General features: G+C 43.7%; 1 protein-coding gene and 1 pseudogene across 1 annotated transcript; one reads left to right on the top strand and one right to left on the bottom strand.

The window, feature by feature from the left end:
• Window positions 1-125: 125 nt before the first annotated feature.
• LOC125908403 (uncharacterized) lies at window positions 126-3,177 on the top strand (annotated as a pseudogene).
• Window positions 3,178-44,172: 40,995 nt separating this feature from the next.
• Window positions 44,173-46,209, bottom strand: LOC120961280 (uncharacterized). Its single transcript, XM_049605050.1, has 4 exons — window positions 45,172-46,209; window positions 45,001-45,093; window positions 44,565-44,928; window positions 44,173-44,473 (listed from the first exon to the last, which is right to left on the bottom strand). The coding sequence occupies exons 1-3, from the start codon at window positions 45,284-45,286 to the stop codon at window positions 44,588-44,590; spliced, it is 549 nt and encodes a 182-aa protein (XP_049461007.1). The 5' UTR covers window positions 45,287-46,209; the 3' UTR covers window positions 44,173-44,473; window positions 44,565-44,587.
• Window positions 46,210-72,089: the final 25,880 nt, after the last annotated feature.

Below are 72,089 nucleotides of genomic sequence, written 5' to 3'. Positions count from 1 at the left end.
AAAACTCTTTGGGTATTCCATTCGGGCCAGGGGACTTTCGAGACTGGGAGTTTTTGATCGCATAGAGGATCTCACCAGAAGTGATTTCCTCCATGCAACCATTATTGAGCTCACAATCCTCAGGAATGACGCGTGTGCATGTAAATGTGTCGTCTGTTTGTGTGTTGTCTGTGGTGTATAGCTCTGAAAAGAAGCTCCTAATGTGAACATTTATCGCGTCTTTATCAGTTAAGGATGTCCCGTCTTCAATGTTTAGTTTTTCGATCACAGTTAGCCTCCTCCTCCTTTCCTCAAGCTGGAAGGTCGAAATGTTTTCGCCACATACGCGGGTTTCATTGATACGTTTGAAGTCCTCGGAAAAACGTCTCTGAAGGAGAAGCATTTTGCCTTTTATACGATTGATATTCGTCAACTCGTAAGGATCAGACAGATATCGCTCGTATGAGGACTTCAACCCTCTGTAGAGGAGTTCGTGGTGCAAGTGGAAACTTCGGAATCTCTCATTTGTTTTAATAGTTTAATAGTCCAGCGGAAAAATGATTTTATTTAAAGCTTCGCGAACTCCACCCTCCACGAAATCCACGTACCGTAGTTTCGACGCTGTTTAGTCCAGTTATTCCACTTGCATCTGAACTCCTCCAGGTTTCCTTCAGTTAAAACGCGTGGCCTCAGCTGCCAATAATCGTTTAGGTCAAACGATTAGGCGGGGTTGTTAGGCAGAGGTGCACTGTGAGTGCCTTGTGATCCGAAAAGGAGAGCACATGCATATCGGTAGTCCTTAACTGTGTTACCAGCGAAGAGGAGACATAACAACGATCGATGCGTGACCCCGAACCACTAGTGATGTAGGAAAACTTCACAGAGTTGCCTCTGAGAGCCTCCCAGCTATCACTCATACCCATGTTTACGGCGTTTTGCAGAGCAAGGCTGAAATTCCCCCCACCCGTGACATCCTTCGATTTCAACACACAGTTGAAATCGCCCGCAAGAATGACATGAGGACATGCATTCCGCAGCTAGAATGCATCGGTATGGTTGAAAAATTCCTCCCGCTTCGCCCTACGCTGGCTTCCCGAAGGAGCATAAACATTACACAGGGTGGCTATATTCTCCAACCGAACGTAGATCAGACGTGAGTCTAAGCTGCGCTCGACGTGAGAAATTTTTAAATGGTCCCGTAAAGTGATCGCCGTACCCCTCCTCGACGCGTCAACATTAGACAAAAAATTGTATCCTGGAAGCGCTAGATCTGTATGATATACTTCCTGCAGAAATATAACATCCAGATCCATCGTCCTGATAAATGTCTTAAGAGCTTCTAATTTCGTTGCGCTGAATATGGTGTTGATGTTAATAGTAGCTATATTATAGCCACTACTAACAACTGATCCTATATCATTGGTCACCGTATCCATCGCAACGAAATTCAGAGTTTGTTAGTGGTAGTGGCCTTTTTGGATGGTCGACCAGGCTTACGCTTGGCGTAGTATCGTAAAGCTGTTCATAGATGAACTTGAGGCGTCACTCTCGACATCTGACTCAGTGGTTCGCTTACGTGTTACCATTCACGGTTCATCCGTGGAAGGGCCAGGAAAGAGGGCAGGAAGGACATCGAGCGGTACCTTTAAGGCCAATGGAGCACTTGTTGCCTGGGTTGCTAAACCCAGCGACGACAGCACCAGGGACTTCGGCAGTAGCAGGAGCGGCGGCAGCAGCAGGATCATCCGTGTCCATAGCGCATTTCCGTCGCGCTCCGTGATTTTTCAATAATTTTCTTGTGTTTCCTGCGTCGCATCGCATTGTTGCCTTTTCTACGGACTATTAAACTGTTTAACATCATCGCTTCGTCTTGGCGAATTGTTTAGTTGCATCACAACTGTGGTTTCCTGCTGTTTTTTCCTGCTCGGCTTAGCAGTGTTGTGCTGTGATTACGCGTGATTTCGCGATGGCGGCTATTTGCTTCTCGTGTGCTGAACCGCTAGAGGCCACCGGCTGCATCATCAGTTGTGCATATTGTGACGCTACGTTCCACCGCGGCTGTTGCAAATTGCCCCCCGAGCTGATTGACGCAGTATTGTCCAATGTCGACCTGCACTGGAGCTGCATTGGCTGCACTAACATGCTTAAAAATCCGCGCTGCCGTTCGGTAAAAGAAATAGGCGCCCAGGTCGGTTTCCATGCCGCCCTCAACTCAGCTGTAGCAGCTATTGGCAAGCTCGTTGAGCCTATTGTCGCCGAAGTTCGCAGTGGTTTTACCCTCCTTCAAACTGCATCCACGTCTCACAATCGGAACTCTGATCCTCGACCAGCTACTGGTAGAAAGCGGAGGCGTATAATCGAGGATTCGGCATCTCCTGGTGTAAACAAAATTGTAAACAGTCGCGGCAACATCCTTTGTGCCGCGTCATCGCCAAACGCATACACCAACACCACGATTGCCGTCCAGCCGGCACCTACACAACCGCATGAACTGGTGGGAACCGATCCGTTATCATCACCGCTTCAAGCTGCACCTCGTGAGCCATTCACAGATAGGATCTGGATCCGCCTATCCCGCTTATCAACGGCCGTCACTGTGGAACAAGTGGTCGCTTCTGTAAAGCGTCGCTTAGCCACCGATGACGTTATAGCGTATTGCCTGCTGAGAAGAGGGGTTAGTGTGGACAGCATGAATTGGCTTTCATTCAAAGTGAGGGTCCCGGCCATCCTTCGAGATGCGGCACTCACACCATCCACCTGGCCCGTCGGTATCGGTGTACGTGAGTTTTTTCAATCCCGTCAACACGACCACCAAACCTCATCTCCTATAGCCACCCGAAACCGCTTTACAACACGCACACCAGCTACTAGTACTGATCACCGCTACACCACACGCACACCAACAACGACTCACCGTTTAGCCGCACGCACGTCTACTCCACCTGGTCCTGAAACAACATCATCACAACAGTGTCACCCCCCGGTGAATGATACCTTGGAAGCACCCAACTCAACACTTGTTTCTGGACCGCCCCAAAACCACCGTGCTTCATCTCCGCACCTACACCAGTCTACAATCGATCGCTTTTTTCTCAACTAGACGAAGTTCCGCTCATTGCACGCAACAAACACGCCAAGCCTCATGCTCTGACAACGCAGCTCAATTGACTTACCGTATACCCGCTTTATCCAACCGCCACAATGCACAATGGGCAGTTTAGAACAAATTGCGGGATAAAATTATTTTTGCAGAAATTGTTAGTTTTTATCGTTTGTAGTAAAGTATTATGATAGTAAATAACATTTTATTTGTAGTTCGCATCCATACCACCAGGTGGCGCTACATAAAATAGTGTTTTAAGGGATCTTTGCTTAGCTTTATTAATGTTGTGTGTTTTTTTTCTTGTATTATTTGTTGCTAATAGTATAAACCATTTTAAAATATACTGTAATGTTCCATAATGAAGATTAAATAAATAATAATAATAATAATATATAAACAAAACATAATAATTTTGAATAAGATAATTTTTTCTGCTTTGTATAGGACAATTGTAGCTAATTCTCGTCACTTTTACTCACAGGTAGTACAAATATTAAAAATTTACATACACAACTTAGGTGGATGCTATTACAAGCTCCTGACGTCTAGTTCACTTTTCTAAAGACATGAATAAAGGCATTTAAATAATTAGATAGAGCAGGTGCATTGAAATAAAGTACTTCCCAAATTCGTAATGAAAAGCAGCACATATTGTTTGTCTTTGAATATTCATCCAATACCTTTCCAAGTCCTGTACTGCCTTCAGAAGGGGTAATAAAATTAAAAATCCTTCCTGGTTTTACAACTATCTGAAAAAATCAAAATTGCACGATAGCTACAAACTAAGTATTTACTTCATTTGTAAAGTTAAACCCTGTCTTTGTTTTAGTGCGTGTAGCTACTGATATTGAACTGGTTAACGAATCAGAGGAATACAGCTCATTATACAAAATGTCCTTCTGGATGCATTTTCTTTCTTGAAAAATATTCTTTGTAGCATCTCCCCTCTATCCTTATATTTAGTTTGTCATGAGTTTTGGGAGTTTCTTCTCCCAAAACGCCAATAGATGCTACTGCATTCATAACGTTTTCCTGTTATGCGTATAATTTAAGAATTACTTTTCTTATATCCTTCTATAATCTGCAGTAGGACCAAAAGGTATTTGGTTCTGATTTGCTTCATTATATTTAATGATAAAGTTAGGTTAGAATATAAATTTACATATAAGATAAGTACATGAGCTGAAACTAAGATACACAGCTTCGTAATTGAAATGAAAGTTGATCAAAAGCACGTAGAATATATTTTTGTAGAATACACGAAATACGCTACACTAGGCACCTATGGAGCCGCCTAGTTACGCATGTGTCTGTTTTTAGAAAAAGTTGATGTGAAAAAACTTCAATAAAATTCGCGTTCGCAAACTTTCGCAGAATATTTCTTCACAGATTGATAGTATATATGTTATACTATGATGTGACATATATGAGACAACGCCACTCTACGCCACTTTTATAATGGCATCAAGTCAAAAATTAAAATTATGAAAATTTTCAGGAGGTTTCTTCAGTTATTATCGTATATTTTTGCATAAAATTAATTTAGCTCAAAATTTTTCTTGTGTTTATAAAGCTGACTAAATATCCTTTATAAAATGTCTAAATTTATCAAAATCGGTTCATATTTGAAAAAGTTACAAAGGTTTTAAGTTTTCCAAAAAAGTGAAGATTTTTCTGCGTTTTTTAACAAATCTCGACTTTGAAAGGTGTTTTCTAGAGAACTAGAACAGATAAAGAGCTCATATTTGCTATTTTTCTTAGTTTAACCCTTAGTATTAAAACCTATTATTTGGAATTGCGCTATTACAAAGTTGATTTTTTGAATTTCATCCCGGCAAATGCCCATTGTGCAATGACAACGCTACCGCTGAGTATTTAAGCTGCTATTATCAAAACGTTAGAGGTTTGCGTACTAAAACAAAAGAATTTCACTTAGCTGTATCGGAGGCTGACTTCGATCTCATCGCCCTCACGGAAATTTGGCTTGTTGACAACATTCCATCTGCTCTTCTCTTCAACAACAACTTCTCTGTTTACCGCTGTGATCGCTCTCTCAGCGGCTCTAGCTCTCGCGGTGGTGGTGTTTTGCTAGCCGTTTCTAACGCATACGAGTCGATAGAATTACCTTCCCGTGATCGTTCTCTCGAGTATATTTGTGTGCGCGTCGCCTGCAATAACGCACATCTGTACGTCATGGTAGTATACATTCCACCGCAGCTTAGCTCCGAGATATCGACTCTTCGCTCTCTACATGATTGTATCAGCAGCTTCACTCTCACACTGAAGCCTTCGGATCTGCTGTTTGTTATTGGCGATTTCAATCAGCCTAGCATAAGCTGGTCCACAGCTGATCCTTCGTCCTCGCCAGCATACTCATCAATCACGCACTATGAACCAACTGCGCGCTCACTGGCCAACAACACCTTTGTGGATGGATTTAAATTTAACGGATTAGTGCAACTTAATCACATCAATAATTCGCACGGACGCATGCTTGACCTGCTCTACGCTAACAATGCTGCAGCTAAATTGTGTTCGCCTGTCTTTCCAAGTGTTGTTCCGCTTGTACCTCTTGACTCCTACCATCCGGCGTTAGACTTCAATATACGTATTAACTCGTCGACCCGACGCAATTCGACGACTCGACAAAACTCGACGACAACCGCATTTTATCGTTATAACTTTGCTAAAGCTGACTATGTGAAACTGAACGACATGATATCAATGTTTAACAATAGCTTTCATTGTTCCAATTTTATTTCACTTGACGAGGCAGTATGTTCATTCTCGTCCTTCATGCTGCAAGCCTTTATTGTATGCGTCCCAGTTCAGCGTCCTAAACCTAACCCCCCCTGGGCGGACCGCACACTCAAACGACTCAAACGTGTAAAAAGAGCTGCTTATCGTCACTACCAAACGCGCCGCTGCCAAAGATCTCGCTCGATCTACTTTGACACGCACTCTTTATACTGCAGCTATAACAGGTTTCGATATCGCAGATATTTGAGTAAAATTCAACGTAACCTCTGCAGGTGGCCTGACTCGTTTTGGCGCTTCTACAACAGCAAAACAAAATCCACGCATACACCGAAATCCATTACGTACAAAGGAGCAACAAGTGCCAACACTAATGAAATGTGCAATCTCTTCGCGGATCGCTTCGCAGATTGCTTTTCACCGGCCATGAATGATACCGATACCATTGATGCTGCTCTCGTCAACACTCCGGCTGGAGCAATTAACATGAGCACTCCTTTCATCGACAGTGAGATCGTTTTATCTGCCCTAGCGCAACTAAAGCCTTCCTTCGCTCCTGGACCCGACGGAATTCCTTCTACCGTGCTGAAACGCTGTCAAACGACAGTAGCACCTATCCTTGCAAAATTGTTCAATGCATCGCTAGCCAATGGCTACTTTCCCAAAGCATGGAGGAAATCTTGGATGGTTCCTATTTACAAAAAGGGCGACAGGACAGATGCCATCAACTACCGGGGTATTATATCCTTGTGTGCCATTGCCAAGGTGTTCGAACTAGTGATATACAAAAATCTGCTACATGCATGCCGCAGCTACCTAAGTCCGTATCAACATGGATTCGTGCCAAAAAAAAGTCGACTACCACGAACCTGGTTGAATTTGTAACCTATTGCACTAGTCAAATTGATGCCGGAGCTCAAGTCGATGCAATTTACACAGACCTAAAAGCAGCATTCGACTCTCTTCCGCACGCAATTCTTCTCGCTAAACTCGATAAGCTAGGAGTTCCCAGCCCGCTCGTACAGTGGCTTAAGTCGTACCTAATTAATCGCACATACATCGTGAAAATTGAAAAGCACATGTCCAAAGAAATAGTCAGCAGCTCGGATGTGCCACAAGGAAGCAATATTGGCCCGCTTCTCTTCATATTGTTTATCAACGATGTTACCCTCGCTTTACCTCCCGACAGTATAAGTCTGTTTGCCGACGACGCAAAAATTTTTGCGCCTATTCACAACACAGGTGATTGTACATTCCTGCAAGACTGCATCGAAATTTTCTGTTCGTGGTGCAAGCGTAATGGACTGACTATCTGCATCGAGAAATGCTACTGTGTGTCTTTTAGTCGATGCAGGAGCCCAGTCACTAGTACCTACTTCATGAACAGCACTGCAGTTATTCGACAAAATCAAGCCCAAGACCTGGGCGTTCTGCTTGACTCTAGTTTGAACTTTAAACAGCATATCGATGACGTTGTAGCCAGAGGAAATCAATTACTTGGCGTGGTTATCCGGACAACTAATGAATTCCGCAACCCCATGTGCATCAAAGCTGTGTACAACTGTATCGTTCGTTCGGTTCTGGAATATTCGTGCGTAGTCTGGAGCCCAACTACCGCTTCTTCAATTGCTCGACTTGAGGCGATTCAACGTAAGCTCACGAGATATGCCCTACGCCTACTTCCCTGGCAGGATCGCAATAATCTTCCTCCGTATGCTGCGCGGTGCCGTCTTCTAGGCCTTGAACCTCTTTCGGTTAGAAGACGCAATGCACAGTGTTCTTTCATCGCTGGATTGCTAAATGGCTCTATCGACTCATCGCCTTTGTTGCATCGAGTCGATATCTATGCACCATCCAGAAAACTTAGGTCTAGAGAAACTCTACGGCTCGCTCAACCCCGTTCCAGCGCTGGTCGGTCAGACCCTATGTTCCGCATGTCGGCTGTCTTCAACACTGTCTCGGATTGCTTCGACTTCGACATCTCAACTCAGTGCTTCAAGGAACGTCTCCGGCTTTTGCCGTGGCCGCAGTGAATTGCGATACAAATCTTGTTTTTGCTATGTATTTTTTTTTTATTGAACTGTTACATCTTAATTAGGCCATACGGCCCGTTGAAGATTAATAAATAATAATAATAATAATAATAATAATAGGAGTGGAGATAGCCGCAGGAGCGCCGGCAGCGGGTGCGGCGTTAGCTGCATGAGCGTCGGCAGCCACAGGAACGGTGGCAGCCACAGGATTGGCGGTAGCCGCATGTGCAGAGTGACTTGAGACACAAGGGATCGCGGATAAAATGATACAAACGGGTAATAAGGCCTAAAGTACGGTAAGCTTTGCCTGTGACAAAATCGATATGGTCTTTGAACGTAAGCTTTTCATCCAACCAGACGCCAAGATCTTTGACTGAAGTTACACGATTGATGGGAATATCCCTCAACGTGTAGTTCCAAAGTACCTTACGGGTGGAACGACCAAACGAGATGGCGTTGCATTTTAGTGGACAAAGACGCAAGCCATTTTGTTCACACCAAACAGAGAAAGAGGAAAGTACATTTTGAAGATCACAACAATCCTCAGGAGAAGAGACAGGAAAGAAATTTTTTAGGTCATTCGCATACATAAGAAGACCATCGGGGGGAAGCACATTTACACAGTCATTTACAAACAAGACAAATAAAAGGGGGCTTAAAACACTCCCTTGCGGGACACCAGACAGGCCCATAAAGCGGTTTGATAAACAATTTAAGACACGGACTCGGTAAGTTCTTTCAACTAGATAAGAGTTCAACCAGGCGACCATAGATTCAATAAATCCAAGTTTAGAAAATTTGGCCAATAACAAATTGATAGGAACACTATCAAATGCTGCCTTGAAATCTGTATAAATCGTGTTCACTTGACGACTAGAGGCCATGTTGTTGAAAATGAAAGAAACTAGGGACATGAGATTAGAAGAGGTCGATCGTTTGGGCATAAAGCCATGCTGGTGAGGTGAAATATAATGCGCTACACGCTTAAGCAGTGAGAAGTGAATAACATATTCGAAAATCTTGGCCGAAGCACAAAGTAATGACACCCAGCGATAATTTTTGGCGTTAGCTCTTTCACCTTTCTTATGTACAGGCACTAGCCATGCACATTTCCATAACATTGGAAAGGAACCGGAATTTCACGAATTTCTAAATAAACGATACAGTAATGGAACAAAAATCAATACGCATTAAAACACAGATGAAGGAATACCATCGGGACCTGGAGAGAAAGAGAGCTTGAGCTTAGATTTAGCCATAGCAACAACATCGATTGCGACATCAAAAGAAGGAATGATATTTGATGGTGTATGGGTGAGGCCATCCGACAAAGACAAGGGACAAATAGTTGGGTCAACGAATACGCTTGCGAAGTGTTTGGTATGTAGTGTAGCCGCGTTCTTATCTAATTAGGTCATTTAGGTTCATTAAGCTAGATTCGTTAAGTTAGATTCGTTAAGTTAGATGCGTTAAGTTTAATCTGTAAGTGTTAGTGTTAATTTGTATAAAAGAAATTAATAAACCCGAGCGGACTCTCTTTTTCCGTTTGGACGTTCGACTGAACACACGTCCGTACCCCTACAACATTACAGGTAAACAAATTACATTGGTCAGCGGGAGAACTGGCTGACTCGTCGTCCAAGGAAAGTAGGGAAGGTATAGTATTAGGGTTTACCCTAATTACAGTACACCCAAAAAGCTCTCGGATGCATCGAGAAGCGATCTTGGAGCCTAATTAAGAATGCATTGTGACGCCACCGGTTATAAGAGCGATACGCACTAGCTGCATATCTGCATGCGTACTGTGTCCAAAAAGAAAGGTGACATTGGATGTAACATTTCGCGCGCCAGAAGTAGCCCCATGTTTATATTTTTTGTTTGTCAATATGTATGTGTTTGACAGATCTGCCAAGTGTCAAGTCACTACATCATGCCGGCTAGGAATGACAATTTGTTTTCGGAGCTGCGTCAAGTGTTTTTGTCGTTATTGATCATGTCCAAGTTTGTGGAGCAGCGCGCATGCATCAAATTTTGTTTGCGCAATGAAATAAACGCTGCGGAAACATTCCGGATGTTACAAAAAGCCTTCGGGGAAGAATCTTTGTCGAAGAAAAATGTTTACAAATGGTATAGTGAATACAAAAATGGCCGTGAGAAGGTCGAAGACGAAGACCGTCCGGGGAGACCTTCCACCTCGACCAACGACGCCCACGTCCTGCAAATCAAGGATTTGGTGATCAACAATCGTCGGTTGACGATACGAGACCTTTCGGAAAGTGTTAGGATTTCAAAAGGCTCGGTCAACACCATCCTGAAAGATGTTTTGGGGTTGAAGCGGGTGAAGTCTCGCCTGGTCCCGAAATGCCTGAACCTGTTCGAAAAGCGGAATCGCGTTGAAGTCTGCAAATCGATGCTGGCAGACTACGCTGTAAAGATGAAATCAATTATAACTGGCGACGAAACATGGATTTACGAATACGACCCGGAAACAACAGACCAGTCCAGCGAGTACCGTTCCCCAAACGAGCTGAGGCCCAAGAAGTCGCGCCAAAGCCGGTCGAAAATAAAGGTGATGCTGACGGTATTCTTTGATTACCGTGGGGTGGTTCATCAGGAATTTCTTCCGAAGGGCCAAACGGTGAACAAAGAATACTATCTAAGCGTAATGCGGCGGTTGCGGAATTCCATCCGGCGAAAGCGGCCGGATTTGTGGAAAAACAACAGCTGGTTTTTGCACCACGATAATGCGCCCTCCCATACGGCCATCATTGTGAGGGAGTTTTTCGCAAAAACTGGCACCCATATTGTTCCGCAACCGCCGTATTCGCCAGATTTGGCACCAGCCGACTTCTGGCTGTTCAATAAGTTAAAACGGCCGCTTCGGGGACACCGTTTTGATAGAAGCCGCAACGACGGCGGAACTAAAGGGCATCCCTGCATCCGCGTTTTCCACCTGCTTTGAGGAGTGGGAGAAGAGGTGGAAGAGGTGCATTGCATCAGAAGGGGAATACTTTGAAGGGGATGACATATATTTGGCCGAATAAAAACACTATTTCAGAAAAAACCCAAAGTCACCTTATTTTTTGGACCCAGGCGGATCATGTTTCCTTATCGAAACATAACTGCCCTAGGCATTCTAACCGACGTGATACTTGAAGAAGGTACAGCAGTATACGACAAAGGCTGCAAGCCATATTTTCCTCCGCTATACGTGGCTGACGTTGATGTATTCATTCCCGTCGATGCTACTACGGATGTTACAGCACCTGCCGCTGATGGTGCAATGGTCCAGATCACGGTCTCACCAGGAAGCAAAGCTGCCGTATTCAGCAGAATTTACATTGTTTGCCAACGTCGATGTCTGCATTCCGTATATTTTACCGATAGAATGGGTAATAACAAGAGACACAGTTGGTTCATGCACTATAACTGGCACAGCAGGTTGATTCCAGCGGTTCATTTTTCAATTTTACCATATTTTGATCATTAATAACCAACAAATGCTTTGCGGGTGTCGACATCTGTAGTAAATGCATGTTAAATTAACATATTTAACTCATTTCCTTCCTTCTAATAGTAATACATAAAATGACTAACTTTTACTGCTTCTTACTTTCCAGGACAATATCGCTTTTTTGCAAACACACAAACGATGCACGGCTGTAAAATACTATTGTTGGAACCTACAGATTGGGGTCTGTTTTTCCTTTGTGTTTGTGTGTTTGTGTTTTCCGTTGTATTTATTGAGTGAAATTGCAGTGCAAAAAGAAAAACGATACCAAATTCTGATTTCTTACAGTGGCCGGCAATATAAAGTGGCCACTACTTACAATTTTACATTTTTTCCAATTTTTCCGTGAAAAATGAAGTTATTGTACTGCTTTATTTTTTTAAACATTGTTCGTGATAAGCAAAAGAATGCGCAGTACCATAACATGACAAAAATGAGAAGTTTGCTTCAAGAAAAAATATGTTTTCCAAAATTGATCAAAATCACTGTGCCAAAATAAAGTGCCCACTTTATTCATTCTACAGAAAATATTTTTCTGAACAAATATAACACCAAACTTATTATTTATATGCGTTCTTCTTGCATTCTTTACATGTTCGAGGATCTTTGACATAATTTATTTTGTTTTATTTGCACATATTTGGCATTTGTTCTTCCTAGGAGTATTTCAGAGCTTTAACATATTTTGTTTTTGTTATGTATCGGACATAATGAAAGGGCATTGGTTTTTTCAACGCACCATGCACCCGTTGGGCCAAGTTTATGTGTGGTTTGTATGTGTTTGTGTGTATGTGTGTGTGCATGAGTGTGTATGTGTGTGTGCATGTGTGTGTGTGTGTATGTATGTTTGAGTGTGTATTGGTGTGTGTGTGTGTTTGTTTCACAAGTATGTCGTTTCGGATAGATTTGTTAGTAGTTTTTTTGTGTTATGGGTTAGGTTTTTGATGTAATATGCAGGACCACCGCCCTCGCGATCAGTGTTTCTTCGATATATTATCAATTTTATGGTCTTCTTTCGCCGTGGTCTTCTGAGCACGTCCGGTTGACTTGCGCGTTTCGGTTGTCCAAGCGCGGTTTGGTTGTCCAAGCACGTTTCGGTTGTCCGAAGCGCGTTAGCCACAAAAGTGCGCGATATTGCCATCACGAACTCGATCGTTTTGCGCTTAATGCCAGCAGCCGCCATTCGCTTTATGATATGGCGCTGATAATCGGTACAATGTTTACCTCGACCCATTGTTACTAACATTCCTTGCTTGGACCGTCAAGAACACGCTGAACATGGACACGGCTGATTCCGTGCTCTGTCTGCGTTCTGCTTCTATACGTGATGAATTATGTCGTTGTAGAGCAGCGAAAAAAGCGTATTGATAAAAACTATCAATGAGTAAGCGAGTGAGCGTCTACCCATTTAAATCGAGAACAGAATACTGCCGCGCTCACGAAACAAAACGCCAATCACACTCTCTTTCTACTTCTACTACTACTACTACTACTACTACTACTACTACTACTACTACTACTACTACTACGACTACTACTACTGCTACTACTACTACTACTACTGCTACTACTACTGCTACTACTACTACATACACACACACACACACACACACATTAATAGCCTGAAGTACGAGCCACTAGCAATGCCGTTGTACCACAGCTTTCCTCCGTTGACCGTAGCAATCATTCTGCGCGTAGAGGCAGAAGAAGGAGTCTGCAAAAAGGTACGCGCATCCTTTGGCAGTTTCCTGAGGTTATTTTTCCGCAGTTGTAGCAACGAATTCATCAAACGATGCAATACATTGGTTTCCAAAGCCCCTACACGAAGAGCATCCTTGAAGGATAGGTCAGCGCATAGGGCGCAAGCAAGCTTCGAAACCAGCATCATTGTCCTCATCACAATCCGTTGCATCGCTTGTTTCGCCCATAGAAACAGATTAGTCACTGTCCGTCAAAAGTGCAGCTAAAATGTGACAAAAGTTAGAAAGACCAACACTTTCAACTAGCGAATAATTTACCTAAATCGCCGAGCTCCGTTTGCACCTCTTCGTCAACCTGCACCGGTGACTCTGGCACAACCGCTGGCACGGACTGCCACGAAGAAGGCCCTGGTTGCTCTGTAATTAAGTATGGTGCAACATTTGCGATGCATATCATCACGGTGGTGCTTTTCTAATAGTGTGCCGTTAATCACTATTACCTCCATCGTCTTGAAGCGTTTCTTCCCAATTCATCATTCGATGCTTCAAGAGTCGATCACGCTTCTTGTACACCGATCCACTATCCTTATCACGCTTGGCTGCCATCGTTTTTTAGAACTTGTAGAAAATCGACCGAACGCTGGAGAAATAATTGTTGTGTGTTTTGCGCTTCGTCACTGCTGTCAAACGGTTTTTTCAAAATGGGCGCTACCTTCTTCGTGTGCAAAAGAGAAAGAATAATCAAACTAAATTAGAAACATGTTTGCTCTCACAACATGCCGATTGGCAGCCATCCATTCGCATGGAGCGCTCTCGCTCGCGGACCACCGCATTACCACCAATATACCGTCCGTGAGTTGCATCTATGGGAAGGTCGCTCAAAGCAGCCGCAATAACGTAAACATTGCTTGCTGGGTGCAAGTTGTGGATGTTTGCAATCATAAAGGAGAGTGTTGCAATTAGTGCTGGGCATTGTGCGCGAGTGCGCACTGTGTGCGCACAGCACACCTCATTGTGCGCACTGCACAGCACACTTTGTACTGAGCGAGCACACTTCGCACAGTGCGCGCTTTTTTCGCACAGTGCGAGCACACTTCATGCTGTGCGAGCACACTCCGCATAGTGCGCGCACTTTACGCACAGTGCAGGCACAGTCCGGAAGTTTCGCACACTTCGCACAGTGCGAGCACACTTCTTACTGTGCGAGCACACTTCGCACAGTGCAAGCATATTTTGCAAACATCGTGCAGTGCTTCACTTTGTACTGTGCGAGCACACTTCGTACCATGTTATAGGAAGTCAGGTGGTGTAGTACTGAGCATATTTTGACAAACCGCCTTTTTGCATAAGCATCAGTTAGCATTAGCGACTCCGATCCGTTGGTGCAACGAGTAAAAGTCGGGGCGAATCGAAGGTCCATAAATCGCTTGCACACATTCATACCACACACATGCCCATCGCCCCCCCCCTCCTCAGGCCCTGTCCGATGTCCCCATCTCTTTGGTTAATTACAAAATTTGACTAGGGCTCCGACTAAACATTGTAATTTTTGCATTAAAACATGCCACACTGGCAATGAATTATGTTTCTCGCTCTACCCAATGGCTTGGGCCAACGATGATTAACACGTTGTCTGCCACCATACATGCCCACTGAACTGCCCCGTCAGGCCACGGAATCACTCTTTGAAACGAATGCATTTGCTTTTGCATTTTTTCTCTTTTAAATCAAATTCACCAATTCTCTTTGTTGTCTCAGTCGCTCCACAATGTCGTTTGTTGGGCTAATTCCATGGAATTTCATTCTTGGACCCCCCCCCCCTCCCTTCCCTTCCCTTTCTTTACCTCTCGCAAAAGTCGGTGACATTCCGACTCCAACGCTTTGCAACGCTTTGGTACGCAGGCAAACGATGCTACAACAATGACAGGCAAAGCATGGGCCGATGAAAGGCACGTGAAACTGTGAAAAGATCGTTTACGTATTGTCCAAGCTGTCTCAATCAACCTCAACTTTGTGATGAGTGTTTTAAAATTGTGCATCAAAAGTAAAGGATGAATAAATGAACTCCAAGATCTTTTAATTATTGTTCATTCTCATTCTCATGAATTTATGAAAACATAATAGAAACTCATTTTGATATTTGAATCATTTTTTTGAGAAATAATAACCGTGAAAGAAAAGCATTGTGAAAGAACCGATCAAATACGTGCAAATTTATCTCTTGTAACACGTCTTTTACAATGTGTAATGTGTCAGCCACTATGTGGCTGACGTAGCCCGATCGAAAAAAACCCGGAACGGAAAAAAAGTTATACTTAATGCGACACGTACCGATATATGGTTGTGAATTGTGTAAGGTAACTTCCTCGTTTGAACCGTGAGAACGGTTGACTATCTGATTATGTTTGTTGTGTTTCTGAAGCGCGCTATTGCTTGAGGCGTGTTTTGCTTGATATATGTTTACTTGAAATGTGTTTTAATACATCCGCACATACGCTTTTACTTCACAATGAGGTCGTACGCAACAGATCAACTCTACGCTTCTTGCGGTAGCTTATCGGCTGACTCGGGCTGAGTGGCTGGTTTGAATGGTTGATTGTTTAATTGAAGCAATTGTCCACATCTTGGGGCTAACAGAATTATTATTTGTTTGAAACATTGATTCATATGAGAAGTCATCGTCTGTTTAGTCATCAATATACTCCACGGCTCTGTAATGGGATGGGATCCGTAGCCCCAGTGACGTCCTCGTCGTGCAGAGTGGTAACATGTGTCACCACATATCCAAGCTTGGGTACACGGGCTTGACCCAACCCCTTGGGCGGATGGTGGCATATGGCGAACCAGGATATGCCATATGGGGGGGGTGGGTATGCCGGGAAACCGGGAGCCTGGACGTCGGGGGGAGGGGGGTGGGGGCAACCCGACGCTAAACAAAACGATCACGTGGGCGCGGGGCCAGTCACCCAGTCCCATGAATCTACGACTACGGAAAAAAGGGACAATGGAGGAGCCGCTATAATGACGAGCTATACGAGATGTACGGCGACCTCACTGTCGTACAGCGTATTAAGCTCGCCAGGCTCCGGTGGGCTGGCCATGTTATACACACTTAAAAATATTTCACGACCTCGGTTAAAAAACTGCCGAAATCCGTCGGCTCTTTCGATTCTTGCTGATATGTCAGTTAAAAAAACCCAGTAGCCGAAAATCAGTACCATTTAAAACTGAAATATCAGTTAAATAAAAATTTGAACCGAAACTCGGCAACACAACATGCCGAGCACATACGTTAACACTGCTGTCACCGAGATAATAAGTAGAAATAACCGAGATTTCAGCTTTACTACTTGGATTAGCCGAGGCTCGGTATTCTATCTGTCATTCGCCATTCTGTTAATCTCGTGCTAATGAAACGAAAACCTTTCGGAGTGATGTTGTGATGTAAAATAAAAAATGTAAAAAAAAGTGAAAATGAGTCTCTCAGCGTGAAAAAAACGAGAATCAGTTGCGTGCGATCGAGCACAGGTATGGAGCGGGGTTGGGGCTAGGAAACTCCATCAGCGCACGCAACCGGTGCTCTTCAGAGCGTCGCTCGGAGCAGTCCCTATTTAAGGATCAGATGTGGAAGCTAATCCGGTTGGTTCAACCTTTGCCAGACCGTTCAGACTTCCAGGATTCATTTCCGGTCACCTACACGAGGTAAGTATCAACACTCGATCACATGAAATCTAAAAAGGGTTCACTCAGACATGTTTCATTCTGCCCGCTTTACAGAACCGTGCCTGTACCAGTGGCCACTCCTTGTCCGGCTCATTTTCCTGTACCGGTACCACATCCAAACGCTGTGCCCCATCCGGCGGTTGAATCGGCGCCTGTCTCAACGTTTTCCATCACATCAAAAAAAAACCCATTTGATACGCAAATAAAATCACTAAAATAAAAATAAAATGTTTTTATATTTAGCCGAAATCTCGATTTGCTTTAACCGAAAATCTCGGTTAAACGTAAACGTCAAAACAAAATGACATTAACCGGGATGTCGGCAACAGAAATTTATCCGAGATCCTTGCCGAGATCTCAGTTGTGCAGATCTCGGCAAAAATTAACCGAGATTCGGCAAAATTTTTTAAGAGTGTACGCATGGAAACGGACGACCCAGCCCGTAAAGTCTTTTTAGGCCGTCCACAAGGACAGAGGAGGCGTGGTAGACCCAAATTGATGTGTCAAGATGGCTTGGAGGCGTCCGCCATTAAGGCCGGGATAACCGACTGGCAGACGAAGGCGCGAGACCGCAAAGCGGTTTTAGCGCCGGATAAGTAAGTAAGTAAGTAATCAAATGACTAGACCGTAAATAAACAACAATTACAATAGTGCGAGTATATCCCTTGAACCGAAGGAAGAACACCGTACCAAGTATCCAAGCCATGCCAATGAAGAATGCCAATCATCCAAGCACATGACACGTCGACCGGACGAGGTCAACACATCATGCAACGAGGATAACCAACCAACTCCCTCGACGATGAAGGTAGTTTATCTTCAACGCTAGGGTATGGGTAGTCCGTATTACTGTACTGGTGTGGTCGACACGGTCCTCGTATCGAGACGGGCGATTCAAGAAGGAGGCACGCCAACAAGCTCACATGGGTCGAGCCCGATCTCCAGACCAAGTGAAGTCACTCATCTGACTAGGAAGGAGCAGGGAACAAATCCCACATGTGTAAAGGAACGGTCCCCAAACCAAGATGGTTAATTACGTCCCATCCAGAAAGGGACACGCGAACCCTTGCTACACTCAACTAAGTACACTCTTGCTCTCACAAGAGTATCCTCTGTGTCGAAGTGGTCTCCAGACCGAGACACGCTTGCGCACATCAAGGAAAGGGGCACACGGACAAACCACCAAGCATGGGTCGCCTGAGAGGATCGATGCGAACGCATCTCTAAAACTCGCAGCTCCCAGCCTGAAATCCCGTCGTTTGCGGGCGGTTAGTAGGTGTCGAAACTAGGTATATCCACATTGGGCAGAGCTCAAGCCAACGGCGTTCCCAGTTACGGTACTAACACGTGCAGCGAACTCCACTCATTGCGGCCTAGGTATAGCGGGATGAGACGCCGGGCTGCCAAGGCAGACTCCAACGGATCTCAGAGGGTTGTTAGGCCCGCTAGCTTCCGAACACCTAATGGGTTTGAGAAGCGCTATCAGCTCGGATTGGCTACGACATTAGAGGCGTTCAGGCATAATCCAGCGGACGAAGCATCATACCAAAGTCCAGTCGGACTAGTATTGAGCCAGTGGTCCGTACCTGTGGTTCCTCTCGTACTGCACAGGAATTCCGTTAAGATAGCGACTATAAGCACACACCAGTAGGGTAAAACTAACCAGTCTCACGACGGTCCAAACCCAGCTCACGTTCCCTTGAAAGGGTGAACAATCCTACACTTGGTGAATTTTGCTTCACAATGATAGAAAGAGCCGACACTGAAGGATCAAAAAGCCACGTCGCTATGAACGCTTGGCGGCCACAAGCCAGTTAACCCGAGTGTGTTGCTTGGGTAGCCGAAGTATGAGCACATGTGTAAACACGCTCCGTGAACACTCCGTGAAAAAGTGTGTAAAACGACCGCGGATCGCTCTGAAAACCTCAGAATCGTGTTCAGAGCACCCAATTTACCTATAGATAGTGTTATCCGGTCAAATTTCGGTGATGTTTTGCGAACTTTAAAAACCGTGTTTTTGTGTGTACATTAGCCACCACCCCACCCCCCCCCCCCCCCCCCCCCCCCACTTTCGTGTGGGACACTTTTGTAACGCCAGTTTCACGTCGGTTTGTCGGTGTTGATATCCCCATACAATTTGTATGGGGAACTTTTGAACGCTAAACACATTGCGAATATTGACCGGACCGGAATCTTGCCGGATGTGTTTTGGAAGGTGCGCGCAGTGACGCTTAACGTGAATTGTGAAAAAAAACAGAACGAAAATCGGAGAAAAAACGAGTTAAAAAAGTGAAATAAAGTGTTGAACTAACCGGGTGACAGGTGACATCTGCTACCCAAGTGGCAAACCCGTGGTGACAGCCGTTACCCAAAGGGGCAAAATTAAAATTTTCGGCCGAGTGACGGTTGGCCGAAAAACCGATAGCGGCGGAAAATTCTGCAATTTGCAGGGGTGGTAGAGGACGTGTCCCTGATTACGGGAAGATTATTTTCCCCCCTCCCTCCCTCTCCCGCTCCCCCCAGGGGCCAGAACAGAGTAGGGCGCCCGATAAGCGTCAGATAAGGTCGAGCTGGCCCGAAAATTCTGGTTTTTATCAGGGTGGTAGAGTTGGACCCCCGCAGTCCGGGAAAATTATTTTCCCCGTTCCCACCCTCCAACCCTCCCCCCACCCCCCGGCCGGGAAAAAATAATATCGAAAATAGGTCTAAATTGTGGGTGGAGCCGTTAGACCGCGTAAACGTGCCGGGAAAAATCGGGACTGGTGCGGAATAATTCCCCACGTGAGCGACGCACCCTCCCAAATTTTTCGGGTTGCTCAAGGCAACGATCCAACGGCTAGAAGCACAGAATTTCGAGATGAAGGAGCAAAATGCTCGCCTGCTGGAGCAGATAACCGGCATGTGCCAACTGCTGCAGGAGGAGAAGGAGGAGGCAAAGCGCAGAGAAGAGAAGCTGGAGGCGCAGATGGAGAAGCTCGCCGCCGCACATCAGCGGGACCGAGATGTGCTCAACTTGTCACTTGTCACTCATAGCGGCTGGTTGTGCTTTCTCACTCTGCTATTTCCAAGTTGATTTTTACCGCGATTTTTCGGTTTCTTGGTTAAGTGCTTGAACTGTTTTAGTTCGGTTAATTTGCACTCGCGCGTTCACGTATCACAAATTTGTGCGGCACCTGTGAATTGTACGGTTCAACAAATAAACATTGCGATCCGCCTGCGGTTGTTTTGACCACTCATTGTGCAGTTGAACTTTGCGCTATTTTGCGATGGCGTCCGTGATCTGTAAGAAATGTGAAGGTGCTATTAGCAACGATCCAATTCCGTGCTTCGGTCTGTGTGAACACTATTACCACGATAAGTGCATTGGACTTTCAACCCCGCTCCTGCGTGATTTTAAGAAGTCACAAAATCTATTCTGGGCTTGCGCGGATTGTGCTCAGCGTTTGCGGGCCGTTGACACTTTACGCTTTTCGCACGGCCTTTCTCGTGATGCTGCCTACCTGCTGGAATCGTTGCAGTCCGATTTCCGCGATACCTCACGTTCTGTGCAGGCGACATCAGCTGGCTTGCGACTCGAACTTTCCTCTTCACTGGATTGTTTTAGAAACGAGATAGCTTTGATGAAACAGGAATCAGCATCATCAATTCGTTCCGTGAAAGATTTCATCGACTCACTTACTGCTTCTCACTCAATGGAACGCAACTACTCACAGGCTCCACTACTCACAACGCTTGATGAAGTTAAGCATGGCATCAAGGGGCTTGATCTCATGCACCGTGAGTTTCTCACTTCCTTCAACTCACTAATGAACAAGCTCAACTCTCATCTTGCCACGCATACTACTACATCGAGTGCTCACCATTCCGCGATTCCTGCTACGCACTCAACGACCACGAATCCAGTTGCGGCCTCTAAGCTCACCCATCAAGCTGTTGGTGAGAATCCTTCTAAACGCCGATTGATGGATCGCTCTCCCGACTCGTCGCCTACCAATACCGTTACACGCGCTATGCTGTCATCGGGTACAGGGTTGTCCTACAACAATATTACGACCGTTCCTGAACGCCCACCCCGTACTTGGGTCTTTATCTCCCGTATTGCTCCTGATACTCCGATTGAAGCGATCCGTGAAATGGCCTGTTCCAACATAGGGACAGACGACATCTTGGTATACAGCCTTGTACGACGCGACCGGGATCTTTCTACGCTCTCCTACGTATCTTTTAAAATTGGTGTACCGGATTCGCACCGGGCTATTGCTTTGGCTGCTTCAACCTGGCCTCGCGGGATCACTTTTAAGGAGTTCATCAACCTTAATCCCCGCTCCGTCAATGTTTGGCGACCCACTACTGCAGCATCCCATGCACCTTCTGCGCCTGTTACCCGTGAATCGGATCATCATTCATCGCCACCTTCTATCAACCACACGACACAACTGCGAAACGCTGATTTCACTATTTCGCCCGATCATGGTCCTATGAGCTTGCCTTATACGCAGTACTTTCAGCAAGCGTAAACCGGCTGATCCGGCTGAAGATTTTCATGAACTACCGACTTTACCCGAATTGATGGAAGCTAACCCTGCATCTAATACACACAATCCGTCCGACTCTCTTCCGCCGTTAATAACTTGCGGCGAGAGCACTCCCGGCGCATCTCGCTCTCTCATTCCTTCGATCGATCGACTAAACATCTACTATCAAAACGTAAGAGGATTGCGCACAAAACTAGACGAGTTACGCCTCTCTCTATCTGAGCTTGATATGGATGTGTTGGTGTTAACTGAAACATGGCTCGATGGCTCAATTCCGTCCTCTCTTATCTCGGAGGATGCGTATGTCATCTATCGCTGCGACCGAAATTCTCTCAACAGTAACCGTTGCCGTGGTGGTGGTGTACTCATTGCCTGCTCTTCCGTGCTGAACACGTCAACTTTATCACTGCCGTTCGACTCGCTGGAGTCTGTTTGGACAATTGTTAAGCTTCAAAACCTTGCAATCTATATCGGCGCCGTTTACATCCCACCCGATTTGCGTTCTTCCGAAGTAGTCCTTGACGATTTACATGAGAGTGTTAGTTTCGTTGCTGGCAAACTTAAACCAAATGATCTTATGGTGTTACTTGGTGATTTTAATTCACCATCACTCTCCTGGCAACCGTCGGCATCGTGCGTTAATCAGTTCATTCCTACTGGTGTATCTCGTGAAAATGTTTCTCTGCTTGATGGAATGTCGGTAAACGGTTTGCTGCAATTATCCGGCATAAAAAATATACGCGGAAGACAATTAGATCTTCTATTTGCCAATGCTGGCTTCTTGGAATGCTGCTCCCCCGTCATAGCTTCACCTGTTCCACTCGTCGCGCTAGACAATCATCATCCTGCTCTTGAGACAAGCGTGCTCCTTACGCACTCTCGCCCTGCACCCTCCCAACGAATACCTACGGCTCGTATGTTCAATTTTAGAAAATTGGACTACCAAAAGCTTCATCGTATATTAGCCGATACCGATTGGTCCTTTATTAATGCTGACTGTGACATTAATCAAGCTGTAGCAGCGTTTACTAATGTAATCACTTCCGCCTTCCCTTCCTGCTGTCCTCTCCTTAAACCCGCTCCTAATCCTAAGTGGTCGAACAGAGCTTTACGTCTATTAAAATCGGACAAAAACCGCGCTCAACGCGCCTACCGTTTAAATAATACTTTTCACAATCTTTGTGTATATAAATATGCGGCTAAGGCTTATCGTCTTCTTAATCGCCATCTGTATCGTCGCTACGTTCGGCGTCTTCAAATGCGCTTCACTATTGATCCTGGGTCATTCTTTCGTTTTGCGAACTCTCGGCGAGGCTCTGCTAGCCTTCCATCCACCCTGTTTCTTGATCTGTCCTCTGCTACGTCCAATCCTGATATATGTAACCTATTTGCCAAACATTTCTCTAGTGTATTTGTCGATCCTAGTACTTTTAATGTTCCTTTGGACGTAGGCTTGTCTTACACGCCCTCTGATGTGATATCATGTAATTCAGTCGTTGTAAGTGAAAGCCTAGTAAAATCCGCTTTATCCAAACTTAAAACTTCGTTTTCACCAGGCCCCGATGGCATCCCTGCCTGTGTTTTGAAAAAATGTGGCAATACCCTCACTCCTATTCTCACTCGTCTTTTTTCTCGCTCGCTTAGTGTAGGGATTTTTCCTAGTCAATGGAAACTAGCTTGGCTTGTTCCCATTTATAAGAAAGGTGACCGCACACTAGCATCAAACTACAGAGGCATTTCTATTATTTGTGCGTGTTCTAAAATCCTCGAGTCAATTGTCCATTTATCTGTAATGCCTTGTGTAAAAAATTATATTTCTACGGAACAACACGGCTTTATGCCCAATCGCTCAGTGTCCACCAACCTAATGTGTTTTTTGTCTTCTCTATATCACTATCTGTCTAGTGGTAAGCAAGTAGACACTATCTATACCGATTTCAAAGCGGCATTTGACAGTATACCTCTATCATTACTTGTTGCTAAGCTTCGAAAACTAGGTTTCGGTGGCTCTATATTGCCGTGGTTCAACTCCTATCTTGAGAATCGTTCATATGCAGTTAAAATCTGTGGCTCTTTCTCTGAATGCTTTCTTAGTTCTTCGGGAGTCCCTCAAGGTAGTGTCCTTAGTCCCTTACTGTTCATTCTCTTCCTCAATGACTGTACTTCGATCCTTCCTCCTAACGGCTTCTTGCTATATGCGGATGACGTTAAAATTTTTCTTCCTGTATCTTCTACAGCTGATTGTCTAGTCCTTCAATCCTGGCTCTGTAAATTCTCTACATGGTGTGCTTCTAACGGTTTAGTCCTGTGTCCTCAAAAATGTTCCGTCTTGTCTTTCTTCCGATCTTCTACAAGTATAACTCATGCTTATAGTGTCTGTGATGCCCCTATTCCCCGTGCGTCCTTGTCTAAGGATCTTGGCGTCTTCTTTGACCCGAGTCTTTCTTTCAAGGAGCACACGGACTATGTCATCAACAAGGCCAACAAAAGTCTTGGTTATATTTGTCGCATGTCCACGGAAATTCGTGATCCCTTTTGTCTTAAGTCCCTTTATTGTTGTTGGGTCCGTTCCGTACTGGAATATGCCTGTGTCATCTGGTCTCCTGTCCAACTATCTCTGCTCCAAAGGATTGAGAGGATCCAGAGACGTTTTACAAGGATCGTATTTCGTAGGTCGCTGGGTCATCACTCTATTCCTCTTCCTTCGTATGAGGATAGATGCACTTTATTAGGCCTTGCCAAGTTGGAGCACCGCTTCTCGGTCGCTCAGGCTTCTTTCGTCGCTGGCATATTGCTCAATACGATTGATACCCCTTCACTTCTGTCGCGCTTACATTTGTATGCACCTTGTCGCACCTTACGTTATCGTTTTCGTCTCCAGTTACCTATATGTCGTACACGTTTTGCTCGCAATGAGCCTTTTGTAAGAGCTATGTCGTCTTTTAATAGTACTTATGATCTGTTCGATTTCAACATATCCTATCCTGTCTACCGATCCCGTCTTCGCTCCTTTTCCGTACCATAAACTCCTTCCAACTCCTTCGTGAATAATTGTTATACTATAGTCAGTAAGCACTATTGCTGTAACCCAACGTGGCCGAGCAAATAATAAAATAAAAATAAAAATAAAATAAAATAAAATAAAAACTCTCTTCTGGCGGCAAAGGTTGGCGGCGGACAACCGTCAGCTAGTCCGCGTCAACCTCCAACTCCGTTGCCGCGCCGTTCCTCTGCGCAGCAGCAGCAGCAACAACAACAGCAGCAGCGGAACCAGCACGAGCAGGAGCAGCCCCGCGCGTCGACGTCGCGCGCAGTCATGCCGCCGCGCAGCGAGGCATCGACAGCCGTCCACGGAGACGTCGTGCCGGAGTTAACATTCAGCGAGGTGGTACGTCGCAGGTATCGTGGCAAGGCCACGGGCAAGCCACGCTCCCAGCAGCAGCCGCAACCGCAGCAGCAGCAGCGTCAGCCACAGCGACAGGCGGTCGCCGGATCGCAGCAGCAGCAACATGAGCGTATGCAGCAGCAGCAGCAGCAGCAGCAACAGCGTAAGCGAAAGCCGAGGCCCGATGTCATAGAGGTGTCACCCAGTGAAGGCGAAACCTGGGATGGCATCTATGATAAGGTGCGCAAAGCCATCCGTCTCGACCCTGCCTACTGTGACATGAAAGGACATATCAAGCAGGGTCGCCGAACCCATGCTAGGCTGCTACGCATGGAGCTAAGTAAGACGGCAAATGCTCCACTTATGCTGGATGGCGTCCGCAACATCATCGGTGATGCAGGCGTAAGTCAGCTTGTCACCGAAATGGGTGAGCTGCTCGTGGTCGACAACGATCCCCTCGCTGCGGAGGAGGACATCAATGCCGCCCTCGATGAGAAGATTGGCGCAAGTGCTGGAGTAGTCTCCGCCAGTATTTGAGAACTCCCGGATGGATCGAAGCGAGCACGCATCCGGCTACCAGCGAAGTCGGCTCGTCAGCTGGAAGGAGTCAAACTGTTCCTGTGCGACTGCGTTAGTAAGGTACGTGCAGCTCCACCAACCCCTCCAGAGCGACAGCGTTGTTTCCGCTGTCTGGAGATGGGTCACATTGCTTCGAACTGCCGTTCCATCGCAGATCGGCAGAATTTGTGCATCCGTTGTAGACTAGACGGACACAAAGCACGATCCTGCCAAAATGAGGCGAAGTGTGCACTGTGTGGTGGCGCTCACCACATAAGCCACAGCGAATGTGCTTGTTCGGCTCAGCAATGTTCCCGGCCCTGAAAGTCTTGCAGGCGAACCTGGGCCATGGCCGTGATGCCCAGAACCTAGTGCTGCAAACTGCCAGAGAGGAGAAAGCAGACGTGCTCATCCTCTCTGATGTTCTGCGCCCGCCAGAAAGTCATCGCAGTCATCGCAACAGCAGCAGCAGCAACAGCGGCAACCGTCGTCGCGGCAGGGTGCTTCCTCAAGCCAGAGGCGTGTGCGTCACGCTGGCCGTAGATGGAAGACCTCGCAGTTTTCTGTTACCTCATTCCTCGAGGTGCTGTTCGCTGCGGACTTTGTCCAACGTGCAACGAGCCAGGAGGGTATGATCGCAGCCATGTTAAAGGCCTGCGATGAGACGATGCAGCGGGTTACCCGACTGCACCAAGACCCGCATCGGAACACATTCTGGTGGTCTCCCCTCCTGGCACGCCTGAGGTGACTGCGAGGTGACCGGATGCTGCAGACGGCTGATTTGGAGGAGCGCAGCATAGCAGCAGCTGAGCACAGGACAGCAAGGGCGGAGCTCAGTCGAGCAATTCGAGCTAGCAAGCGGAACATGTTCCAGGAGCTAATCGAAATTGCAGAAGAGAATGCGTTCGAGGCAGGATACCGTGTCGTCATGTCTCGGCTCCGGGGTAGTCGGATGCCGTCGGAAGCGGACCGGGATATCCTCGAACGCATTGTGTCCGACCTCTTCCCTGAGCATCCGCCCTGTGACTGGTCGCAGCTGAGCAACGCTGGAAACGACGAGGGAGCAACAACTGCGGCGGGTATAGCACCTGTTACAGACGACGAGCTGCTACTCAACGTGAGTCAGATGGCGAACCGCAAAGCACCAGGGCTTGATGGCATCCCGAATGCAGCGGTGTAGACGGCATTCACCATGTTCCCGGAGGTCTTCCGGGTCCTGTACCAGGATTGCCTCAACCGCGCTACGTTCCCGGCGCAGTGAAAGAGGCAAAGATTGGTGTTGCTGCCGAAGCAGGAGAAACCTCCTGGAGAGAGCAGCTCGTACCGACCCCTTTGCATGCTCGACGCACTGGGGAAGGTACTGGAGCGCCTCATCTTGAACCGCCTCAACGACCATCTCGAGGAGCCGTCTTCACCCCGACTGTTGAACCGGCAGTTCGGATTTCGTCGAGGACGATCGACGGTGAGCGCCATTCAGCGCGTTGTTGAGGCCGGCCGCACCGCCATGTCGTTTGGACGAACGAACGGCCGGGATAACCGTTTCCTGCTTGTTGTGGCGTTGGACGTGAAGAACGCTTTCATCACGGCCAGCTGGCAATCCATTGCCAGCGCCCTTCAGGCAAAAGGTGTCCCAATCGGCCTCCAACGGATGCTACGAAGCTACTTCGAAGATCGTATGCTGTACTTCGACACGAGCGAAGGCCCCGTTGTACGGCATGTTACCGCCGGTGTTCCATTCTGGGCCCCACTTTGTGAAACATAATGTATGACGGGGTGCTGGATGTGCCGCTACCTCCCTGCGTCGAAATCATCGGCTAGGCGGATGATCTGGCGCTCCTGGTTCCTGCTACCACCACGGACGAGGTACGCGCGAGATCAGAGGAGACCGTTGACTAGGTCCAACGTTGAATGCAACAGCACGGTCTGGAGTTGGCCCCAGCTAAGACTGAAGCCGTCCTGATCTCGAGCAAGACGACTCCGCCGCAGGTGACATTTCGCGTCGGTGACGTAGAAGTCCAGTCTTCCAGGAGCGTCAGGTACTTGGGCGTGCAGCTCCAGGATCACCTGAAATGGCGAGACCATGTCACCAAGGTCACGGAAAAGGCGTCGCGTGTGGTGGCAGCTGTAACGCGCCTCATGCAGAATCACAGCGGCCCCAGGACGGCCAAGTCAAGGCTGCTGGCGTATGTAGCAGAATCGGTGTTGCGGTATGCTGCTCCCGTCTGGGCTGAGGCAACTCAGGTGCGTGAGTGCCGACGGATGCTGCAACGAGTACAGCGAAAAGCCGTCATCAGGGTGGCACGGGCATTCCGTACCGTCAGGTATGAGACGGCCGCCCTGCTCGCTGGACTCGTACCGATATGCCACCTCATCAACGAGGATGCTCGGGTCCATCAACAACTCCTTGCTCCAGACCGTACTGCAACGAGGGAGGACATCCGGGCGACGGAGCGGCAGAACACCATCTACTGCTGGCAGGAGGAATGGGATGCCGACGCACTGCAACAGGATGCTAGCCGGCACACGCGGTGGACGCACCGTGTCATCCCATCGGTCGGTGACTGGCAGTCTAGGAAACATGGAGACATGACTTTCCATTTGGCGCAGGTTTTGTCCGGACACGGATTTTTCCGTGACTACCTGTGCCATAACGGATTCACGTCGTCCCCAGACTGCCAGTTGTGTGTCGGCGTCCCAGAGACGGCGGAGCACACCTTCTTCGAGTGCCCACGATTCGCTGCAGTACGTCAGGAGCTACTCGGCGAGGGGGGTCCAGACCCTGTCTGTCCTGACACCCTCCAGCGGCACTTGCTGCGCGATGCCGAGAGCTGGAGCCGTATCTGCGAAGCTGCTAAGCGGATAACGGCCCAACTGCAGCGAGCGTGGGACGAGGAGCGGGCAGCATTGGCGGCCAACGTCATCGAGCGCCAAAATGACGACGTGATACAGTTAGAGGCTCAACGCACCGAAGTGCGACGGGCCAGAAACGAGCGACGCAACGCCAACCGGCGAGCAGCCACAGCACCCCGGCGTTCTTCCGAGCTGGACTTCCCCCAACCCCACCAGCTTCACCACGGACCGCTCAGCGATGTGCAGCGCTTCGTGAACGTCAAGCGCGGTTCAGGGAGAGGTGGCGAAACCGTCGTCTTCTTGGGGTATCCAGCCGGGTAAGAAGCGATGAAGATGACGGCCGAGCAATCGCGGATCACGCTGACGGACCGTCTCGTGAGGCATCGCAACAGGTGGAGGAGGCTGCAGCAGTAGCCACAGACGGTGGCCTTAGCGCTGCTGAACAAGCGGCGGCGGTCGAGGCGGAAGTTGCCTCCCGCTAGACTCGCAGCGCTAAAATTGAAGCTGCGAATGCTGATACGGCAGACTCCAATTGGAGTATGATAGGAGTTAAAGAATTTCAATCTGAATTTGAATTGAATTTAAATAAAATTGGAAGGTGCACAAGCACGGATGTAGACTGGCCAAATATGGCTAAGAACCCCCTTCAGGGAAAACCCTCGCGGGTATGCATTGTAGGGGCGGGTGAGGGATTCTGCATAATAAAGAATTCCATTTAAAAAAAAGCCAGTTAACCCGCGAGTGTCAAACGGGAGGTCGCACTGTACTGACACGTTGTGTTTGGGCTCCGAAAAACGGACGTAAAAATAGTGCAAAATCGTCGCAAATCGACTCTAAAAAATCCTCCCGAACCACAGGGTAGCGCAAAAGTGTCTGTCAGTACCAAACTGACAGTTTTAGTGAAAGTGACAGCTCCTGTCAAAGTGACAGCTGAGGGGAAAAAGTGACAGTTGAGACCCCTCGTGGTAAGGGCCAGCACGCATCTAGGTCTTGGTTCAATTTGACGACCGTCGAACCAAATCCAAAGTGTCAAAAGTGACAGTGACAGCTCCTGTCAAAGTGACAGCTGAGGGGAAAAAGTGACAGTTGAGGCCTCTCGTGGTAATGGCCAGTGCGCACCTAGGTCCTGGTTCAAACTGACGACCGCCGAACCAAATCCAAAGTGTCAAAAGTGACAGATAACCAATTCGTGTGACAGCAGCCAAACGGGCTGTCAGACGGCCTGTCAACCCAGCGAAACAGGTGGAGGGGTCGGAGACCTTTCCAAAGAAGGGTCGAACGCCTACCCGCTGCGCAAAATCGAGCAGTTTTTGAGCTCGGTTTTTGAATCGGATTTTGATCAAATTATACTCAAATTTGGATGTCAAACTTCAGCCCTTTTGACACTGGCTGTGTACTTTTTCGAGCTCATGGCTGCGTGCCGAGCGAGAGGGCAAAGTATATATCTATCTCTTTCTGGCAATTCGAATGCGTGGGAATGCATTTGTGTAGGTAGATCCAAATTTGCAAATGTATTGAAAAATATATAACGGCCAAAAAATATATTTACACACAGTTGTGTGTATCGTACGTATTTGTTTTTTACCGTTGCCCTCATATTTCTCTTCACCCACACCACCGATTCCTTTATTTGGCGCCAACACTGTACACACCATCCTTGCATCTCCTCATTCTGTCTGTGTGCCTCCATCGAATCACATGTATTTTCCTCCGCGGAGTGATTTGTTAAATTCGTGTTAGTAAGGCGTGTTTTAGTATTTATTTATCATTATTTTTTGCTTATATGCCGCTGGACGATTGATTGCTGGTATTGAACTGCTGTCCGTGAAGTATGTTCCATGCCGGTTCCGATGTTACCAATTGACCGCGGTAATCATGGATGCGCATAAACCTTACTTAACTTTTGCGTTGTTGCATTGTTTCAGCAAAATGTTTCCGGTACGAAAAGAGTCTAGTGACGACGATGTCCCTATTCCGACAGGCGTATATCGTCTGTCCGACGCGGGTATGAAGAAAATTTCTAATATATCATATCCGGGGGCGGTATCCGAAATCACCACCAGCGGCATTGCCACAACCACAACCGTGGCAAGAACAATCACCACTGTCGCCACAGCGGCTACATGTGGAACGTTAACATGGGCTACCAGCACCATGGTAGCAAACAGTGTCCAACGCGCTACCACCCTTCGACCAGCTGTGCCATTTCACCTGGAACATTCAATCGGTCCTCCGAGAAAAATAATGGGACTACGTGGTCCTCATATCAACACCAACCATACAACCGATGTCCGGGACGCAGTATCGGTTGACGAGCTGACCACAGTTGTCCCCTCAACTTTCCCGGCCTCTCCAGCCATCTTAACAACTGGGTCGTCGTTTGCACCTGTTCGGCGAGGTGCCACCTTTGCATCAGCGTAGTGCTACCTCTACAGCGGCGGTGCAGCGTAGTACTACAGCTACAGCGGCGGTGCAGCGGAGTGCCACTGTTGCATCGGCAGTGCAGCGAAATGCCATCGTTGAAACGCCAATCCGGCGGGCATCAGCGGTCGCTTCGCCAGTCCGCTACGATAACCAGCCAGTTCCTGCTGTATCACCTGTCCCATCCACCAGCAAGAACCGGTCGGGGGTAATTCGACGTTCGAAGGCAGCTAGTCCTCTACGGTCAACCGCTACTCATTTGGGTACGGTTTCCAATCGCACAGATCCCGTCTCTACTCCACCCCGAGCCACAGTCACCGCCACTGACTATCCTGGTGTCGATCCTTCGACTGATGTGCGGCAGCAAATATCGCACCTATTTCAATACGTAAAACGACGGTTTGACGATATCGAAAACACCCTCCAGGCACACAGCGCAACTCTGAATAAGGAGATCTCCGTCATCCGTAAGACAGTATTGACGACGGAGGTGGTTGTGAACCGGATCAGAGCAGCGGTGTGTGCCGACAAGGAGGGGTGTGCGAGGTCTTTGCCGGACGAGTTTACGCTGCAACCCATCAGATCGAAGGACGAACTCGACAACATGGAGCGGAAGTTGGCTGACAAGGAGTATATGCGGCACTGTGTGTCGTGGCTCAAATGTGAGGTGATGTCGCCGTATTCAATGAAGCGGTTGAACCAAGCAAGGGACTTGCTTTTTTCAAAGACGTTCATGCCTTCCTGCAGGTGGACAGCCAAGAACGGGAAAATACCGCTAAAAAATTATCCTAACATTGTATCACTAATGGCAAAAGTTGGTAGCACGGACGACATGGTGGTGAAGGAAGGATTTATAAAAAAATATTTTATTTTGAAATTGCGCTACGCCGCAGCACGCGTTCCTGAGAACGAAGAAGCCGAAGAAGAAAACGAAGAACATCACCTGAACTTAGCAGATGTTGAAGCTCTTGAAGATCACGAAGATCTGAATTTGGATTTGAATTTGTAAATAGTAGATATGTAGTTTCTTGTCATATTTTTTTAAAATTAGTATAGTATAGTTAGCATAGTTGTAAATAGTAGTATAGGTTTTGGTTAAATTGAATTATGAAGAATTCATTATAGTTTGTTAGTAGTATTAGTTTAGGTGTGTCCGTTTGGTGAACTGTATAAAAATGAATTAAATTATTACAAAACATGAACTCAGAAGAAGAATATACCGAACTTAAAATCCAAAAGCTTTATATTTGCATTCACAATCCGAAAACATATTAAGTAGCAATTATCTTGGTATTATGTGGGGCTCATATTTATAAAAAAAAAAAAAACATTATTTTAAGAGGAGTAAGTATGCGACAGAAAAGCTTGTTTTTGGAGTTGCAGTCTTGTTTGCAAAGATTGCGTACACCGTGAGGCATGTATATGCATGGACTGGTTGTTGAGACCGTTTCGCTAAAGATCACTATTTGTACAGGAGAGCACCATAGGCTCGCTACATGATCCCTAACGCAGCAACATATGCATCATAGGGCACATAAGGTGTAGAATATGGAGCGGAAACAGTGCATTCGTCTATGGCTCGCAATATGCACCATCCTAACGGACATGAATTGTTCATTACTTTGGGATTGTGCACCTTAAGCTGATTCCAAACGCGCTACCAGATACCTGTATAAAATAAATAGTAAAAGTATTAAGTAATATGTATTGCACCCAAATATTACTAATTACTAATAACCTACTTTTTATGACTTCGTCACTTGCCAAAGAATCTGATGCCACTTGCAGACACACGCAGCAAAAGCGGTTCCCCATACCATGCGCTTACCACGCATGACGACATGCAGTATAAATCTCTCCTTGGCTATAGTGTGGCAATATGAATTGCTAAATGTGGCTATAACAAGAGCAATGCATAGGGTAAGAACTTTATCAAACAACAAGATGCTTATAAATACTATTCTTACCAGGTACAACTGCTGTACCCCTACGATTACCGTCGATTCGGTGTCCATTACATAGGCAATGGGCGTGCACAGAACGCATTTCGGTTTAAGGTGTGTTGTTAAATAATATAATAATACCCCGTATAAATACAATTTACAATCTTCATCGCTGCTTTTGGTCTACGCACTGTTCTCCACACTAGAACTCATCGGGAGAAATTTGTCTGTAAAAAATGTGTACACAAACATAATAAGCGGTTCGCAATCCACAGTTTATAATGATTGTAACTTATCGTTCACTTCCATAGGGCCTAAACTTGCTTCGTACACCAGTGGTCATCTAAAACATAGACAAAAGGAACATATTGAGGACACTTTTCCTTAGACCGCACAGCTTAATGTTCTCTTACCCGGGGTCCGGTTCCGGTTGCCCAACAAAACGCATTCGCGTCGCAGTATGTTCGCGTTCCAACCGTGCCATTTGACGCGCATGACTATGGACAGTGTCGGGATACATTAAAAGTATTCTTTTAACACGGCTTGATCCTATTTTCACTCGACTTTATGCAATTATTATTTAATGAACGTCGGAGCACTCTTGGATGAGCAGTCCGCAATGTTTACATTTTCTATCGGCGCTGCAATCGTTCCACATCAAGCATACGTAGGTGTGAAAGAGACGACAATAGACAAAAAATGAAAGCGCACATTGTTTGACACATGATGGCCACCACACGCACCAACACATGCACATCTTTGGCAGCGCGCTCAGGCGAAGGGGAAGAGGAAACGCAAGGGACGCATTGCTCGATGAGCTGCTCGACAAAAACGCCTTAGGAGGGAAAGAGAAAAACGAACTACATGAGCGAGAGGTTCCAATTTTTGGATCGCTTTGCACAGGGGGACATCAAGCATACGTAGGTGTGAAAGAGACGACAATAGACAAAAAATGAAAGCGCACATTGTTTGACACATGATGGCCACCACACGCACCAACACATGCACATCTTTGGCAGCGCGCTCAGGCGAAGGGGAAGAGGAAACGCAAGGGACGCATTGCTCGATGAGCTGCTCGACAAAAACGCCTTAGGAGGGAAAGAGAAAAACGAACTACATGAGCGAGAGGTTCCAATTTTTGGATCGCTAGTGCATTTTGACAATTCGTCACTTGACGTAAGGTCCCCAGGATTCAAACTTTGTTTATGTTATGAGCTGCACTATTTGCTCTTTATTTATACACTTAGAACTTTACATTTATAAATAATATACACGAAATACAAACACGTTAAATCGTAGGCCGCGCGCCAGCCGCACCGAGCGCCCCTGCCGAGAGCTCCTGCTCGATCGGCCTTCGTACACACTCTGCTCGGCGCTCGGCACACACTAAGCCTTGCGCGCTTAGTGTGTGCGACAGTGTGCGTGTACACACTGTCGTCCCCCTGGACGTTGACCGGTGGCAGCGCAACTGCCACGGCAAGTCCAGGGGTCGGCACGCACGGCTGTCCACAACATCTCCCCCTTTATTTATCCGGAGGGGTCGAACCGACACGGGATATTCCACTGAGGGAATACCGGTGTGGTGACACCCCCCGGCCGATGCTGGTGTATTCGGTGGATGCTGTGGCGCGGACGCTTCTGCTTGCTCTACGGCTACTAGCACCCCTTTTCCGCCCCGCCATCACCTTTAATCGCGCTCGATCATCATCGGCTACGATTACTTGCGGCGGCGGTGATGCTCCCATTCCAACCTGCGATGCTGCATCCAGGACTGCTGTTGTTGATGCTGGGCGGCATGGACCCTCGCCCTACCTTTACCCGTTCCTGCTGCCCGTTGCTGCTGGTGCTGATGCAGGTGCTAATGATGCTGCAACCAGGGCGGCATGACACCCTCGCCCTCTTGGTCACGATGCAGCCAGGGCGGCTTGATCCTTCGCCCTTCCTTTGCGCGTTGCTGTTGCTCGTGGTGCTGGATCCAGGGCGGCATGACACCTTCGCCCTCTTTTAGACACTGTGGCTGTCTCCGGGGCGGCATGACAACCTCGCCCCCATAATACAGAGCAGCACCCGGGACGGCATGAGTCCTCGTCCCTTTTCCACACTGCATCCAGGGCGGCTTAGATCCCTCGCCCTCTTAAGACACAGTGGCTCGACTGCTGTTGTAACTGCAGGGCGGCATTGACCCTCGCCCGCTGAAGCTGTGGCTGCAGCCTGGCGGATGACGCTCTCGCCCATAGCCCGGCAGCAAGGCGGAAAGCTTCCTCGCCGATGACGCTGCCGGCGTTGCTTGGACTGCAGCCTGGCGACCTTCACACGTCGCCGAGAGTGTGCAGCGCTGCCCCTACGGTCCCCTTGATGGGACGGCAGCCGGGGGCCTCGGTCTTGGCGGTGGCGGCGGCCCAATCCTTCCACGGGATTCCCGGACCTTTGCCATCGCGATGGCTGCTGCGATGATGCAGCGAAAGACGTGCCCAATCGCGATGGCGTCCGCGAGTTCGTACTGGGATCCCCCTTACGCAGGAGGATCCCATCCTCGTCGCCACTGTTATGAACTGTGTTCTTTGCACTTTACTTAAACACTTATTACTTTATTCACACATATTAAAACATACATAATAAATACTGATGAAACGTACAACACTTTAAAACGTAGGCCGCGCGCCAGCCGCACCGAGCGCCCCTGCCGAGAGCTCCTGCTCGATCGGCCTTCGTACACACTCTGCTCGGCGCTCGGCACACACTAAGCCTTGCGCGCTTAGTGTGTGCGACAGTGTGCGTGTACACACTGTCGTCCCCCTGGACCAAGGATAATGTATTTAGAAGGTTGATTTTTATCGCTTTTGCTGGGCGACATTGTGGGGGACATCTGTCACTTTCTGCATACAAATTTCTTTACCCCGCACCAGCCCTCCCCGATTTTTATAGCGGAGCCCCCGGAAGAGAAATGTCAAGTCGAGAAATGTCATTTTGCTCTGAACAACTTCACCTTGTCATTTATAACACCTTGCCCTGGACGTTGACCGGTGGCAGCGCAACTGCCACGGCAAGTCCAGGGGTCGGCACGCACGGCTGCCCACAACAGTTTACATTTATTAAATTTGTTCATATAATTTATCTACCCCATTTTTTTGATTAAACATTCTTTTAAAATATATTTTGGACTTCGCGAGTTCTTATTTAACATTAAAACATGGATTAAAGTGTGTTATTTTGTTTTATTCCGTGAATTTATTCTATAATTCATTGTGTTTTCGACATTTTCGATGATAAAAACTAAGAAAGCATTATTTTTTTCAATTTTCACATTAATTCCTCATTATCTACGAGCCGCATGGACAATTTACGTGAGATTAGAACTCTTACTCACATGATTTTAAATTTCGTGCATAAACAAATCATCAAATCTATTGTTAATATATCTCATTTTTTCGATAAAACCAATCGACACACAAAAATGCACATAAAACAAAGAATTCTGTTCTATTTGCTAACCTTTGTGTGCGGAAACCAATGGTTAACGGTAAGCTCAACAGAGGAATCTCGAAGTGGTATAACTTCGGCACCCGTCAAGCTACCTCGACGGGAAAGTGTTGCCTGTGAAAGCGATCTTGAAATATTTCAGGGTAGGGTGAAATATTTTACTTTTGAAATATTTCAGATTTTGAAAAAAAATTGCAAAAATAAAAAAAAAACCGTTTTCCATCGGTTTTTCTGACCAACTTAAAACCGGGTGTCGGTTACTGGCGCCTCGTTGGCGAGAGTGCGGGCGTTAGGCAGAGTGCGTCGGGCTGCCATCAAACTCAAAATCACTTCACACACATCTATTCACGAGTGCGATTCGATTCGTCTAGCTCTCCGTTTCAAACAGCTTATTTGCCCGTGAATTACTCGCCTGTGACACGTTTATCACGCAAACTCTGATCACTGAACTTGTCCATCGTACTGGTTAGATGTTGCATTGAGTGATTGTCACCCGATTGCAGGTTTATTTAGTGAATTTAATTTTGGCGTACCGTGCTGGTGTTGAAGATCGAGTGTTCGCCATCATAGCCTGAGGTGCTTCCACACACACACCTGTCTGCACACGCACATTGCATCTATCGCCTTCACTACTATCAACTCGATACGCGTACGCACTTATCACTACACTCACATCCAACTGCACATTTATAAAGCGAGCAAGATGAATTGTGAAATCTGCCTGGAGCTCACTATTAGTGTCCCGTTTGTATGTGATGGTGCCTGCGCACAACACTTTCATCCGTCCTGCACTGGCCTCTCAAGTGAATCCATACGTGACTTACGAAGATTTTCCCAGTTAAAATGGGTTTGCAAAAATCGCGAAAAGGCATCAACTTCACTTATCATCAAGGAACTAAAATCAACAATTGCGGATTCCCTGGCACTAATGAAATTCGAACTAATGAAAGAGTTACCTTTTACGGAGAAAAAGGTTGTTGCCCCGACTAATACCCGTGCCTTAGAGTCAACACGCTCACAGATATACGAAGGCACTCATCTCGGACAACACTCACACATGCAACGGGAAATACTCGATAATCGCAACAGACCACTACTGCGAGGCACTAACACTGATGACAATGGTATTAAGATAAAAACCGTGGCTAATCCTGAGCCTCGTTTTTGGCTATTTTTTACCAACATCAGTCCTGATGTGACTTCCGACGATATGGCAAATTTGGTTAAATCCAAGCTCAATACAAACGATATACATGTTCGCCGGTTAACCAAATATGATGCGGATCTGAGCCGTCTAACATTCGTTTCCTTCAAAGTCGGCATTCCATCAACTTTGAAGAATGTGGCTCTGTCTCAAAATACTTGGCCAGCTGAAGTTGCGTTTCGTGAATTTACCGATTACCGTTCGCAACGGGGGTTTCAGTTTACATACCAACCACACGCATTGCACCAACATCAACAGCAACCACCGGCTCCACAGTCACCGCCACTAATCGACGCACAATCACCAATACTCACCTCATCGCCCCCGCATCTTTCGTCCCCATCATCACCAGTATCCCCGACACTGCATTACAACCTACGCAGCCAAACCATCAACCCACCATAGACGAACATTTTGCTGCAACGTCTATAACAATACGTACATCAACGCCAGCAACAATACCAACAACAACAACAATAGTAACAACAGCAACTACAACAACAGCTACTACAACTAATTCAACAACATCAATATCAACAGTAGCAGCAGTATGTGCAATGCCTGCCTTTCCGTCTACATCGACTGTTATGGCCCCATCTACTATTGCTCCCTTTCTCGGTCATACGCAACATTCAACAACATTCAATATTTACTATCAAAACATTCGTGGTGTGCGTACCAAAGTTAATGAATTGCGGTTATCTATATTGGAGTCCGACTACAACATCATCATACTCGCCGAAACCTGGTTGGATGAGAACATTCCATCCTCGCTTCTATTCGGCTCTGAGTATACAGTAACCCACGGCGATCGTACGGCATTCAACAGTTCTCTCTCTCGGGGCGGAGGCACTCTCATCGCAGCATCTCGTCATCTAAACACCTGTGAGGTTATACCGCCGAGCGCTTGCCTCGAACAGTGCTGGTTACAAATCAAGCTTCCTTCCTGCTCTATCTTCATCGGTGCAATCTACATACCCCCTTCTCTTCCCAAAAATCAAAATACGCTCAGTGCACTTGATGCAACGATCGATAGTATGGTGACGAGGATGAAAAAACATGATCGTATGCTGCTTTTTGGAGACTTTAATCGAGCGGATATTTCATGGATACACGACATAACACATCGTGCACAAGTTTCCCCTACATCCGTTGATAAGTTTTTCGACATTGGGGGCCTTCACGATTCTAGTTAGTTTTTTGTATGGAGTTTGACAGTTGAAGGCTGAAATCATGTAAACAATCCATACAAAACCACACAAAATACTAGCCTGCGATTTTCAGTCTAGAAAATTTTAGCCTAAAAGCTAGAATTAGATTCGAGTACCTGCTCGAAAAGACGGGTTTGTTTACATATATCCCAAGGTGTATTAAAGAAATCAGGTGATCGAATCTGGAATCAAAGTGTATGTAGTCCAGGTGGTCTCATAGCATATTTTTATAACCAATTTTGAACCTCACTTTTTGACAGAACGAGTTAAAACTTTTGCTCCAACGAGCTTTCTGGAGGCTTGATGAATACTCAACACACTCTTACAATCTTCATTCAGAAGCAGAAGCGATAAAAATCAGCCTTCTAAATTCATAAAGCTTGGGATAAGCCCACCTGTATATTATGCTCACTTAGATAGCTGCTCGAAAACTGCTATACAATGCAAACAGCTGACAGGCTGAAATTTCAGCCTACGAGCTTCAAACGGAAAGGGCCCCATTATTCGTTTTTATAACTTGCGTCAGCTCAGTGGCATTTTAAATTATCGGAATGTGCAATTAGACCTAATCTTCTACTACTCTCCTCATGATAACTACGCGTCTCACGTCAGTGTTCCTTCATTAGCCGTTTCTCCTCTATTACCTGAAGATCAGCAACACCCAGCATTAGAATTGTGTACTTCTATTAATCACACATCCGTTAATCAATTGTCGTCTCATGTTAGGAGTAATACAGGGAACCTCAATCGCTCATATAATTTTAGAATGTGTGATTTTCAAAAACTTTATAATTTGCTGATAGATACCGATTGGTCACGTGTGCACTCGGCACCTTCGCTGAACGAAGCGGTCTCTATTTTCACACAGCTAGTGTCTTCAGCTTTCCCATTGTGCTCTCCTTTACGTAAAGCCCCTTCTTTTCCTCCCTGGTCCAATTCAATCCTTAAATCCATGAAACGTGATAAGCAGCGCTACTTACGCGACTATCGTGAATACCGTAATCCACACACTAAACGACTGTTCAAATATGCAGCAACGGCGTATCGCATTTATAATCGGGCCCGTTATAAGTCCTACATAGCTTTCTTGCAATACCGATTTACTTTTCACCCAATACAGTTCTGGAGCTATATCTCTTCCCTTCGTAACAATCATCGTCTGCCCAGTAGTTGGTATGTTCCTTCCAGGTGTTTAAGAAATCGGACTGCTCTTGCAATACTTTTCCGCAATACAGCGTTTGGCATTAACGACCCGTGGCTAATTTGTTTGCGTCAATTCAATGAACATTACCGCGATTTTAATTTCTAATTTTATATTCCGGCTCTTTGTTATTCGTTCTAGTTATGTCTCTGTTATTCTTAATTTATTTTTTGTTTTAAATATTTTCTTCTTATCCGCTGCTTATTTTCCTTTCACTATGGATTTGCATTCTGTTACATCCTTTTCTATTTCCCCTTAGTTTAGTTAAGTTACAGTTTGTTTAGTACCAACAGGGCTAACTAGGTTTTCAGCAATTATATGTTCAACCCCACAGGCAGATATATTGAAATTAATAGATGAAATGAAATGAAATGAAATGAAATGAAACCCTCAGGTAGGTGCGCGTAACGTTGAAACCAACATGTCGGGGCTGGGCGATGATGCCCATCCCCCAGGGAGCTCGGTACGAGTACTTCGCCCGAGGGCTCGATCGGTGTCCCTCAACCGAGTCGACGCACTAAAAGTGCGTGACTCTCCAACACCGGTGGAACCACCACCCACAGCAGGTGTCGTCTATTCGAGTGACGACGACGAAGAAGAACTGAACTGCACGATCCCTTCAGGCCCTTCGGGATTAGCAGTTCCACCAATGGGGAAGGTGCCATTGGTGGTGCTTGACAAGTTGCCCAGCCAGACTCAACAGCGTGCGAAGATGACGGTATCGGCCACCTCAACACCAAAGGCTGGTAAGTGTCTTTCTACTGAACCTTCTCGCTCAGAGGTGAACGAGAGCTTGAAGCTCCTGGCCAAGCAGGTTGTTCAGCTTTCAAAGGAGCTTCAGGCTGCCGTAAGGAGCTCCAGGAAAGCTTGCCGAAAAATGCGGCACTTGAACGGGAGCTCAAAATGTACAGGACGGGCGCCTGTTCGGTCATCGAGCGGCAGCAGCAAGCAGCAGCAGCCCCAATGATGTAGTCCAGGGAGCCCACAGCTCTCGCAACCGTCGTGGTCGCCAAAGACCACAGCAGCAACAGCAGCAGCAACAGCAGCAGGAGCAGCAAGAATCATGGACGACGGTAGTGCGCTGCCGTCAAATTGCACAGCAGCAGCAGCAGTCTAACCAACAGCAGCAGCAACAACAGCAGACTGAGCGGTATCAGCCGCCGCAAATGAGGCAGCAGCTACAGCAGCAGCAGCAGCAACGACAGCCACAGCGACATGTGGTCGCTGCCTTGTCACAACAGCAGCAGCAGAAGCGTAAGCGTCCTAAGCCCGAACTGATAGAGATCTCCCCTAGTCAGAACCAGACTTGGGAGAGCGTCTACTTGAAAATCCGTCAAGCCGTTGACGCTAATGGGGCACCATAAGGATTTAAAGGACTTCATCATCATGGGCCGGCGCACAGACAAGGCGTTGCTACGACTGACGCTTGCCAGATCCGCAAACGCGACCTATATTCTCCAGCAAATCCGAACGATTATCAGCGAGGCTAGAACTTGCCGACACGTGACGGAAATGGCGACCTTCCCGCTGCGCAAAGCTATCGAAAACTTCTCAAACTCAAACTGCAAACATATTTCACAGCCCATAGCCGGCATCGCGAATAAATGAACACATTTTAACAGTCGTTTAAAGTTCATTTTGGTTTAACCGAGTTCATTTGTTGTTCATTCCTGTTAAAATAAACGACCGTCAAAACAGTTAACGACTGCTCGATATCGCATATAGGCAAACACGGTTAAAAAATTCGAGCAGTATAATTAAACGACTGTTAATTTGCATAGCATACGCTCTTGACAGTCGTTTGTTTAACGGCGGCATATGACCAGTCGTTACAATTAACAAATGAACTCAATGCAATCGCGATGCCAAATTCTAGCAATTTTTAACGACTCCGGTTAATTTTAAGCGACTGTTAATTTTAAACCAATTCTTTCGCAATGCCAGCTATGGGCTGTGAAATACGTTTGCAGTTTGAGTTTGAGAAGTTTTCGATCGCTTTGCGCAGCGGGGCGTCATCTTTAAAGGCCGGCGCTGTACCTGTGCCGTCGCGGAGCCAAAGTGCATCTACAGCGCCGTATACACAGCGCCGAAACGCCCAGCCGCTGACTGCCGCGTCTTCTTTAACGGCCGGCGCTGTACCTGTGCCGTCACGGAGCCAAAGTGCATCTACAGCGCCGTACACACAGCGCCGCAACGCCCAGCCGCTGACTGCCGCGTCGATTCTAACGGCCGCCGCTGGATCTGGGCCGTCACGGAGCCAAAGTGCATCTGCAGCACTATCGTCGCCTGTCGGTCCAACGAACGTCGCAGAGGATGTCTCGGGCACATTCACCACCTCTCCCTCCGTCGCTCCATCAGGGGTTCCTCCACTGAACGATGTGCCGCAGCTTATTACGGATTTGAAGGCGTACGTCGAGCGCAGGTTTGACGCGATTGACGCCGCCATCGAGTCCCTCGCCTCGGCTCTGCGGAATAAGGTGCCCATCATCCGTCAAACCTCTGGCACAACAGAGGTGATGGTGCGCGACATCTAAGTAGTGGTGTGCGCGGACCTCGTAAGGACCGCGCCACCCGTACCCGCGAGGACTTTACGCTGCAGCCCATCGATTCAGTGGAGGAACTGCACAGCATGGAGCGGAAGCTGGGAGAGGCGCAATACATGCGGGATGTTTTGACCTATTTACAGTCCCAGGTGTTTGTACCCCAGGTGGACAAGCGGCTGAAAATGGCACGCGGAATTATATTTTCGCCGCAGTTCTTGCGTTTTTCGTTGGACCGACAGGCACAATAATACACCACTAAAAAGGTGCAATAACATGACGCTTTTTGCCAGAATCGGGACTACCCATCAATTGACGGTAACCCAGGGCTATGTGAAGAATTTTTTTATACGTACTTTGAGATATGTAAAGTAGTGGGTAGGTTAGCTTTAGGTAGATGTAGAGTAGCGATAAGATGAAGTTAAATATTTTGGATTTTTTTTTTAGTTTAGTTAGGAAAGCGTTAGATTTAGGGTAGTATTTAGTTTTGTTGATTTTTTTCTAGTTTTAGTTTGTTTGGTGTTAGTTATTTTAGTTAGTTAGTTGGTTAGTTAGTTTTAATTAGCGTAGAGTAAATATTTGTTGCATTTTTTTGAATGAATTTTTGTCATATGAAATCAATGAAAATTTTTAAAATGAATTATCGTTCCAACGAAAACCGACAAAAGTTTATTTGATTTAAACACATCCGAAAAGCTTTTCTCATTATTTAGACCCCAGGTACGAGAAACGCCTGTTTTATGTTTGCAGTTTCAGTGGTTTTATTGCAGGTAAGTGTGGGGCAAAGGAACAAACACATATTCTCCCGGATTTTCAGTTTCCATTGCAGCCAGCTTACACAGCAACGTGCTGCTGGGAAAATGCTGCAGAGCGACGTTGTCCAAATCTTCCATACTGGCCGCATAAATGTTCAGGTCTGCTGAGGAGCAGGGTTGGGTGAAAGCGGGCACTTGGTTTGAAAACGTGTACTCATGCACGATCACGTTTGGTCCAGATGTTATGGCTGTTTCGTACATGACCACATCACCCAAGTTAGTCATGCACCATTGGTCGCGGAAGTTTTTCCGCAGCATGAAACCATGCCGGACAGTAGCAACTGTATCGCTACCAACCGAGCGCACCGGTTGCTTTTCTCGACCTGCCGAACTGCATCCTGGCCTTGCATATTCCACTTGCCACAGTTCTTGCAGGCGATTGGCCGCTTGAACCAAGTAGTTCCTCCCTGAATGCACCAGCTGGTTTATATCGTGCAACTTTGCTTCATACTTTTTCGCAAATATGGTGCGCAGCTCGCCAAATCTGTGGACATCTTCGTACGCGTGAAGCAAATTATGCACGTTGCTGTTTAACAGCACTGGACTATAAACTGTTCCATAGTCTTTCACAAAACGATGCAACAGTGTATTGGCCAGTTCCCATTTCGCACGATGGTAGGAGGTGGATAGTAAGGTAACGGCGACGAACAGCAACATGAAGTGTTGATACGCCGCATTATTAATTCTGCCCTTCAGTACCACAAAACCGGCGACAAGAAATAACATCTTAAACTCGGAAGCTTTTCAAAGTTTGACGTATTGCAGGTCGCGCAGTTTCCGTTGGAAATCTGAGGGCAGTTTCAATGAACGCAGGTGTGCCGACAATTCACGTTGCTGCCGTCGCGTCATCTTACAGCCCAGGTCACGGAACCCTTCCGTCCACAATATCAACAATTTGCACATGACACCCTTGTAAAAAAGGTGCATGGCCTCGGCAACCACAATGTCACATATCATGTCACATTTGTGGAGCCCTACAAGGGGTGTCATGTGAATCTTATGGTCCGGATATTTGTCAGCACAAAACAGACCATGTAAGCGCGATTCGCAAGGCGCCCCATACGGAAAGTATACGCGATTGCCGTCCCTTTCCGTGATGATGGTGCACTTCATACAGACGCTGTATGCGTTGTGCGATTTAACACCTAAAAGAATATAATAAATAAATATATATAATTTGAATTGCACAACATTACTAACTACGATCACAACTCACCTTTGATGAATGCACGCGCCGGAGAATCTGCTATGATACTTCGCAGGTGCACAGTGTAATGACGTTTGCCGATCCATATCCCAACACGCTGCAGCTCGTTCATTTCATCCACAAACTGTCCTAAATATTCCTCGGCGTATAACGGTTTTGACTCGCCGCAAAAGATCGCAACCGTCATCAACGGGGCATTAGGCAGGTTGTGGATGCCCATGAGGATGGGCCAGAATTGTGTCCGACTACTTTTGTAAAGCGGAAGACCGTCCACAAAAAAGTCGACCTCAAAGCGCTCTACGGCAGGCTGCGTGTATCTGTAATGGAAAGAAAACATACACATATACACATGGGTGAGCATAATGCACATTGTCTTATGCATCAATATAGTTGGCTTAGCCTACTTACCGAAAATAGGACCGAAGGCATGTTTATATGCCCTGGTACCATATCTCTCCACCAGAGATAGGGGTAATCGCGGACTGTGTGGATCTTGCCACGGGCGTGTTCAGGAACGTCGGTGCATCCCGTGGCAATTTCCTGCCCAGATCGTGCTGCCTCAAATGCCCCAGCAAGAGGTTTAAGGCACTGTGTGTTTGGCCGGTTTTCAGTGCCCACAGCCTCAACCCGTCCTCATAGGACAATGATCCGAACGGACTATCTGGCGCCGATGTCTCGATGCCGGGATCGCTGTCGTCGGGAACACTGTCCCCACCGATGCTTTCAGCAACCACACTGTCGTCATCGCTGTCACTCTGCGGTTGGGGATTGTCTGCCAAAAAAATTGAACACCAAACTAATGAGCGAAACGCGTAACGGTCAAAATATAACGGTCTTGACTTACCGGCCACTTCCATCGGTTCCGTTCCGGCTTCATATCCTTGAAGTGAAGGGCCCGGTCCAGCGTCATTCCCTTGCAGGGTACTCGCTCGGTTAGCTGAAACATATTTAAGAAAATGGCACAGTGTCCATTTTTAAACACTGACCTTCCACACTGCTCCCAGATTTCACATACCGGGATTGGATGGTTCCGGCTGTTCTGCTAGCCAACGTTCCCACTCCAACTGCTGCAAACGGCGCTTACTGGCGTGTTGCACCCTACCGCTATCAAAGTCCCGTTTCGAAGCCATTTTCACACCAAAATCTGCGGAAATTTGCAACTGGACAGCTGAGCACTCTAGAACAATTTGTTTATGTTTTTTTTGCAAAAGCCGCAACTTCCATTGAAAACATTTTAAAGTTAGAAAGAGATAGCCTTCGTTGAAAAGTGACAGCGCTACGGCTGACGGTTGTTTTTAACGTCCACGCAGCGACATATTTCACAGCCATGGGCCAAGGGAAACGAAGAGGCTTGAGGAAGGGGTAGCTCGATACCCTGCTCGAAGCCTCAGCCATAGGAGGAAAAGAGAACGATAGAGCGAAATATGTCAAATCCAGTGAATTTTTCGATCGCTTTGCACTGCGGGTACTTTCGAATGAAAATATTGTTTTTCCCGCGTGCAAGAAGTTATCGCTCTGACCGATTGAAAATGAAGTGGCCGTAATTCGAAGCAAGACGGTACTTCAGTATTCATTGTAAAGGTAAACACCAACGTAAAAGCAAAATTTTGTTTTCATGTTATGCTCACGATGACGATATTAAATCAAATCGTCCGTATTATGAAACATGAGCTAGGAAAGAAAATATCGTTTAGAACCACCGTTCTTGTCAATAAAAGACAAACGTAACTAGCTTAGCGAAAACGATAACTTTCCGACCTTTAATTTCTTTTGAGTATAGATAAAACCAACTCCGATAATGGCAGGTCAGATTTATTCGGATTGTCAGGATAGGACTAAGCCCATCCATCATCTATCGACTTCTCATTTTAGGAGTTTACTTATGTCCTCCTACCCAAGGTAAGCGCTCTAAACTCCAATGTCCTAAAGGTTTTTATGATCGCCAAGACGATCAAGTGTCGAAAGTCCGCTTCGAAACAGTATCAACAGTACCCAAAATTTGAACATACCACAAAGCCTTTCTGATATTACTGATTGTTTAGTCATTGATATTGATTTAAAATTGGCGAAAAAAAGTATTGAAATTGGGGTTTTTATTGATGCGCGGGTGGTAGTCCATTCTGCTCATGTTCATCTCTGTCTCATAAAGTTTTATACAGATGTGAACTGTATTTTGTCGAAACAAGTTTGTTGATTTGGTATGCACTCACGGTTACCATGAAATTTCAGCAAGAACAGCAAAGTGCTGTGAAGATTTTTCTCAACCAAAACGTTAATCCCGCAAGCCGAATACGCACCTAAAATTTATAGGGCTGTCTGTAAGCGGTTACCAAAATTTTGTTCATCCGAGCAACTGGGCATCGCATTATGTTTTCTTTTGAAGCTCAGACATGTCGTTTTGACAGAATAAATAGCTGCATTTTCAGTAATTTGTTTTACTGATATTCAGTGAAACGATAAAACCATGTATTACTCAATAGCTTTCCGTAAAAAATGTAACTGCAGCAAACTTATAAAATTTGCAGTGTATGCTTCGTACACCAAACCACCCCCCTCCCCTACTACTACTACTACTACTACTACTACTACTACTACTACTACTACTACTTAGATTAAACAATCAATAATTATATTTCATCTGTAAAGGAGAGGGCAATAAAATGTTCAAAATTTTCAAGAATAAAGTTAAGGCTTCGGTTGGATCTATGTCCTATCTTATAAGACGCCATCCATCAATTATGTAACGCTGATAGGGGCGGGGGGCGGGGGGGGGGGTCGTCAAACGTTACGATTTGTTACATGGGGGAAAGGAGGAGTTTAACCAGCAAATTTCCTTAAACTGGAGCCTTAAACTTCCCTTAAACTGTACCAGTTTAGGGAAATTTAGAAAAAGTTCTTTAAAAACACCAGTGATGTGGCTTTTTCGCTGCTTTCTTCTAGATTCGCTCGGTAATGATGTTTCTTATCGTTATAGATGGTCATGTACCCATTTTATTCTTAAATAATACCCTTTTTTATAGAATTACGTAAAAAAAGGCTTTTGTTTTTCAACAAAAACCATAGCTACGAATGAAAAATGAGCTAGACGGCATCGTCCTTCGATAGAGAAACGTCTAATTTACGAACACACCAAGTCTTGGCGCTATCAACACACTGCTCGGCGCATGTGTTCGATAATATTTTATGTTGACTTGGTTTGTTCTTTGATTTTTTGTGCACGGTTCATTGTGTTTTGGTCACTCAAATGTGTTACAAGTTTGTTACATGTGTTGAAAAGAAAAGTGTTCTCACGTACTTTCGCTAAACAGGTGCTCAGTGCATGTGGTACATTTTCATTTTAATCATATATTATTAATATATTTGTCCTGAAGGTAAGTAAGACGCGATAATTAGTTTAGGGGCGTGTATGTGCTAGCGAATTTGGGTTTAAAATTATAATTTGAATTAAGTTTCATCGTTTAACAAATTATGTTTACATTTTTTTTACAACCATTTTTTATGTGAATGTGAAAGTGAATTTGAAACGGGAAGTATTAAAAAAAAACATTGCAAAACAAATTAGTGTTCTGTTCCTAATAGGAATAAAAGCAAAACAAAAGCGTTATCTAAGCGGCACAGAAAAGCGCAAGAAAATAAAGAAAGAAGAAGAATTTATTAACACGCAAAAAATGCTTTAAACAAGTTTCTCTTTCCGCAGTCTTCTTTGAATTCAGACGAAAATAATGATGTTTTTCCGTCTACATCCCAGCAATATTCAACATTAGAAGAAAATCAAAATCTTTTCGAAACCAATGAAACACAGAATAGTCCATTGAAAACACATGATTGTCCGTCCACAAATTAGTCCAATATTAACGATATTGCATTCCGGAAACGTCCCTTTTCGGATGATTTCATCAATGAGGTTGTTAACAAGATACCTTCAAACTATGGCGACATTGCAAGTTCAAAAACGCTTTATACATTTAACCCATTTATCGCAGTCTCACTAAAGATCACTTCTACAGGAAAAAAATGACGGTGGTATTGAAGAGAGAACTTGGCTTGTGTTCTCAGAGACTTCAAAATGTTTTTATTGCTATCCGTGTTTACTTTTCTGCAATTCTTCATCTACATTTGTCGCTAGGTTAAATAACTGGAAATCTTTTACCAGCCTTTTGACGACACATGAAACATTTAAGAAGCACAAAGGTTCAATGTGTACTCTTTATAAAAGATCCCATATATTAAATAGAATCGATACTGACTTAGAATTAGACATAAGAAAAGAGGAAGAGTATTGGAGAAAAGTACTCACGCGTGTAGTTAGTACAATAACATTATTAAGTAGATTAGGGATAGCATTTAGAGGACCCAACGAAAGTGAACAAAGTGACCGGAAGAGAAATTATTAATCATGTCCGGAGTAATTGAATGAATATGACAGTTTTTTAAAAGAACATTTTGAGAAACATGGTAACCAAGGTCGTTGAAAAGTCAACTATTTATTGCATCATATTTGCGATGAGTTTCTAGACATAATGAGTGAAACTATAAAAAAGAAAATAGTCGAAGAAGTAAAGTAAGTAAAATATTACAGTACAATAGTACATTTCACACCAGACATAGCTCACATAGACAACTAACATTCATAACACGTTTTGTTGCATCTTGTGGTAAAGTCAAGGTACGTTTTTTAGATTTTATCCCGATTGACAAACATAATACGTCTTATCTAGAACAAGAAGTGTTGGATAAGTTAGATAATGTAGTGTTGACTATTTCGAACTGTAGAGGACAATCATTTGATAATGCTTCGAACATGGCCGGTACATATTCGGGACTACAAGCTCGCATTAAACAACCTACTGCAAGTGCCTTATTTATCTCTTGTGCTTATCATTGTTAAATTTAGTCAATAATTTTGCAGCCGAAAATTGTACAGCAGCTGTACACTATTTTAATTTTCTGCAAATGTTATCTACATTTTTCTCCTCTTCAACCCATCGATGGAAAGTTTTAACCGACAATTCAAAAAAACACCCGCATCAGTCACCCGTACTGTTAAAAAGATATTCAATAACCAAATGGTCAGCAAGAGCAGATGTCTTGAAAGCGGGTTTCAAAAATATCAAAGATGATTTGTAAGAAATCTATTCTGACAAAGAGGAAAAATATGCGACATTAGACAAAGCAAAAGCACTTCTAAAATAAATAGCAAAACATGAAACACCGCTGCGTTATTTGGAACACACTTCTACAGAGAATCTATGCTGTGAGTAAAGCCCTTCAGACGGTAGAATGTAAACTATTGAAAGGGGTTACACTACTGAATACACTTATTAAATTTGTAGATCATTTTCGTGTTGATTTTACAAAAGTCGAAGACAGTGCCAAAGAGATACCTGATATATCTTCATTTTTTACCACAGAAAGGCGCTCGCGTAAATGAAAATTGTTTTTTGACGAATCGCAAGAAAATAGATATGAATTTTCAGTTCGGGAAGACTTTATAGTAAATTCTTTCTATGTGATATGTGATAATGTTAAAGCAGATATTTCACAAAGTGCTGAAAAGTACGAGGCAGTTCTGGAACCATTTAATGTTTTTATGATTGGAATTTGTCAGAGGTAAACAGAAAAAAATCACTAAACAAACTATCAGAAGTATATAAAAATGATATCAATAGTAGTAATTTGCAAGAGTTTGACCTTTTTTTTTAAATCTTTATTAAAGACAATGAAGGCTTGGCAAAACCTTGTCAAATATATACAGATGGAAAAGATTGCAAGGTAAATTTACAAGCTATGTATGAAGTGGCTAAAAACATGTCGTGCACTTTCCCAAACATGGAAACGTTACTTCAAATATTTTTAACAATTCCAGTTTCAACTACATCTGGCGAAAGATCGTTTTCAGCATTAAAACGAGTGAAACCTTATTTGCGAAATTCTATGGGAGAAAAAAGATTTAATAGTCTTGCGTTGTTGTACATAGAACAAGATGTAATGAATGAACTGGAAACAGAAAAAATATGGATTATTTTAACAATAATTGCTACAAACATAAAACTTTTCATACTAACTAGTAATATTTTACTAGTTAGTAGTAGTTAGTTAGTACTTCTACGTGTACAACATACGTTTACGTATCGTTACATAATTTTTAAAAAAAATTCACAACATTTTAAATGATTGGTTCGTTTTGTCACTTGGCAGATTTCTTGGCTTTCATCGCATTATTTGTATGTACTTACGGTGCTGGTAAATAAATGTTGCCGCCAAGAAGGCTTGTCTTGTTCCATTTAACGCTTAAAAAGAAGAAATGAAAACACAAAGCATACAAAAATCTATTAAGATTTATTCATACCAAATCGAATATACTTTTGATTCAAAAATTAAGCATTAGCATACCTGGAGTTTTCTTCGTAGATCTTTAATACTACTTCATACGGAAGAGTTGACAAGAAAAAAGTTGGAGATGGAGTTGTGCAGTCTGCCGTTTTTTCGTCAGAATTGATCATTGGTCGTAATTTCACCGTTCTAAGGATTCGACTATCAGAATCTTTTTGTATTTGATTACTGTAAGGGACAACTTTTCTTTACATAAAATATTATTTAATTTTTTTGGAGCTATAGTACAAGAATAAAGGAGGTGGGATGGTTCTTCCAACCTTAAAGTTTGTTACACTAGGAGGTCGAATTTTGGAAATTTGGAATAAATATTCGAACAAGTATCCCAGCAGTTTAATAAAGCCAGGCTATATCATTAACGGCAGATGGTTGGACCAATTTAAACAATACAGCTTTTTGTGCGTTGACAGCTCATTCATTTGATGAAGCAGATAACTTACATTCTATTTTGTTATAGTGTTCAAAGTTGGAGGGATCAATATATATATATATATATATATATATATATATATATATATAAATATATATATATATATATATATATATATATATATATATATATTGGGGGATCATTTATAATGCTCAGGTTGAAGAATCTGCCACGAATTCTCAACCTGCACATCCGTTCGTTGGCCACCACCCGATCGCTCTCTGCTGCATCGCACCCAGGACCACGAACGCAGTACCGAGCTCGCGCGTCTCTCCACCGCTCTGGTAGATCGTGCAGTTGCTACGGTACTGGCACACCGTCACGCCTTTTCAGCATGCCTCTTGAAGTGCTACTATTTCGAAACCACGGGCCCAGACCTCATCGAACGCAATTCAGGTCTTCACATCCGATGAGAGGGTTTTGAAGTTCTATGTCCCGAGCTTCCAAACGTAAATCTTTTTCTCATGCGTGGGTCTGAATCGATTGGTCCGATACGGTACTTCTTCTTGTTGACTGTTCGTTGCTTTGGTGTTTTTTACGAGGGTGGCTTGCAAGTCCTCTCCCCTAATCTCCAGTCTCGTCGTAGGGCCTACGCTTGTTGGCTTTTTAGAGTCCTGCTGCGAGCCAAGACGGAAGAAGCCAGCGCAGCCCTTCGGGAAGAGACATACGGTGGGGGGAAGCCGTTCCTAACATGAAGAACAGACGCTCCAAGGTAGAATCATGAAGATCAATCATCTACCCCCCTCTCAATTTAGCCATGCAACCCATCCGCCCAAGGGGTTGGGTTTCCCCGTATACCCAAGCTTGGATAATTGAGAGACATGTTACCGTTCTGTAGCCGGTCTTGTGGTACAGTCGTCAACTCGTACGACTTAACAACATGCCCGTCATGGGTTCAAGCCCCAAATAGACCGTGCCGCCATACGTAGGACTGACTCTCCTGCTATGGGGGGTAATCCATAAGTCACTGAAAGCCAAGCCCACAAGTGGTACAGGCAGGCCTTGACCGACAACGGTTGTTGAGCCAAAAAGAAGAAGAAGAAGTTACCGTTCTGTACGACGGGGACGTATTGAGTAGGAGTAAGAGGTGTAACATTAACATTAAACATTAAATCCGGCCCGCGAAGGGATTTGACTGATTTTGAAAGATGGGAAGAAACGATTCGTACACAAACTACTGAAGATCTTTTAGTATACCATATTAAACCATCGTACTTTTTAAACTTTTAATTAAAGTACTATGGAATAACGGACCGTTCAGTATGTTCGAACTCGAGATCAATATCCCCGTAACTTTTGCATGGAAACAATTGACTTTTTTTCGGCTGGCTGTAGAAAAACACTAGGAGAGATAATTTCTTTACATTTATCAATTCCTCTAATATTTTCGCTACAAAATTATTAGAGTATAATTTTTGCATCACGGGTGTTATATCGAAATTCATTTAGTTTTCGCGTAACTCTTTGCCACTGCAAAGCCAGTCGGAGCGATTTCTATTTCCTGATCTGTTTCTTCATGTTTCCCAGGTATTATAGAGCACGTTGAAAGCTTGCTTCGTTGGATAGATGAAGACTGGATAGATAACATTGAAGCATCTTGTCGCTAAACTAAATGAAAATCATAACGTGACTGTTTCAATTTCAACTGTTTCACGGGCTATTGAAGGTTTCCATTATACATTCAAAAGAATGCATAACGTTGCTGCACGGGCTGTTTTGCCATCCGCTGAGGACGGAAGAAAAGAATATGCTGAAAGTTTCATTCAACTACGCAATGAATATGCAGACGATACCATTTTTTTATTGATCAAATTGGGTTCCAAGTTTCAATGAGAGTTAATTATGGCCGATCGTTGGTAGGTCTAAGAGCAGTCCAAGTGGTGCCTGCTTTACGTTCGCGTAATTTCTCAGTTGTATCTGCTATGACAAGAAACGGGATGCTTCATTATTAGCTACACAACAGAACCATCAATAGAGATAAATTTAAGGATTTTTTTTTTAATAATCTCCACGCAAAACTTTAAAATTCAAACATTCAAAGATGTGCCATGGTGATGAACAATGTGCTGTTTCATCGTAATTGCGATGTAAAAAGCGTTATTGAAGACAACGGCCATAAATTGAAATGAATGCCTCAATTACTTGATTTTCTTTTCATAAGCTTAATGCATCGCGCGGTCACAGAATAAACGTTGCGCTGTAATGAAATTTGCGCGAGCTACCGTAAATTCATAGGTAGCTGAGAGCGATCCAAACGTAGCTGAAAACAATCCAAACGTAGCTGAAGACGATCCAAACGTAGCTGAAAACGATTCAGACGTAGTTGATTGCGACCCATTCTCATGGATTGCGATCCATAGCAACCGGATAAAGATTCAGAAGAAAGTGAGAATAGGGGTAAGTCGATAGATTACTCTTAATCTATGTATTTATGGGGAATATTAATATACGAAAGCCAACCGAACCAAAGTGTCTGTTATTTTGGCATATGTCTTCTTTTTCTTCTTTTGCCTCAACAATCGTTGTCGACCAAGGCCTGCCTGCACCTCTTGTGAGGTTGACTTTCAATGAATTTTGGATTACACGTAATAGCAGGTTAGTCAGTCCTACGTATGGCAACACGGTCGATTTTGGGCTTGAAACCATGTTGTGAAATCGTACGAGTTTTTACTTTTAGCAAAGCGAAATCACCGTTACTTCTGGCTTAGAACCAGAAAGTAAAGTTAAATTGCCAGTCGGTCAAAGAAAGAACACCATTCGGATGATTGTGGGCGAAAAGGAAATATTGTGTTATCCTTTGCCAGTAGATAGTCTTGATAAAGAATTCACGCATATAGTCACTGCTGCAAAGCCGTATCGGAGTGTATCTATACCTAGAACAAACGATGTCGGTGAACCAAAAATGATGCTAACGAAAGTATCTCACTTCAATTCCAGGCCGTCATCAAATATGCTGGAAGATGTACCGAGTACATCACGGTAGAATCTAAGGCCGATACAGGTGCCTCGGCACACCGCTGTTCCACCGGTCTCTGCTGAAACAGGGCAGCGTGATACGTCACGGCAGAATATGAGGTCGGTACAGGTGCCTCGACCTAACGCTGTTCCGCCGGTCTCTGCTGAAACAAGGCAGCCTGGTACGTCACGGCAGAATAAGAGGCCGTTAAAGATGTCGTTTTCCCTGGCACCGTCGTTTCTAGTTGAAAACAATCAGAACAGCATGCCAAAACAAACACATCAGATGTGCACGACCAGGGCTACAAGTTCCGTATCAACGCAGACGGAATCAAAGCATAGTTGCTCAATCTCATCATTGGAAAAAATAGATCATTTGCATCAATATGTGGAACACGCAGTGCAATCAAAAATCTTTGTTCTTCCCAGAACGAGCCAAAATGAAATATTCCAATTCAGACCTCTGCAAAGCAAGGCAGAAATAGATGCATTCGATAACCAGCTTGGATGTGATGGTGTTTTTAAAGGAAATATTTTTAATTTTATTTTGTCGATAGTAAATAACACCAGAATAAATTACATATTGCATCGGGCAATTGATGTTATTTTTTCGCGGAGCTTATTTGCCGATTGTAGTTGGACAGGATGCTATCGTTCCGGCGCGAAAATAGGATTGAGATATTACATCCATATAGTTAGACTTTTGAACGCTTGGGCGAACTTAATAATATTCTGGTACAAAAATGTTTTCAATCAAAAACAAAAAATGCAAAACGGCGAATAGGGTTGCTATGGCAACGAAAACCGAGTCCCAGAGAACCAGTGCTTTCGCAAAATTGGCAATTGCCATCCTACAAGGAAGATGGTGATGTTGTTTAACTGTTGTAATCTTTGTAAGCAGGTTATGAATCAATATTGTTTAAGTTTTTTTTAAAGAAAAATATCTGTGTGAAAACATTGTTGTTAAAACTTTCGCGCGTATCATACATTATATAAATAATTAGTACAGTGTTTTTTTTTTAATTTACACCTACTGGGTTTAAAATTCCAATAGACAACTGTCCACGTGTTTAGAACAATCGTTCACTTGAAGAGATAACACAGCACATAAAGACGCTTATAAATAAATGGACATATGTTTATTCGACTGGTAAACCCTTTACGAACGAATAACATATCACCGTGGTCTTTCAAAGGAACAGATACAAGTTTACATAAAATGTTGGATGGGGTATGCTCAGTTATTTGGGGTTCTACGTTTCTTATGTTACCCTTACTGATTAAAAGTTGAGCACTGGAAAATGAGATGGTAAAGTATTCTTCTTTAAAAGTAAGCTTCTTTCCATGTATCACTAGAGAAGAAGCTACGTTTGCTGCTGAACAATACTCAATGATTTCGTAGTGAGTGGAGAGAAACCAACCATTTCGATTACCTATCTTTAAAATGAAATCTTTACAGTGAAGAGTAACGTTAATGCCTTTTCCTTGGATGTTATAATTAAAAGACTCATTGTCCTCTGGAGCATTGAAGATTTATAGTTCTGACAACCGATTAATCACCTGCTCCAGGTTTTCCATCCACTTCGAATTAGAAGCTTCAGAAGCTGTAATGCATTTTCAAAGGGATATGCCGTCATTGTGTTGAGTGGCCCTTTATCCTCAGCTTCGCTAGCCACACGCAACAAATTGTGTATGTTGCTGCTGATGTATCCTTCCCCATATATTTTAGCAAAGTCAGTCACAAAATTCTTCAGCATTTGACGTGCCACAGGCCACAATCTTTTGTAAAATTAAAATAGCATGAAGTGGTTGTATGCTTCAGGGCTTATTCGATCTTGTAGTACAACAAGACTAACATAGTGCAAAAATGAACTATTTTCAGAGTCTTTCCAATATTTTACATCGTCTAATTTTCGAAACTTACGGTGATGGTATGGTTTCAAGGCAAAGCAATGTTTTGCAATTCTCGGGAAATAGCGTTAAGATCATTGGCCGACCACTGCTCAGCTCCAAACAATCCAAACACATAGGCCTGTATAAATTTGCGCATAACACCTAAATCGTTGAGGTTCAAACGGTCGACGAAAACAACATTTAACACCATGTCGAAATTAAGAAGTTTTTCTAGAGGTGATGTTTTGTTATGGTGTTCTGGACAGGCACGACCTCGAAAATTTTCGTTAGTTCTAGGCGGAGCACCCACCCCCGGGAAACAAACTGCACGTGAAACTGGGTGCCGGTAACCAACCACAGTACACTTCATGCAGCCGTTTTCCCTACGTGTGCTATCACACCTACAACGGAATAAATGTATCAGAATAATTTATTTTAAGTTTCAAATGAATATGTATATATAATACTTTTTTTAAGTACCTTTAAAACCGGTGAATCTGCAATAAAAGCTCGCACGCGTATTTCCGGCATTGCTTGATTACGTCCGATAACGATGCCTTCGCACATCAACGCACATCATAATCTTCGAAAATATTCATCTGCTGAATGTGGTTTGCTGGTACCACAAAAAATTGCTACCGTCATCGGTTTGATGTGGGGCATCCCATGCACACTCATCAACACCGGCCAAAAAGTATCTCTTGCCACTTTTATGCAGTGGTATTCCATCCAAAGAAAGGTTTAGTTCCAATGTAGTGTTAGGTGCTACATTAATATTTCTTTTGAGACCATACAAAAATGATTTAATGCATTAAAATAATATCCACAAAACACATGTGGTGACACAACGTGTAATCGCTTCTTAAGACGCGTTACGCATAGCAAACACATACATAACGCATCGCGCGTAACGTGTAGCACTCACTCACTCACTAACACTAACAATAGCAAACGATTGCACTGCTACCATTAGATATTAGATTAGAATTAAATTTTATGTTAGAAATAAAATTATTCTACGAGTGACCATCAAGTGAGTAACAAGCCAACTCATTTCGTACACCCGAAAGTAGTGAAATCAGCTTGAATAACCCCATACACTGTTGAGCTTCTCGGATTGTTGCGACAAGTGCCTATCAGGCAACACCGAATGATTACCAATCGGGCCACACTTTGCACACCACACACACGAATGAACTCTGAATAAAGATTATTCCTGCATTAAGCGTACAAGCGAACACACGTCTTTTCATTTGGTAAAACAGTCCACTCGGTATTTCCACTTTGCGTTTCTCTTCCAGTTCAACATAGACAATACCAAAAAATTTTACAAACAAAATACATAAATATGTGAAAACATGTAGAACTTTTTATACGTAGTAAAACAAATCTACAAGTTTATGCTCACCTAAACGCATTTTTAAGGCATTTGCCAACCCCGTTATACCAAAATCTGCCATAACCAATGTTTACAATATCCTTTCTGCTTTAGGCCCGTGTCTGTGCTCCATCGCATGCGATTTTATCGCACGTGCTGTCAAACGCTTTTTCGTATAATATTGCGATTATTTGGATGATTTTAATAATATAACGATTATGAAAAATTAAGTTGAGATTGTTCCTATAAAACACCACACATTTAGTTTGACAGATAAAATCGGATGCGGCGTCCGACGATATAAAAAAATTTTGATTCCGTCGTACGACGAAATCGCACGTCCGACGTTATCTGTCAAATCTCATATAAAATTTTGACAGGCCTTCCGATAAAATCGCATCCGATGGAGCACAGACACGGGCTTTATTCAGTCCGTAACAATGTTCTTGCATCATTGGGTGGAATGTGTTCCGTTTTTTCTCTAAAAATTCTTAAAATTATGTTTACAGAAGAATGCGGTGCATTCGTCTTCCGAGCCCAAAAACGAAGACAGTCAAGTAAATAATGATCTCTAAAATTGAACATTTCGTGGCCAGGGTAATCTTCTTGCTCTTCTTGACTGCCGAAGTCATCATTAGCTACATCAAGTATGATTTCCTCTTCTGGAACAACATTTCCTGTTTCGTCCATAACCCAGAGAATGTCATCAACAATATGGGAAATATTATTATTTATGGAAAATGCCGAGTAAAGGAATAATCAAATGATATATAAGTAAACGCTAGTAAAATATTCGAAATTTAAGTAATTTATATTTTACTAAAAATATACATCTTTATGGTAATACTAGCTGATTTACCCGGTTTCACGCAGGATAAAATTAATGTCCCGTTTTTACTAAAAATAGAAGAATTTCTATCTACAATCAGATCCGCTTGGGTACTACTGAGTTTTTGGTTTACCACGGAGTTTATTGGACCCATATATACCATACAGGACCCATATATACCATACCATATATACAGGCACTCCAGGATATATGCTATTAATGCCGACTGGAGGCAATCGCGTATCTCTGATATTAGCGTATGTCGAAATTCGATATTTTCGGTCAAATTATAGCTAACTCCCGTATCATTCTGCTTGAAGGGATAGGTTTTAGCCATTAAATTAGTTATTTGATCTGATTTCAACTAAAAAATTGAAACTTTGTGCTATTTTAAATGGTTTTTAAAATTTTCCGTAAAGAGAATTTATTTTGAGTTTGGCATTTGATGTGCCAAAGTAGTATAAGAACTGTCAAATTAAGAAAATCTAAAGAAAATCAAATTAACCCGCTGCGCAAAGCGACGGAAGAAATCATGGAGTTCTGAGAATTTTATCATGCCTTCCTTTTCTCTCCAACGGCAAATTTGTCGAGCAGCTCGTCGAGCTACCCGTCCCTGGCTCCGCCTCATACCCCTCGCCTGAGCGCGCTGTCGAAGATTTGGATGTGTTGGTGCGTCAGACGGCCAATCGCTGTCAGCCATCGTCCGTGCTTTTTCCCTCCATAGCGCTATCTCATTCTCGCGTGTGGTCAATGCTCTCGAGCTGTTGTGGCGCCTAAAAATGCCGTTAACAAACATTGCGGCGATGAAGTTGCATTTTCCCAAATCAAACCAAAAAAGCGCAATGAGTTCAAACGCTGCCACGTAAAAATGACTATGGAATCGCTAGTTCACGCAGGAGAGTTTGTTGCGCATCGCGCAGAACTCTAATTCGCATTGACACGTTCAGCCCGGCGCTGATTTTCGCACTTTCCGTTCCACCAGCATCAAGAACGGAAGCTGATTGTGAAACCGGCATACTGGAAAGTCCACTGGCAGTCCCTGGGGCCTGCCATCGAACTGAACGTGCTAAGCATTAAGCATAACACTAAGCTGTTGATTTCGTTTGTTGTGGATTACATAGATATGCTAAGCATCCTGCGCATGGTTGTGAGTGTGCGTGTGTATGCAAAACTGTCGCCAAATGTAATTTCTTCCGGAATGTTATGATCCATCGGTCAAAGAAAGGAAGGTGTGCATGATAGTGGCGGATTAGGGGAATCGGGGTCCCTAGGCGGAATGACGTGTTGAGGCGCCTCTAAATGGTAACTGATGACAGGGAGGAGGGGGTACTGGCACACAGCTGTTGGGAAATAGAACAGTATACTTATATTGCCGGCGGGGGAGGGGGGGAGGTGTGGCCATAGGACCCCTACGATCATCGGTCACAGGCCCTAAAATTGTTGTCACCATGGGGAGGGGGGGGGGGGGAGGTGCAAATGGTTCTCCAGCCACGGAGCCCTAAAGACCATCTTTCCGGGGGCCCTTGTCGCTAACACTCTGTCCACTTGTAGACACACGGCATACTACAGACTAGAGATCTTCGGTGACCGCCTAGTCCGCCTACCGTTAGATCCACCACTGGTTCATGACGGGGTCTTTTTTTTACTGTGGATGTGCATCCTTCCCCCTGCCTGCAGCGTATGCATCGAGCAGGAGACAGTGTGGCAGTATGCAAGTTGCACGCTGGATAGGAGCGGTCCCGCGGCACCGCCATCATTCCGCACATCTGCATGCCCGTCGTGGGTTCTAACCGCGTAAGAACCGTTCGCCGTAGCAAGAACTGACTATCTGGCTACGTGGTACTCAAGTCCTGAAAAGGCCGGCATGATCGCGTAGGCCATTACGCCAATAATAATAAGAATAATAATAATAAGAACTTAGCATAGCAGTCCACACTCGGGGAAGGTTTTTGTTTTGACTTTGGTGCTGCCGGGTGTCCCGCGGTGGTGCGACAAATGCACGGAATGCAATCGACCAAAACATGAACCTACCGATCCGAACCCATTCCAAGGCATTGCCGGTCAATCGGCGTCATGATAACTACTCCAAATCAACAAGCCACCAGATTCTGGACGGACAGATGCAGCACCATACGCGCACCGTAATAAACAAATCCAGAATCCTCTTTTGTATGGATTCAATTCAAAATGTTGTTTCCACTTGCGTCCGCTAGCTGAATTAGAAATAAATGTGCAACATATTACACACACGTTTGGTTTGATCGTGTGTCTTTTTGATACCCCCAACAGCAGAGCCGATCGCAAAGATGCCAATGCCAATGGTTTTGTTGTCTCACAGGTAGCGAGATCGAAAATGCGTGGTATTTTGTAGCCGCAGCGGATGAAAATGTACCCATCAGAATCAAATAGTTTTGGGGTTTCCAAACGCACGCACACACACAAACACGCGCGCGCAAACTCACACACAAACACGTGCGCGCAAACTCACACACAAACACGCGCGCGCAAACTCACACACAAATACGCGCGCGCAAACTCACACACAAATACGCGCGCGCAAACTCGCACACACACACACACACACACACACACACACACACACACACACACACACGCGCGCACACATGCATGAACGCGCGCACGCCAGCACGCACGCACACACACACGCACGTACGCTCGCCCGCGAGCATGAAAGCGCGCACGCCAGCACGCACTCACGAAAGCGCGCTCGCGAGCACGCACCCCCGAAGTCGCGCAAGCACGCATTCCCCCCCTCCCCCTAGACCACCTTCCCCCCCCCCTTCCCGCACGAGCGAGTACGACTACCTTATCGGTAGAACGGCTGGTTCAGCTATCTTGTAGCGCATCCTCATTCAAAGCGCCGGGCGGGGTGGGGGATCGCGGCATGATAGAGTGAACAGTCACTTTTCCCGCGATGTGTGTGTGTGACGAGACCCGAAAACGCGAGACAGATTTCGGCACATTAAAAAAAATATTTTATTGCCACTACACACTGTGCTACATGATGCTTAGAAGGTCGTTGAAGCATCAAACATGTTCAAATTAAAAAATATTAGATTAGTGTTAGACGTTCTCCTACGCTTGTTTTAAATAGGCTTCTTCACCCTCAATTGGCAGGGGCATCGAATGGTCTCATCAGCAGCGGCACGAAATAAAATAATCCATCAATACACCGATAACACTTTGAATCCCAATCCAGCTTCTCCCACAGCGTCTCAAGGTCACACACAAATTAATAAATGCTAACACCCACCAATAGCAATACACAACCGCAATGCACATATGAGTATCAACGCATACACCGCAACAACCAATCAGCTGGCGGCGGAAGGCACGGGCTGAAGCGCAAGTAAGGCAAGGCAGGGCGAGGGAGGGAGAAGAAGCGGACGAAAAAATGGGCGCCAATTTTTTTAAATTTTTTGACCGTTTTTTTTGCTCCGCCGCCGCCCGAAATGTCCGAACTGTCCGAACTGCCTGAACTGCGCGACCCAGCGCAGGAATCGCTGAAGAACAGCGCGGGAGACCAGCCAAAATCTGCGCTGGCCAGCGCAGAATTTGGTACATTTTCTGCGCTGGAAACTGCTCGAATTTGCGCAGCGGGAAGATAAGCTAAAAAGCTATCGCGATTGCAAGGACTCGTGCGGGCTCGCAAACTGCTCGAATTTGCTTGCGGGGTTTTAACACCAGTGTAAACTGCACTTAACACCGAGTGTCAAAGCGCTGTATACAACAACAACAATACTGCTCTTGGCATGGGATTAGAAAATTGCTAATAAAATCAGTTTAGTGCAACTTCTGAAAATGATGTGAGTCTTAAAACCTATTCTCATACCACCATAAGGTGTGTGCAAAGTTTCGTTAAAAATGATCCAGCCGCTTCGGAGCTTGCTCGCAACAAACACCGTGACACGAGATTTTTATATACAGTGGCCGGCAATATAAAGTGGCCACTACTTACAATTTTACATTTTTTCCATTTTTTCCGTGAAAAATGAAGTTATTGTACTGCTTTATTTTTTGAAACTATGTCCGTGATATGCTTAAGAATGCGCAGTACCATAACATGCCAAAAATGAGAAGTTTGCTTCAAGAAAAAATATTTTTGTCCAAAATTGATCAAAATCACTGTGCCAAAATAAAGTGCCCACTTTATTCATTCTACAGAAAATATTTTTCTGAACAAATATAACACCAAACTTATAATTTATATGCGTTCTTCTTGCATTCTTTACATGTTCGATGATCTTTGGCGTTTTTTTTTTCTAATTTTTAAAGGTTTATCTAGTTCTGCATCTAGTTTTTGAATCTGGTTCTTCTCAAGCGTTATCAAGAGCTTTAAATTTAAATTTATTTGTTTGTGACACCAGTTTTATCCACCTTTGCACATAGTATCTGCCTCAAATTCTCGATGGAACCAAGATTTAGACTTCATGGAAGACATGCAAGGTGTTTCATACGATACTAGTTGAGAAATGTCTTTTGTATTGATTGTGTGTGTTGAGATGATAGCCTGTAGGAACATGTTTTTAGTTTTCAAACCCCATTTTTTTAAAGAAATATCCCAAAGTATTGATGAAGTAATGTTAAAAAAGATATCAGCCATAGTTGTACTTTCGATTCACACCAGTTTTTACGCTACTCCTAAAGATAAACACCCCCTAGCTATCACATTGCAATTTTCGTAATTTACTGCCCGTTAGATGTGGCGTTCTTCAACTTCCTCGCTCGAGCTACAGCAATCTAACAAAGCCAATTGGCTTCAATATGATCAAGAACATACAGATATATCGTTAGATTGTTGAAAAACTGATATTTGGACAGATGAGTCCAAATTAGAACTGATGTTCAAAAATATCTAGACGTGATCCAACAAACCAATATGTATGAAGAGTGCAATGTGATGACCAGGGAGGGGTTTTCTATGCGAGGAGTGGGGAGCATGGTATGAATCGACGGCATAATGAAAGCTTATACCTGTATAAGCATCTTGTGTGAATTTATCTGTCTTCTGTGAAAAATACGGAGTTAGTAAATAAATTTATGTTACAACAGGAAGACGACTTAAGTTATACACGAAGAATTTTTTATTTATTTATTTTTTTTTTTCATTCAAATCGAATAAAACTTCTTTAATGTTAGTCTTAACTTTAATCCTATCGAGATTTCGTGTGCAAATTTTGATGCAAATGTGGTGAGAATGACGTGATTAGGAAAAACAAAATATGTTAAAGCTCTGAAATACTCCTAGGAAGAATAAATGCCAAATATGTGCAAATAAAACAAAATAAATTATGTCAAAGATCCTCGAAAATGTAAAAAATGCGAGAGGAACGCATATAAATTATAAATTTGATGTTATTTTTGTTCAGAAAAATATTTTGTGTAGAATGAATAAAGTGGGCACTTTATTTTGGCACAGTGATTTTGATCAATTTTGGAAAAAATATTTTTTCTTGAAGCAAACTTCTCATTTATGTCATGTTATGGTACTGCGCATTCTTAAGCATATCACGAACATAGTTTCAAAAAATAAAGCAGTACAATAACTTCATTTTTCGCGGAAAAAATGGAAAAAATGTAAAATTGTAAGTAGTGGCCACTTTATATTGCCGGCCACTGTATATAGACATTTAAGGATTATGTTTACATATACCGATTCATTTCACTCTGCCAGTAAGGTAACAGAACTTTCTGTTAAATTATTATACTTTGTCACTAACCCACACTGTTTGCTACTATTGTTTGTTAACAATAATAAAAATAAATAAATCTAATAACTGCTGCTCTAATAACACTGCTTTGCCCTTGCCCTGATTCGGCGGTAAAATAGGCCAGTTTTCTTCGATGTTTCAACGGAAGAATGCATGATGAATTTCACTAAAATAAATTATTTTTGATAATCACATCATCATCAATCAAATATGAATCTATTCTTATCAAATTACCTGGACATGTTATCAGTGTTCCACGTGTCATTTTGCTAAGCGTTCTAAGTCAAAACGTAAAAACTACGTGTGAAACAATCTCGCACGACAAAATCGAGCAGTTTTGTAGTTCGGATTTTCGATCGCTTTCCGCCAAAAGCGATCGAAGAAGCGACCCGCACGACAAAATCGAGCAGTTTTGTAGCTCGGATTTTCGATCGCTTTCCGCCAAAAGCGATCGAGAAAGCGAGCAGAAATGTCAGGGAAAACGCTTGGATTCCGATCGAAGAAATATTTCAATCCTAAAATTTCAGTGCTGAAAATTAAAATATTTAGAAAAATTTCACTTATAAATTTGCAACAATTTTGAATGCGAAATATTTCACAGCCACGGGTTGTGAAATATGTTTGCAGTTTGAGATTGCGAAGTTTTCGATCGCTTTGCGCAGCGGGATAGGAAGCAGAAATTTGAATCGTTGAAGCGAAATATTGCAGCGCAGCGCAACTTATTCGCAAACATTAAAAATGAAAATGAAGCAGTGACGAAATCTAGCTTACAAATAGCTCATTTAATAGCAAAACATGGCAAACCCTTTACTGATAGAGAACTGATAAAAACTTGCTTGGTGACAGCAGCACAAGAATTATGTCCAGAAAAAAGCAATATATTTGAATCAATCACACTTTCAGCACGCACTATAATTAGAAGAGTGGAAGATATTAGTAATGACATCATTGCTCAATTGAAGTTTAAAGTTGAAAGATTTGATTGGTTTTCACTTGCGATAGATGAGTCGACGGATGTCACTGATACGGCTCAGATGCTTATATTTATCTGAGGCGTTAATAATGACTTTGAGGTGATTGAGGAGTTGTTATCTCTCTTAAGTCTTCACGGAACCACAACAGGAGAGGACATATTTTCTAAGGTCGAAAAAGGTGTGAAAGAATATGGTTTAGGTTGGGATAAATTGAAATGTGTCACAACTGATGGCGCCAGAAATATGTGTGGGAAAAGCAATGGCTTAATAGGACACATATTTAAGGCTTGTGAGAATATTGGGAAACCGAATCCTGTGGCAATACATTGTATCATGCATCAACAGGTCCTATGTTCCAAAAACAAATATATTTCGAGTGTGACAGAAGTAGTAACGCCAGTAGTAAATTTCATCCGTTCTCGTGGCTTAAACCACCGTCAATTTCGGGCATATTTACAGGAAATTGATGCAGCTTACTCAGATATACCTTACCATACAGCTATTAGATGGTTAAGTAACGGAAAAGTTCTTCTGAGATTTATAGAACTCAAAGCAGATATTATGTCATTTTTAGAAGAAAAAAATTACTCACAGTCCTTGTTACTTAATGAAGAATGGCAATGAAAACTAGCATTTGTAACAGATATTGTAGGATATCTTTAAATTTTCAAGGTGAAACAATGCTGATTTGTGAACTTTATTCCATTGCAAAATCTTACAGACAAAAATTTTCTCTATTTAAAACACAAGTAGAAAACAACAATTTTAATCATTTTACCTGTTGAAAAAAAAACAACAGCATTCATCCAACACATTATTTCCAAAAACTTTTGCATCTGCCTTATAAACAGAGCTTAACGAACAGTTGCAACAACTTTTTTCTGATCTAGATTCAGACAAAAAACAATCTTTGTATCCTACAAAATCCTTTCAATGCCGATATTAATGACGTTCCAGCAGAACTCCAATAAGAATTAATTGATTTAAAAAACAATTACAGTCTTGAAACAAAATTTAACGATATAAATCTTATTGATTTCTATCAAATGTTACCCCAAGAACAGTACAGTAATTTAATATCGTTTGCTAAATCTTATATCTCATCTTTGGCAGCACATAAAAATGTGAAAAAACATTTTCAAAAATGAACTATACCAAATCCCATTACAGGTCTTTATTAACTGATGACCACTTGCAATCAATTTTAATAATAGGATGTACAAATATTGAACCCCGCTTCGAAGATATAATTGCTGAAAAGAAACAATATCATCAATCCCATTAATTGGTATTTTTAACCAACAATTATGTATGTAGGACACTATAGCGCAATAATTTTATAAAAATAATAAAAAAATCTGAATTCTCCTGGCCCGCGGCTCTCCATCATTTACCATATTTGGTTCTTTGTCTCAAAAGTTTGCCGACCGCTGCACTAAACTGTACATACATTCAAGAACGAGATGGCATACTATTTGGTGGACCTACACATGGAGGACCTTCGCAAATTACAACACGCGTACTCATCAATCCAAGAATACTTTATATGTATTAGATTTATACACTGCATTAGTACACCGCTTTATGGTAATTGTGTTTCATCAATTTGTCTAGTACATAGTTAATGATATGTTAGTACACACAATGTTAGTAAACTTTCCATTTTTATATTTTTTTATCATTTTCATTCAATCTTCTTCTTTGGCTCAACAACCGTTGTCGGTCAAGGCCTGCCCCACTACTTGTGGGCTTGGCTTTCAGTGACTTATTGATCCCCCATAGCAGGATAGTCAGTAATAAGTATGGCGACACGGTCCATTTGGGGATTGAACCCATAACGGACATGATGTTAAGTCATATGAGTTTCATTCAATGGCTTATCAAAAGCGGTGATGTTGCAAAGAACACAAAGAAAAAAGCGAAGAAAGACAACATTGAACATTGATTATCACTCAGGTGGACTGGAGGAAGTGCAGTGAAAAAATATGCAGTTAATTTAATTATTCGTTTTATTTCGTTTACTAACAACACTCTTTCTTGTATTCTTGGAAGCTCTTCGTATGAAATGTTAGATCGCATGTATAAAAATAAAATACCTATTTTATCATACATAACCACATTTAAAATAAGTTCAAAACTTTATCAAAATCACTGGGAAATCGTAGAAAAAACTGCTTAAGTGCTCTGATATTTGAATTCAACCACAAAAGAAATTATGGTGGAAAATCAGCTACATTATCAAAATTGGGTGTGTTAGTCAAATCTTTGATTTTTCAATTAAAAGTGCGTCTCATTCACATACCAACGGCAAACAGCTAGCAACATAAATTATGACAGGGATTGAAGATAGGTTCAACACTCGTAACTATAAGGACGTTTCATCATTAGCAATACTACTTGATCCAAGATTTAAAAAAGAAGGGTTCTTAGGAAATTCCATAGAATACGAGGAGGCGTATGTTTGTTTGCTTGAAAATGTTTAATTGAAAAATTTACTTGGCGGAAGAGTGGATTAGAAATATACCTTGGATTATAAAAACTTGCGCGAGAGAGTTTCTTCGAAAACAGGACAGATGTTGACTCAAAAAAAAGTCGACTTGGAGGCAGGAAAGTAAAGTAAAGGATAGTATTCGTTCAATTCAACTACAGAATGAAAGAAGCAAAGAAGAAATAGGTTAACATGTGATTTAAACTGTAATAACACCAGATGACGAATAAATAAGAATTACTTACTACTTACTTATCCGGCGCTACAACCGCTTTGCGGTCTTGGCCTGCCTCAGAAGTGTCTGAAACCGCTCACGGTCTCGCGCCTTCGTCTGCCAGTCCGTTATCCCGGCCTTAATGGCGGACGCTTCCACGCCATCTTGCCACCTCAATTTGGGCCTACCACGCCTCCTCTGTCCTTGTGGACGGCCTAAAAAGACTTTACGGGCTGGGTCGTCCGTTTCCATGCGTATAACATGGCCAGCCCACCGGAGCCTGGCGAGCTTTATACGCTGTACGACATAAATAAGAATAAGAATAATGTATTAAATTATAATTCAACTTGACTTTGTGAACTCCAATTGTATGTATTAAAATTCCATAAATATAAACCAACAATCAAAATTAAAATAACCTTGTTGTTGATGATGAGATGTCATTAGTATTGATAGCTTTACTGCACCAACTATGTGAATATTATAGAATTAGTATTGGTACATGCAAGCAGCATTTGTGTCCAAGAAGCTCAATCGAACGCGTTATGTTTTTCTGATACTTTCGAAAAATCAAAATGCAACGTAGCTTCAAAGGAAACCCGCCACCGTTAATATATTTTAATACGGTAATATCACAACAACAAGCCAGCGATAAACCGTCTTAAGTTTTAACGGTGAATAACAATTCACCCTTCTCCACGCCTTTCGATACATTGGATGCTTCATTGAAAAATCAGCAGGCGAAGAAGGTGTCCAGTGGCGTTGTTGAGACGCCCCCCTTGGTCTTTTTTGGCGGGGAAACATCGCAATGTGCAGCGGAAAATCGTAAATTACAACGAGTGTCCAGTAATGTTGTATGAAACAAATTGTATGTTGTACCATATTATTTGTTTAATAAACGTCAATGATATGAACACATAAAAAAGCAATGTTTACTCAGACACCTGTATTTACAACTTATAATACTTAATTACCAACTAATACTATGTTGGGTACAACCAGGTTTACTGAGCCAGCTAGTAATTTATAAAAATGAATGGTTTAAAAATATTTTTTAATAAAAATTGTCTAATTGAACGATTGGAAAGATTTGTAAGATAAGTCTTTGGTTTAGCACAAACAGCTCGAAACCATAAATATGGAAAAAGTCTATTAGATCGCAGGAATGATAGGCCGCGGGGCCACGGGGCTTTCTCAAACTGAGAAAACATTCTCAGGCACTCATTTCAGTTTCTCAAGCACTCAAAACTTGTTCTCAGACGTGAGCTCGTCGCCGTTGTCAATTTTTCTCACTCTGAGAAACTGATAAAGCCACTGAAGCTTTGTTTGAAGCTTTAAATAGAAAATAAGTTTTTGATCTCATTTTTTAAAATTATAAACATTGAATCTATTTTCCAAAGTGATTATCGAAAAACAAATAGCACAATTGCTTATATTTCAGGTAGCCGATTGCTATATCGTCAACTTTCTCAAATATTCTGAAATATTCTCAAATATTCTCAAACCGATTTTGTGCCGATTCGACAAACGTTGAGAACGTAGGTTTCTCAAAAGCACTCATGAGCGAATGAAAATGAAAATGAAAATGAGTGTTTAGAAACCACATGGCCTCGTGGTTATAAATGTCACTCTGTAACCAACCACAGTTAAAAATTTAGATTAACTGTTCATATTATTAATATGTAAAGAATGTTACCCTTTTTCTACAGTTGAGGATCACAATTTCAAAGCATTTATAAAAGAATTGAATCCAAATTTTAATCTACCAACCAGAAAGGCATTATCTAATTCCGCTTTACCAAATATGTATAAAAAATCTTTGAAATATGTGAAAGCCAAGCTATTATCAGATAGTTCTATTGCTCTAACTGATGATCCATGGTCTATTATCAATGGAACCAGTTTTCTTGCCATAACAGCTCACTTTATAAATGATAACTTCAAACCATCTGCATTCCTAATAGATTGCTCGGAATTCGAATAAGATGACACCGGGAGCAATAAAGCAAAATATATCGAATATGTTACCAAAACAATAGAAATTCATGATTGAGTAGCAACTATAGTAACAGACAATGCATCTAATATAATAGCATCAGCAAGATGGCATTGAACACCTTCCATACGGTGAATATTCCATACATTTAGCAGTGCAAAAAACTATCAGCAATACTATAATAAAAACAATAGAAATAGTTAAAAGTGTTGTAGTTTATCAACAGCGGTTCTAGTTTGACACCTGCGTTGTGGTGAAGTGAGAGAGAGGGACAGGTAGCACAGGCGAAATAAACACGGCCGAAATATAGAAAGTAGGAATGGTTCATCCGAAGGAGCTTCGCGTGCAACGGATGAACCTGCGCAAGTTAAGTGGAATGACCGCAATCGGGTTTGCACGAAGTTTTAAAACAGACACCAAGACGAAAATCGACCTCTTTCTACCATCGCGCCAAGAGAAGCAAGTTCAGTGAATTTTTTTAATACAGTTGAAGTGAATTAAGAAAACTGAAGATTAAACTTTTTACTACGCGAAAGGAAGAGCTTTGTTGCTGGACGCAACAAATGTGGTCATGCATTTTCAGAGAGGCAACAAAGCAACGCAAAAACTTTCAGAAGTGCAGCAAAATTTGAAATTACCGCAACAAAAACTAAAACAGGATTGCTCTACGTGATGAAACTCTTCGTATGAAATGTTAGATCGCTTGTATAAAAATAAAATACCTATTTTATCATACATAACCACACTTAAGGTAAGTTCAAAACTTTATCAAAATCACTGGGAAATCGTAGAACAACAAAAAGAAATTATGGCGCAAAATCAGCTACATTATCAAAATTGGGTGTGCTAGTCAAATCTTTGATTTTTCAATTAAGAGCGCTATCATCTAATTTACATACAAACGCCAAACAGCTAGCAACAGAAATTATGTCAGGGATTGAAGATAGGTTCAACACTCGTAACTATAAGGACGTTTCATCATTAGCAATACTACTTGATCCAAGATTTAAAAAAGAAGGGTTCTTAGGAAATTCCATAGAATACGAGGAGGCGTATGCTTGTTTACATGAAAAATTAATTCCATTTAAAACTCAATGCGAAAATGACACATCTACTGTAGAAGAATGTACAGAAATTATACATGACGATGATATATGGGGTGTATTTAAACAGCATGTTCAACCATAACCCAGAGGTGTTACCAATAATCCTATTGTAACAGCTACTGCAGAGCTAGATCGATATTTACAAGAAAAAATCTAGAAATTAATGAAGATCCTCTCAATTGGTGGAAGAGTAGATTAGAAATATACCCTGGATTAGCAAAACTTGCGTAAAAATATTTGAGCATTCCAGCAACTTCTGTTCCCTGTGAGAGAGTTTTTTCAAAAACAGGACAGATGTTGACTCAAAAAAGAAGTCGACTTGGAAGCAGGAAGTAAAGGAAATGGTATTCGTTCAATACAACTACAAAATGAAAGAAGGAAAGGAGAAAAAGGTTAACATGCGATTGAAATTGTAATAAAACCAAATCACGAATTAATAAGAAGTTATGTATTAAATTATAATTCAACTTGTCTTTGTGAACTCCAATTGTATGTTTTTTTTTTTAAATTCTATAAATATAAACCAACAATCATCAAACAAAATTGAAATAGCCTTATTGCTGTTGACTTCATATAATGGGAAGCATACGGGAAGCATAAGGAATTTTTAATGTGACGGTAAATATTCTAAAGGTAACTATTATTGCAAGAAAGAAATATTTAAAAGAGAAAGAAAATTTTTATACCGCATCGTACATTTTGGATGCATTATTTGAAACGGAACACATTCATCACTAACTTTCTTCACGATAGTGACCAGTCATTTTGGGCATTAGTAATTGCATCGCCAACATAAACTGCTCGCCCGGCCTTGACCGGACTCATCCCGACCCATCTAGACTCATCCAGACTGATCCAGACTCATTCTGACTGATCCGGACTCATTCGGACTGATCCGGACTGATCCGAAGTGATCCAGAGTGATCCGAAGTGATCCAGAGTGATCCGAAGTGATCCAGAGTGATCCGAAGTGATCCAGAGTGATCCGGACTAATTCGAACTGATCCAGACTGATCCAGACTGATCCGGAGTAATCCGGAGTGATCCGGAGTGATCCGGAGTGATCCGGACTGATCCGGACTGATCCGGACTGATCCGAAGTGATCCAGAGTGATCCGAAGTGATCCAGAGTGATCCGAAGTGATCCAGAGTGATCCGAAGTGATCCAGAGTGATCCGGACTAATTCGGACTGATCCAGACTCATTCGGACTGTTCCGGACTCATTCGGACTGATCCGGACTGATCCGAAGTGATCCAGAGTGATCCGAAGTGATCCAGAGTGATCCGGACTAATTCGGACTGATCCAGACTGATCCAGACTGATCCGGACTGATCCGGACTGATCTGGACTGATCTGGACTGATCCGGAGTGATCCGGACTGATCCGGATTGATCCGGAGTGTTCCGGAGTGATCCGGAGTGATCCGGAGTGATCCGGAGTGATCCGGACTGATCCAGACTAATCCGGAGTGATCCGGACTGATCCGGACTGATCAGGAGTGATGCGGAGTGATCCGGAGTATTCCGGAGTGATCCGGAGTGAC

The sequence above is a fragment of the Anopheles coluzzii genome, chromosome 2 (genome assembly GCF_943734685.1).
Source record: "Anopheles coluzzii chromosome 2, AcolN3, whole genome shotgun sequence".
Taxonomy (NCBI): Eukaryota; Metazoa; Arthropoda; class Insecta; order Diptera; family Culicidae; genus Anopheles; species Anopheles coluzzii.
Note: the sequence above shows the minus strand (reverse complement) of the source record. Positions and strands in the feature narration are given on the sequence as shown.

Coding starts and splice junctions, on each gene's coding strand:
- LOC120961280 (XM_049605050.1), bottom strand. CDS start 45,286: ATGGCTTCGAAACGGGACTTTGATAGCGGTAGGGTGCAACACGCCAGT. Junction 45,094..45,171: donor GCCGGAACCATCCAATCCCG/GTATGTGAAATC, acceptor AATATGTTTCAG/CTAACCGAGCGAGTACCCTG. Junction 44,929..45,000: donor GGAACCGATGGAAGTGGCCG/GTAAGTCAAGAC, acceptor TTTTTTTGGCAG/ACAATCCCCAACCGCAGAGT.